The following is a 72,089-nucleotide window of genomic DNA, read 5'->3' as shown; positions in this document are numbered from 1 at the left end:
GGGGGGGGGGGGATGCTGATGCTCATCGCGCCATCGACTCATGCAATACCGAGCCACGCTGACATGCAGAATGACGGGCTGCTATGATATTGGGGAAGATAACCGCAGAGCAAGGTCTCAGGCATCACGCCAAACACTCTGATATCAACGTCAGGCGTGCTCACCTCACACGATGCACACTTACGTGTTTACATCTCGGAGACACATTTGCCATAATTGCTACAAATTCTGTTTCTTTTTCTTTCAAATGTTTAGCTAATTCGACTTCCTTGACAGTAATTCTCCTAACGTTCCGGATGACAACGTCCCAAGCTCAAGGAAAGTGGAATGCAGGCTAAGGAAATGGGATTACTAAGAAGAATGGAAGGATGTACGAGACAAGATCGAAAAACAAGATATAAGGAACTGTTTAGGAATATATAACCTATGGAAGAAGGAAGTTTACCAATAATGGTTCTCAATCCTAAATGCATTGGAAAAGAAATCTAGGAAGACCATACAAAAGTACCCTAACAGGCAATTTGCCTATCACATGAAGTGAAGAAGAAGAAGACAAATTTTTCTCCTCATCAGAATAATATCTCAACAGGACGCTCTCCTGCCTCTAGTAGTTCACCGTCAGGCTCTACGATCTCTACGATCTCGTTTGGTTTCTGCTGTTTGAATCAGTGTCCGTATCTTGCTTACACAGTGATTCAAGGCCGTCCGAAAAGTTCAGAAGTCATGCACAGTTCGTCAGTTCTTTGTAACATGACGAAGTCGCCCAATTATCAATGGTTCAAATTTGAAGGCATTGTTGTACCTTTGTTGCAATATATCTTGCGCTGATTGCACGTGACAAATATAAACTGGGCCTTGTGTGAGATTCTAACACCTGACCATTATTTACGAAGAATGCAAGAAGCCATAAGCACCTTTAAAGGTGTTCATGAACCGCTGCGAAGTGGCTCAACTGGAGGTTTGCTTTTAACAAAAGATAAATGTCCGGATGCAGCAGCTTTCATACGTGTTCCGCCGTAAAAGAATCAGTGCGGAATATACGTTCCAAAAAGCAAAGAATTATGGCAACCCTAGGACCAAATCTCTATTGTATTCTATCATATGGTGACGCGATGGTATACAGTCCATTATAGGTTCATTAGGACCTGTTTAACTGTAGTATTCAGAAGGTTCGTACTGATTCTGAGAGCATTTATTGGTATTCATTGCAAAAAAACTGGAAAAAACTTGATTTTTAAAAGTTTAGTTTTGCCCTCCATATTTTTCCTGTACCATACTAATATTTTCGCTACGTAAGTACTGTTCCAAACACCCTCCGTCACTCATATTTCATCTTCTAATCTTTGTCCGTATCAGCAGATGGTGTCCTCTACTGCTCCTTCAAAACCAAGTTCATTCCTGAACGACACAGGGGATGGCGTCCCTACGTATCACATTATTCACTGCTGAAATTCATCCGTATATGAACACCAGGTATGAGTGCAGTAGCTTTCTTTGCCCTTGTGATACTATAATCATCGTGTAACACATCACCCAAAGACTAGTAGTAAAACACTAGCAGAAAACTATAACGACGCGTAGTCTTTTCTGTTCATTAGTTTTCTGGGTTGAAAAAAAAAGTGCAGTTTTTGAGCCCGAGGAAAACCACCCAAGTCGTTGTGAGATACTGACACTCACGCGTAATAACAACAGGCTACGAAGCGATGAACGAAACGCCAACAGGAAGATATGACCGTCTGTTCCCGCGACGTAAGTCGAACGGAAGCACAAGGGAGTCTCGCGGCGGCATACTTCTGGATGATGGACTGCAGGTGGCTTTTGTCTCTGCCCGTCGCGGATATGCTGCAACCTCCGGCCATCCCTGTAACTCTGTAGGATGATCACCACACAAGATCGACTGCAGGTGTTGATGACGTCAAGGACCTGATGGTCTCCTGCCGTTAAGCTATTTCGGATACGTCGTATCACAACAGTTAAACGCCGATGGATATTGAAAGGGGCACCTTGTGCGATGGGGAGTTTTCTTCGCTCTCCCACCCCCATCCCTCTCAATGGGAGCTGTCTCCCAATGCCACGTCTACCGGATTGGCACCATCAGTGTCAATAGCCTCAGGTCAAGAGTCAACTTGCAGGTGTAGTGATACTTTTTGGGTGGCGGATCTAGACGTCATGTTCGTATAGGAAGTGCGCATCGACAAGTTCCTATCTGTTTATAAATACCACGTTTACCAGGCGCTGTGCATGGACAATAGCGTTGACGCGGCTATCCTTCCTAAGGAAGGCATCGCGATCGATGAAGTGACTTTCTTTCTATCAGCGTCGCAGCCTGCAGTTACGTATTGGGATGTCAGGATCTTGAATGTGTAGTCCGCCTTAGTACAGAAAGGAGGAGAGTCCGTTCAATGTTTTATGTGGAGGATGATGCTGTTATCATATAACGTGGGGACGATGTCAATTGTGTCCTGCCACCACAGGATCAAAGGCTGCATTTCAGCACATACCGGAAGCTTCAACTTAGAAGTATTAATAGTGCCAGACAATGATGCACATATATTAATGGACATTAGGAAAGGAGCCTTGACTGGATCTCCGTCTTCTAGGGACCTTTAAAGGAGTCTACAGGGGCACACATGTATGTGGCACCCGAATACGATAATACAATAAATGTAAAATAAAAATAAACTAGTGTATGATTTCTTATGTATGTCTCTGATAAGCTTTATAATGGGGATGGATGACTGTGCACGACCGCAGAACCAAAGATATTGCTTCTTGTCTGATATTTTAGTGTTGGAATAAGAGAGCACTGGGCGTACAGTTGTAGGTAGCTGTTCGTGAGCAAAAGATGATGGCGTAAGAAGTTTTTGTGGTGTGATATGTGAAGCCTCCAAGTGTTAGATTAATGTAGGTATGTCAGTATTGTTGAACACTGAGCCTTGGTAAAAATTGCTGTTTTGAAGAGCGCGCTGCAGCACATAGTGTGAAGCAGTCGCCTTTCGTTTCTGGCGGTGGCGCCGCTGTGGCAATCGGTGGGAAAGGGGAAAGGTAGCCTGTTCACGTGCATTTAAGGCGCACTGTGAGCTCGCCGGTCACACCTACAAATCCTTAATCCGTCCCATTCTCTGTTATGCCAGTCCTGCCTGGATATCTGCCTCCTCCCCCCCCCCCAAACTTCTATAAGTCCCTCCAGATCCTTGAGCATCATGCACTCCGCCTTGCCTTCCGTATACGCCTCCTGTCTCCCACGTGGATCCTCTATGATCTCATTCCTTTCCCCCATCTGCTCCTATTCCTCGAACATATCCGCATCCTCTACACGTCCCGCCGCCTTGAACCCCCGCACCCTCTGGTTGCTCCTCTCCTCTCCCATCCCTGCCCCCTGCCACGTCTTCACTGTTGTGTCCCACCTACCCTCCATCTCTACACCCTACATCTCCTATCCCAAGGTGGCTTCCATCAACTCCCTCTCCCGGATGATGCCCTTTCTCCCTCCATTTATCCCTCCTATCAACTCTGATCCTCACTCCCCCTGCTTTCCTCTGTCCTTTTCCTGGGCTCCCTCTCCCCCCTTCCATCCTCTTTCTTCCCCACCTCCCCTCTCTTTGCCCCCTTCTCTCCCCCAAGTCATTTCTCTCCTCTGCCTCCTCTCAATCCCTCTCGCATCTGCCCTTCTCCCCCTTTATTGGTCCTCTCCCTCCTTGGTTCCCCCCCCCCTTTATCATTTTTTTCCTTCCTCCCTCCTTGTTCTTCCCCCTCCTCCAGGTCCCCCAACCCATCCGCCTTAGGCTCGGGAGTGTCATCTTTGTGCCGCCACTATCGTGCAGTGTTCTACAGTGAGTGTTCTACAGTGGGTGTTTTACAGTGAGTGTTCCGTGTTGTGTTTTTTGTGAAGTGTTGCGAACGGCCATCATACTGTCGCTGGGTGTGCCTTTTATCTCTTGCGAACAGAAACCAGACTGTCACCGTGTCTTTTTAATTGTGTGTGTACTATGTTACTAGTCTGATTCCTGTGTCTTTTATTAACGTTGCCAACCCCTTTTGCTTTCTGTTTTAACTTTCCGTATTTTTCCGCCATTTTACACTTGATGTCACCGTTTTATCGCCTGTTTTTCTTGTTTCTTTTCTTCTTCCGTTTTTTAAAATAAAAGTCTGTAGGCTTTAGAGCAGCGTACTAAGCTGCTGCCAGCTCACCCCCTTTGGGGGGAATTGAAAATCAATAAAGAAAAAAAAACTCGCCAATCTGTCAGTCTGAGTGAGTTAGTCAGTTGGAGGCAGTCTGGGCAGTCTCTCGTCTCCAGCTAACTAATCCGTCTCTCGTCCGAATTTGTGAGGCAGTTAGTGTCTGTCAGTCGTTCGGAGTGCCAGTACGTCTATTGTTCGGATCAACCTGTAAAGCCGGTTGGATCGATCGGTTGGTCGGTCAAGCACTGAGACACAAGATGATTTTTCCGTCTTGAGCATCGGTGCAAGTGAGGTCGCTACGTGAACCCAGTGGGCCGCGCCGTATATCAAAGGGGAGTGGCTTCACGGTCGACACGAGAGCAACAGGAGTCAATCCGCAACATCAGTCTGGCCAGTGTGAGCTCCGACACCGTGGTGTAACTGGTTCTCCGAGCGCTTCTGGGCCCCTTCAGTTACCATCTTGTGCAGCTTCGGTCGGTCCTTTACTGGTGCAGGGATGTCGTTTTGCCAGTGGGCGTGTTTCCTTGGCATGGTTGGGTCCGAGCCAGTATTTCCGCCGTCGTGAGTCTGGAAGTGAGTGGGAGACGCACCAGCAGTGCGGGTCGCGACGGAGCAGCAGTCGCAGACGGAGCAGCGGGCAGTCGGCCGGTTGGTGCGGATCAGGAAAAAGACGGGAGATCTGCGCACCTTCCTGCGTTCGTTGAAGCGGCTGGCAGCGGACGGTTCGGGAGAGCGTTTTGGGGGTGCAGTGCCAGGTCTTCGCCAGAAATCGCTGTTTATTAGAAGTTTAATGATTGGGGATATGTTGTTTCATTTACTTGTTAAATTGTACTTGTTTTCTTGGTGAGGTCACCAGCCGCTTTGTTTGGGGTCGTCCCACCACTCTTCTTCGTTTGCCCAACCGCGGGAAGGTGGTTATTTATGAATTGGGTGGTCCGTTTTTTTTTTTTCCTTGTGGAGTTGGGGTGGGTTAGAGCAACCTGCGATTCGGGTTGTTCGGTAATCACCTTATCAATCTCCCGTACGTTAATAGCTGGCTCTGTCATGTTTGTCGTATTCGGTGTACTAACGAATTTATTGCTTGAAGCGTAACGGCCTAATTCCTGAAATATGTTTTTATCTTGCCTATCATCTTGGGAGGCGGTATACGTGTACTGTAGAGCATGTTTGGCCAACCTTGTATGATTTTATGTAAGATTGCATTTCATGGGCTTTTATTTAAATGGTCATTTTAGTATATAAAGTTGCCACCCTTCCACCGTAAGACTTTTGTTAGAAGTTAAAATCAAGTTGCACCGTCGGTGGCAAGTTAATCTTTTAATTTTAGTGTTTTGTACCATCTCCATCCCTCCTATGGGGTGCATAGTTGTGTGCTTGTGTGAATTGTTAAAACTTTTACCTTAAGGTAATCTGGTGTGTTGCAGATTTGCAACTGTGTAGTCTTTCAGAGGTTGTTGTGAGCGGTCGTGACAATGGCCGTGTCAAAAGGGAGCGGTAAGGTTCTCAGTCCGAAAGCCCATACACTCAAAAATTTGTTTCTTTCTGCTTCCGAATAAATGGTATCTTGATATTTAGAGGGTGCTTTCTGCTTATAATTTTAAATCTGTTTCTTAAAAAAAGATGTTGGGAATAAAATTCCCATTTGTTAAAGGAAATTTCATTTTGATTTCACCACTTACTCCCTGGCAACTACTTCCACGCTCAAATAATGTGATTAAACGTGTTACTGTTCTTGATGAATCGCTAGTAAATAAAGTAAATTCTTAAAAAAAGTTTGGAAAGTAAATTCACGGTTCGAACATGGAAACCGATGTCGTCTCACAAAGAAGCTTAAGATGTCAAATAATTATTATTTTAGTTTTGCCAGAGTGTTAGTATAGATGAGTTGGCTGATAAGTTGTAACTGTGGAGTTACCTCAAAATGTATGTAAACTAATTTGATTAAAAAGGCTAGTTAGATATTTCACTTTTGTAATGCTTCTAAGATTTGTTAAAGGAGCTACATGTAATTTGATGATTTGCTTTTATGCTGGTTTAGTGAGGTTAGATAATACTTGCTGTATAAATCTCATTGTTCGTGAATCAATTAGTAAGTATGATGTACTTTTCTGACCAAATTTAATAGTAAATTGTTTTGAAAAGACAAACTTAACTTGCCATATAATTTTAATAAAAATGATTAGTGTTAATAAATTAGCAAAATCAGCACCGCCTCCCTGTCAAGGTCACGTGTTTTTCATAAAAGTTAGTTTCTTCATAAATGTTTTCATTTATCACCTAATAGAATTACAAGTACATTTTAAAGTATTAACGCCATCATTGCACACTGCCTACCCTGTAGCTAGTATATTTTATTTTATTTCTTATGAACGATCATAATATATTGCATTACTACTTTGCTGCTTTACAGGTAATGCAATTTAATTTATTTGTTATGTGCACAGGGATCAAAGTTATCGTTATTGGACAGGGTCAAGGATTCAGTGTCTACGGTGCTGAATGTGTTTTGCAGTATTAGTATTTGTTTATTTGTAACGTTCTTTAATGAGGATTGTTATTAATTCCTTAGATTATGTTGAATGAATGCCTACATAACAAATAAATAACTTTCTTTAAATAATTTTTTGAATGATTTTGTAAAATGTGGACTGAATACAAAATTCGAATTATCGTGTAGCTTGTTGTAAGTGCAACTGTTATTATTGTTAGCGAAAACCTTATAAGAACAGTTTGGGCAATGCAACTCCCAATAATAATAAAGAAATACAGTCACTGCTAAATACATTCAGCCCCTCAAGCACTGAATGATCTGGCCCTGTTCAATACTGGTAACTTTGGTCCCTGTGCACATAATCAATAAATTAAATTGTCTTACCTCTAAAGCAGCAACAGAGTAATGCTATATATTCTGGTCTCTCATTAGAAAAAAATAGCTACATGGTCAGCGGAGTTCAATGCTGGCGGTAATGTTTGAAATGTACATGAAATTCTTTTACCTGATAAATGAAAACATTTATGAAAAATCCAGCTTCTTCTAAAAATATGTGGCCTGGATAGGGGGGCAGTACTGAGTGTGGTGAACGACTAACGCAGATTTTTTTTTGGAGCCAAATTTGAAACGTCCCCTTTGAACAATTTATACAAGACTGTGCTTAACCTGACACACAATATTTTGTTAGCGCAACGCAATCTGACTTTCAAAATTCCCTACAAAAGAATGGCCCTGACTAACATTAAACTATACCTTTCACAAATCACTTACCTCACAAAAATCTTCGCTGCTCAAGCTATTGCAATACAGCGAGCGCCACTACTGCCAGCTAAATAAAAGATTCAAACTATGGAAGGCACTAACTACTGATAGGGATAGTTAGCAAATGAAAGATATTAATAGAGAACAAACAATGTATTTACCTTGATATCATCATATATAAATATAGCAGTTCATGACAAATTTCAAAACTTCGCCATCTCTCTCCCCACATCCACCACTGCTGGCGGCTCACCTCCAACTGCGCAACGCTACGCGCTGTTCACATCCAGCTGCCGCTGCCCAACACTACAATGGCGAGTATTACAACAATGCAAAGCAGCCACAGACTGCACACAGCACAGCCAGTGATTTTCATACAGAGGTGGCGTTACCAATAAAAGAACCTAAACAGCCTACTTACAAATTATATTGAAAGTGAAGTTTGCCTTTTCAAAACATTTCACTATTAAATTTGGTGAGAAAAATACATAATACTTACTAATTGATTCACGAACAATGAGAATTTTACAGGAAGTATTGTCTAACCCTATTAAACCAGCATAAATGAAAATCATCAGATTACATGTATCTCAGTTAACAAATCTTACAAGGATTACAAAAGTGAAATATCTAACTAGCCTTTTTATCAAATCAGTTTATGGACATTCTGGGGTAACTCAGTTACAAATTATCAGCCAACTCATCTATACTAACACGCTAGAAAAACAAAAATCATAACCATTTAACATCTTTAGCTTGGTTGTGAGAAGACTTTGGCTTCGTGTTCAACAATATTGACATACCTACATTAAACCAACACTTGGTGGCTTCACAAAGCACAACACAAAAACTTACTCCAACCTCTTTCCCTCACAAACAGGTACTTACAACTGTGCACCCAGCACTCTCTTGCTTCAACACTACAATCTCAGACCGGAAGCAGTATCTTTGGCTCCGTGGTCGTGCACAGTCAGCGATCCGCATTATAAAAACTGACCGGTACATACAATGTTTATAATATCAAATACTAGTTTAATTTTAGTTTACATTAATATTATTATCGTATTCGGGTACCACATACTAGTGTGCCCCCCCCCCCCAAAAAAAACTGCTTTCAACCTATGACGGATCTGGTTGATGCTGAGATATGGCCGATGGCCGTTGCTGATCCTGATGTCTATCTCTGCACCATCTCCCTTCTTAGACATATTTGTGGCCACACAGGAGCTCGTGGAAGATGGAACTTTTTGTAGACTTTAGTTAAGTCAGCGCTGATCTGCTGATTCAGAAGCTACAGTGCGTCTGTGACGTTTATTCCTAGATGATGTGCAGCTATTCCATAATCTGACTGCAAGCCGTCTCCCCTCAATTACTTGGCCGGTGGTGTAGCGTTCAATCCACAGCGCTCTCCTCGATTTGGGCCAGAGTGTCCCAGTACTTGGCAAACACAAATATATGTATCCCTAGCGACTCCGTTCCATACATACGATAGCCTCTCCATTGTCCCCGCTGCCATTTACCTGATAAAATGAAGACCATCTGCCACAAAGGTGTGGAGGTTGACGACAATGATGTTGATCCCCATTCAGCGCACGACCCAAACTGGAGTCACTGCAACCCCACTTCTCTGACGCTTTATCTGCGTACTAACATGTTTGCAGTGACATGGATCAAAAGTTTGACAAAGTTGTATCTTTACTGGGGTGCTGATCAGCACTGTCTTGATTTCTGGACCTTCCTATTGTAACGATTAAATCGTCACCGAAGCCACCCACTCTACTGCCAACACCTACGTGGGTAGAGTCTTCTTGGATCCTCCCCACAGTTGTGATATGCCAGATAGGAGAAGGTAACCGTTTGTGCGAGCCCATTCTCTGGAATGAAGAAGTGACAAATGCGCCCAGCTCCAATGGCGGGTTGGAAGACTCCGCAGACGTCTTGTTGGTAATAGTCGCGGGTGTAGTGTCTAATGTTGCTTTATGTTGTACAGCGCCGCCTTTACGCTGTTCAGATACTTTCTCTACTCTTAAATGGCACAATTTTATGAATAAAGATTGTTTCTTTAAACTGCCCTCCCCTTGTGCGGAAACAAAAAGATTCGGATATAATACGTCTGGGAAAGTAAGTGGGAGGTATCGTGACCAGGGCAGGTTTTGACTAATGCCCACCCTATCTCGACAAGCCGGAAGCCGACATCTCTACTTCCCCCTGTATTAAGGGGAAGAAAAAAGAAACCGTGGTATAAGGGAATAAAAGGCTTCCAACACAACCGGTCGCGCTAAGCACGAGATCCGAGTACAAGTTCCGGCCCGGCACAAATATTCTCCCGTTACCATCAGTTCATTTCGATGCACAAATGCAACTAACGTCACTGAAACCTTTGAATCTTGACTGTTTGTCCCCTGCAAAATACTTAGTTTCGAAGGGACAGAAAATGTCCTCGTGACTAAAACGATGTGATGACGACGATTTCAAACAAACAGGTTTCGGCATCAACAACAGCTACCAGCATTACAGCGCATAAAGGGGCAACCGAGATTGGCGACATGTTGCCTTACATATTATGTTACTCTGAAGTTATTATTCTTCTGCCTAAAGTGGTTACATACTGAAGGGTAGAATATTATGTATTATTTCCTGACTGCTCTTTAACCACGCAACTTATTGTAACTGTTGCACTTTTGTAGTTCTACGGCCAAGTAAGACCATTTCGAGTTGTATAGACTCATTTCTTACTTCAAATTTGGCTATTTTATGTATGAATTTGCGAGAAGCTTTTTTTAAAAAGTCGTCCTTCTATGTACCTCACCGAAGTAAAAACACGCAGCAATCCCTATGTTACAGTATGTGGAGTGTGTGCAATGAGCCATACATTTGAGCTGCAGTTGTCTACGTGCGAAATTCTGAACTGATACATGCAGTATATTAAAGTCTCATAAACGAATAAATATTTAGTATCTTGCTGGGCACGTCATCTAATCAATACGAATGTACATTATCAGAAAGTTCAAACTTTATTTCCATTTTCATTCACTTGAATCTCTGATACCACTTTTACAAAATTACTGTCATTAATGATAGTCTTTTTCGTTTCAGTGCAGTTGACGCCTGCTTGACTGGTTGTTATCCTTCTCTTCCTCCGAACAATGGTTGAAATTAATTTTATTTTATTTTTAATTTTCCAAATTTCTGTTGTGAAGAGCATAATCATAAATCTTTTTCTTAGATTTTCTTCACAAATTAGATTCCCTTTTACGAGATGAGAGATTTTGGGTAGTTGCTATCCCCTGTTTGCTTGGCTTTTATTTGTCACCAAAGTTGCGAACTTCAGTTCCTTCTATTTAACTGATCACCAGTTTGGGGTATCAGAGCCCATTCTCAAATCATCGACAGAGAAAGAAATTATAGCAGCAGTCAAACCATGTTAATATCTTGCGTACTCGTGTATAGCAAGTTCTTCCGTGACCACGAATATGAGAAACACATGTTGTAAATTTTTAATGCCAGTGGTCACTGAAAAACTATAGACACAAGTATGTACAATATTCGCTTTAATTAATCAACGTAAGGAAATACAAAATCTTTTTCCGTTCGAATGACTTGACATAGTGGTATGAAACCCAAAACTGGTCAGCAAGTAAATAAAGAGAAATGAATTTTGCATCTTTGGCTATTTCCTACATGAAAATAAATTTTCTTCGTTTTTTTTTTATATTGGACCATTTATGGTTACAAAATCTTATTTTTCAACGTAATATTCGTTCACTTTTATAGCCTTGCGCCATTTTAATGTGAGAGTTTGTATGCTGTGATGGTGCCACTCTATTGCTTTACGTCTCGGGCAAGTTTTTCTCTATCACTGCTGCAGTGCTTCCCTGTGGTATCCTCTATTGGGCCAAATAATTTGAAGTCAGGTCCGAGATCCGGGCTGTAAGCCGGATGAGGAAGAACCGTGTACTGGCATTTCGATATCTCATCTCGGGTGCGTCCTTAGCGTAGAGAAGGAAACCCACGTGAACGCCCACGTGGAATAGTGCTGTTCTTACCATCCTGTGTTCTTGGCGAGACGCATGTTTCGAGCAGCCGATCGGCATATCGGGATACAACCATCGATGTCATCTAACAAGAAATGTGATTCGCCCGACCATGTATAACCCCAATGATTTCGTCAACTGACGATGACGACGGATCAGCGTGGGAACACTGAAATCTCCACGTTCTATGAAGAAATGTGGACTTCGGACACATTGTCGTGTACTCCTTGTTTCACCATCCTTCATCCACTTTGCAGAGAAGTTGACGGCAGTAGAGCGCGGCCGTAGGATACCTTGTCACCTACTCGTGGGTTCACAATCGTGCGACCATCTTCCATACGTACACATGCCAGTAGATGTGAGCAACTGGTGAGATTCTATGTTTACGAGATGCTTGTACCACGGCGTCAGGCGGTAACAGTCTGGCCACGTCAAAGACATTTAGTTTTGTTTCTCTAAATAGGCGAAGGGAACCAAAGGGGAAGAGGCCGGTGAGAAATCATGTTCCGAGCAGCACAGGGCATTGCGGTATTGCCAAGGCGAAAATTGAATGTTTTTGTGGCCCAGGATTTGAATCTGAATGTGTCGCGTCTGTATAACGGTTGCCGAAATTGTCAACTAATGACATTCCATTATACCTATTTGAAAACTCTTGATACCGGAAGTGTTGTAAGGAAATTTGGGTATCCACATCCAACCATACGTCATGGAGCCGTCGCGATCAATTATATTCATAACAGAGGTTGAAAATACCGCTACAGTTGTAAGGTTCATTTATTTAGAAGGCGACCGGTTTCGGTCTCTTATGCGCCCTTCTTCACGTGTTGTAATTTGGTGCTCTGACCCCGCAGCGCCACCGTGGATGATTACAAGACGCGGTGTGCTACCAGCGAGCGCGGAGCAGCGGTATTTTAACCTCTGATATAATGCTCAATTGCGAATGTTGCTCCGACGGGATTGTTTAAGTATATTAATGTAACTGAGTGTCGCCTGGTCTGTCGGACATGCACAAATGCCATTGGAATCCCTAAGGGGCAGGAGGTGTAAAGAACGACGGGTGCTGCAATGCAGCGGGCGATAAGGTGAGAATTTGCATTGGACGGCAGGCATGTCCGGCTGGCCGAGACGATAAAGGCGGCCGTTCTAGAGAATCGGAGCTTACGGGTTCGAAATCGTGTCTGGCAAAAATTCTCAACTTTCACCATTGCAATACCGCAGTGCCCTGTGCGGCTGGAAGTCATTATTTCTGCCCCTTCCCCTTTCTTTCCCTTCCCCTATACAGAATCGTCGCGGAACACAGTAGGAGCTACAACGCATCCACGCCACAACAGATGTTCAACTCGTTGTAGGTGATGGGGATTGTAGCGGTTGTCACGCAGGATACACATAATCGAACTTTGGCTTACATCAAGTTGGTAGGCCACTTGCCTGGAGCTTCTACTAGGGTTCATCTCCATATCCCGTGGAATCCGGTACACCATATCTTGTGTACGCACAGTCTGCCGCCTCCCTGCACGTTATTGTATCAGAGAGGAGCTATGATCACAAAAATGCCAAAAAAGGGGCTGAAATGATGTGTCATGTGGCTGGTGTCTGTGAGAGTACTTGTTTTGGAGCAGTCGTTGTTAATCTCGACAGTTTCCATATGCTTGTCCGTACACGAACATCATTTCAGCCTAATGTCCACATGAAACAGGACCAATCTGATGCTTACAGTACACTGAATCAATCATACAGCCTTCAGCATGCAAGGAACATACGGCACGTGGTCAGATGAACTTTCGTTCGTCAGGTCCATCTACCGTGGCAATGAAGTATTTCCAGACACATGTTCACAGGACCGTCTTTACTCTATTTATCAGGAATCCACCCCTGCAATCAGTTGGTTTCATTAATATATACCCTGTACAGAAAAGTACTCATTGTGTCTTACAACTTTGTTTGCGAACATTTGCAATATTTTAGCCTACCTGTCATAGGTATCTCAATAATGTAAAGGAACTACGTTTTTCAAAAATGAAACATTTCTCGCAGGCAGTGACGACACATTACTGAGGACATTAGAGGAAAGCCATAGCTCACTGAAAAATATTTATTTGTCTCGACCGCTTTTTAATATGTTCTTGCCCGTAGGTCATCTGATACGGACTACTGAAATAATCACTAGTACAGCTCTCAATACTGATAGCACAGTTACCGTGAAATGACGTGTTACATGTACTATATAGTATAAAGGGTGTAAAAAACTGCCGGCCGTGGTGGCCGAGCGGTTCTAGGCGCTACAGTCTGGAACGGCGCGACCGCTACGGTCGCAGGTTCTAATCCCGCCTCGGGCATGGATGTGTGTGATGTCCTTAGGTTAGTTAGGTTTAAGGAGTTCTAAGTTCCAGGGGACTGATGACCTCAGTAGTTAAGTCCCGTAGTGCGCAGAGCCATTTGAACCATTTTCAAAAATCTACGTTTAGAATGTTAAAAGTCGATAAATGAAACACCTACTGCACTTGAAAGAATTGTCCCTGATACGCTGGTTCCCCATTAGGCGTCCATGAAAGTTTCAACGCTTGTGGTTTTCAAAGACAGTGTTCAAACTGCCATGTGATGAATATTATTTTATAAATGATGCTGACAGCCTATGGATTTATTTTTCTGTGGAGGAATGAAGTATCTGGTGACACCGATAGACACTCCAGAAGAGCTGGTTGCCCATTAGGCTAAAGGTGCGCCATTATTCGTGAAACACAAGTTGTAATCGAGTTACACAATTACTAGCATGCATATGCCAGTTGTGCATTAATGTAAAAGGACAACATTCTGAACAGCATCTCTAAAACAACATTCAACGCACTGCAGCTTGAACATCGTCCTTGAACACCACTATCATCATTACCTTCATGAGTCCCTAGCGGGGAAATGGCACACCAGCGACCTTTTTGTTACATAGTAAAATGTTTCATCTTATCTGCAATAAACATTATAAATTTTGTGTATGTGGTATGTTTACACCCTACACGTGGCATAGGTCGCACATTACAGAATAAGAAAGTAGTTGTTGTGTAGTTCTTACACATTGATTATAGTTACAGTTTCAGTGGTACGTAGCTGGAAGTTATTATATTTCTGAGAATATGAAAAATTGCTTAGAATTTATTGAAGCTTGGAGGCTCTATGAACAATGAAACATCACTTCTTTCATTAGCCTCAAAATTAAGTTCATGAATTACCGTAAAAGATAGGCCACATTCTCATAAATGTAACACACTACTGGCCATAAAAATTGCTACACCACGAAAATAATGTGCTACAGACGCGAAATTTAACCGACAGGAAAAAGATGCTGTGATATGCTAATGATCAGTTTTTCAGGGCATTCACACAAGGTTGGCGCCGGTGGCGACACCTACAACGTGCTGACATGAGGAAAGTTTCCAATCGATTTCTCACACACAAACAGCAGTTGACCGGCGTTGCCTGGTGAAACGTCGTGGTGATGCCTCATGTAAGGAGGAGCAATGCGTACCATCACGTTTCCGACTTTGATAAAGGTCGGATTGTAACCTATCCCGATTGCACTTATCGTATCGCGACGTTTCTGCTCGCGTTGGTCGAGATCCATCGACTTTTAGCAGAATATGGATTCGGTGGGTTTAGGAGGGTAATACGGAATGCCGTGCTGGATCCCAACGGTCTCATATCACTAGCAGTGGAGATGACAGGCATCTTATTCGCATGGCTGTAACGGATAGTGCAGCCACGTCTCGATCCCTGAGTCAGCAGATGGGTACGTTAGCAAGGCCACAACAATCTGCACGAACAGTTCGACGACGTTTGCAGTAGCATGGACTATCAGCTGGGAGACCATGGCGGCGGTTACCATTGACGCTACATCACAGACGGGAGCGCCTCCGATGGTGTACTCAACGACGAACCTGAGTGCAGGAATGGTAAAAGGTCAGTTTTTCGGATGAACCCAGGTTCTGTTTAGAGCATTATGATGGTCGCATCCGTGTTTGGCGACATCGCGCTGAACGCACATTGTAAGCGTTTATTCGTCATCGCCATACTGGCCTATTACCAGGCGTGATGGCATGGGGTGCCATTGGTTACACGTGTTGGTCACCTCTTCTTCGAATTGACGGCACCTCAAACAGTGGTCGTTACATTTCTGATGTGTTACGACCCGTGGCTCTACCCTTCATTCGATCCCTGCTAAACCCTACATTTCAGCAGGATAATGCACGACCGCATGTTGCAGGTCCTGTACGGGCCTTTCTGAATACAGAAAATGTTCGACAGCTGCCCTGGCCGGAACGTTCTCCAGATCTCTCATCAATTGAAAACGTCTGGTCAATGGTTGCCGAGAAACTGGGTCCTCACAATACGCCAGTCACTACTCTTGATTAACTGTGGTATCGTGTTGAAGCTGCATGGACAGGTGTACCTGTACATGCCATCCAAGCTCTGTTTGACTCAATGCCCAGGCGTATCAAGGCCGTTATTACGGCCAGAGGATGTTGTTCTGGGTACTGATTTCTCAGGATCTATGCACCCAAATTGCATGAAAATGTAATCACATGTCAGCCTAGTATAATATATTTGTCCAATGAATACCCGTTTATCATCTGCTTTTCTTCTTGGTGTAGTAATTTTAATGGCCAATAGTGCACTTAGTCTTAACTTTGTGATTTAATTATAATGTGCACCTTCAATACTTTTTTCAATGAAAAATTTTCTTAGTAGCGTTAGCATCTGCTGTATAAGGCAAGAAATTCAGTCCCGTAAATACATAATAGGGCGGTATTTTTCTCTCTAACGAATGACCCGCATCTTGTGGGAGCATGTCACAAGCAAATTGGGGATCTAAGTGTATTAAATCTGTTTTCTGTTTTCCTCTACTAAAGTAGATCGGTCGACCGATTGTTCCTAAGAAGTAGTTGTTCACAAGTGACAAAGAGTGAAGAAAGGAGGACACTAGATTGTGTAAGATGTCACTTCGAAATTCCACTGGCCTGGGTGTGTCAAGTAATGCGTTAGGATGATTTCGTCATATCCTTTAAAATTTTTGCTTTTTATCTTTGATCTTTCTCATTCGTACAACTTTTATTGCTTATTTTCTCTCTATTCTAGTCCTTAAAACGGAGAAGAGTGCGTTTTGTGCCCGTGGTTGCTTTTAAATTGTGTAGAAGGCTACAGTCTATAGTAGCAACGGAGTCTTAGCGTTTGCTGTGTCAGAATGCCAAATATTCTTCCGGCAAGCCTAATCGTATCGTCTATGGCCTGCGGCGCCGTTTCTGTGACGCTCTTACGCGGCAAGGTTCAGTGTCGGCACGTGAGCGCTCCGGGTAGGGGAGGCGCGTTCGGCCAGGGTGGTGTCACAGAGAGTGCAATTCCTGCAGGACTCCGACAGTTCTGTGATAAGAGTGCCAGAGGCGGCTTCGTTGAACCAGCAGGTCCTTCCCATTCGGACGTCGCATAGGCTATTGGATTCCTGCGGTTGTAGAACGTACTGGATAATGAGGTCTTGCAGTGACTTCGCTAATAAACGGAGTGAGAAGCGAAATTTAATCGTGGATGTTGTTTCAGACTTCTTGTCTTTTACTTTGGTTTTCACCAGTGTAGGTTGCTACTGTCCTTATTACATCGTTGAACTGGAATACGAGTCGGTCCTTTATTTCGTGGTTTCAGGCATCATGTCTGTTAGGCTCTATTTGAAGATGTCATACTGAGGAGGTTTCCACATCGGACAGTTACATTGGGCAGTTACTTATGTAACTGTTAATTAAGTTTGCTGTTGAACCGTGAATTTAAAATGGCTCGGAGCCCTATGCGACTTAACTTCTGAGGTCATCAGTCGCCTAGAACTTAGAACTAATTAAACCTAACTAACCTAAGGACATCACACACATCCATGCCCGAGGCAGGATTCGAACCTGCGACCGTAGCTGTCCCGTGGTTCCGGACTGAGCGCCTAGAACCGCTAGACCACCGCGGCCGGCCCGTGAATTTACTTTCAAAACTTTTTCTTAAGATTTTACTTTATTTACTAGCGATTCATCAAGAACATCAACACATTTAATCACACTATGTGAGCGTCGAAGTAGCTGCCAGGGATTAACTGATGAAATCAAAATGAATTTGCTTTTAACAAATGGGAATTTTATTCCTAAAAGCTTTTTTTTAAGAAACATATTTAAAATTATAAGCAGAAAGCACCCTCTAATTATCAAGTTACAATTTATTCAGAGACAGAAACAAACAAATTTTTGAGTGTATGAGCTTTCGGGCTTAGAACCTTGCCTCTCCCTTTTGACACGGCCGTAGTCGCGACCCCACACAACAACCTCTGCAAGACTACACAGGTGCAAATCTGCAACACATCAGATTACCTTAAGGTAAAAGTTTTAACAATTCACACAAGCACACAAACTATCCACCCCGTAGGAGGGATGGAAATGGTACAAAACACTAAAATTAAAAGATTAACTTGCCACCGACGGTGCAACTTGATTTTAACTTCTAACAAAAGTCTTACAATGGAAGGGTGGAAACTTTATATACTAAAATGACCATTTAAATAAAAGCCCATGAAATGCAATCTTACATAAAATTATACAAGGTTGGCCAAACATGCTCTACAGTACACGTATACCTCCTCCCAAGATGATAGGCAAGATAAAAACATATTTCAGGAATTAGGCCGTTACACTTCAAGCAATAAATTCGTTAACACACCGAATCCGACAAACATGACAGAGGCAGCTATTAACGTAAGGCAGATTGATAGGGAGATCACCGAACAACCCGAACCTCAGTTTGCTCTAACCCGTCCCTACTCCACAAGGGAAAAACGGGCCACCCAACTCATAAATAACCACCTTCCCGCAGGTGGGCAAACGGAGAAGAATGGTGGGACGACCCAAAAATAAAGAGGCTGGTGACCTCACCAAGTAACAAGTAGAATTTAACATGTAAATGAAACAACATATCACCAATCACTTCTAATAAACTGCGATTTCTGGCGAAGACCTGGCACACCACCCCCAAAACGCTCTCCCGAACCGTCCGCTGCCAACCGCTTCAACGGGTGCAGGAAGGCGCGCCGATGTCCCATCTCACGGCGTCGCAGCTCGCACCGGCCAGAGCGATTTATTTATTTATTTAGCTTATGGCAAGTACAAACCACGTATGAAAAATCTAAAAGTACATAACACACAAAACAGTTACAGTATCACAAACAAACATCTAGGTTAGAAATATAATCGATTGCACTGTTAGTCACATCCATGATGTCCCTTGTTGGCCCAGGGTAGGCCCTCAGAGGGCATTCTACCACGATATGGTGAATTGTCTGTCTGTCAGCGCCGCAGTCGCACTGTGGTGATGGCACTATGCTCCATTTGTACAAGGAGTCCGCACAACGGCCGTGGCTCGTCCTGATCCTGTTAAGGGTAGACCAGATTTTGCGGGGCAAATCAAAGCCCCGAGGTCTGTTAGATGTTCCCAATAAGGTGTTAACCTGAGGCAGTGTCTTTTCCTCCCATTCTTCTCTCCAGCGGTCCTCAAGAATAAAAGCGTTCTTTATCAGATCTTTGGCACTTGCGAGAGGGGGGTGTCTGGATTTCAATCTATTTTGCTCAATTCCATTACTCAGGGTGTGGATAGGAAGATCTGGGCTATTTTGGATTTTTCGACACTCCCTGACAAGTGCGTGTTCTCTGCGCAAATGTGGCGGCGGGAAATGGCTCAATACAGGCAGCCATTGAACAGGAGTTGACCTGATCGTTCCAGAGATAATCCTCATCGTTTGGTTCAAGACTGCATCCACCTTCTTGATGTGAGCACTATTTAACCATATTGGGGAACAGTACTCTGCTGCAGAATAGAGAAGTCCTAGTGCAGAGCTACGCAGAACGGAGGCGGTGGACCCCCAACTAGTGCCACAAAGCTTTTGGATAATGTTGTTTCTAGTTCTGACTTTTTCAGCATTGTTTACAAGGTGTTGTTTGTAGCTCAATGTTCTATCGAGTGTCACGCCCAAATACTTCGGTGTTCTATTATATGGAAGAATGCCGCCATCAAAGCGGATCTTGAGCTCTTTGTTTGCTAATTTGTTATTCAGGTGGAAACAAGTGGCCTCTGTTTCGGATGGGCTGGGTTGGAGCCTCCAGTCACGGAAGTATTTTCCTAGAGTGGTCAAATCGCTGGATAGTGTGATCTCAGTTTCCTCCATCACTCGGTGTTTTGTGGCCAAGGCCCAGTCGTCCGCATATCCGAACATTTTGGATCTTGTCCTAGGCATATCGGCTATATACATGCTGAAAAGCAGTGGAGCAGCCAGAGCGATGTCGTGGGTTGACTCCTGTTGCTCTCGTGTCGGCCGCAAAGCCACTACCCCTCGCTATTCGGGGCGGCCCACTGGACTCACGTGGCGACCTCACATGCGCCGACGCTCAAGGCGCGACCGACCAACCGATCGATCCAACCGCCAATGACCGTTGCCTGAGCAACTCGAGCAGACGGGCGCCTAACGCGCAGATTCAGGTCCCGACCGAGCGACCACTCGTTGAGTTCTTTCACTGCGCCACAAATTCGGACGAGAGACCAGCTGGTGAGCTCTTAGCGTCCCTTAAATGCACGTGAACAGATAAGAGGGAGACACCAAAGCTGCGACTGCCACAGCGGCGCCACCGCCAGAAACGGATGGCGACTCCTTTACAACGCGCTGCGGCGCGCGCTTCAAAACAGCAATTTTTATCACGGCTCAGCTGTGTTTCCCTATTCCTCCCTGCTTCATAGCAACATAGTCTTGTTGTGAACGGAAGGATTGCTAATGAAGTTCTGTGCACAAAAATTAATGTTCTGAATAAATCTTTGCCCGCCTCACACAGCGGTATAACTGTGGTTAGGTGTGAAATTCTCGCCAACCACGAGCGTCATAGATAACGCTGTGTATCGCTTATTGCTACACGACGTCGCTAGTATTGATCGTCTACCTGAGCATTGATCACGTTATTTCTCCATGCTCTGGAACAGTTTTTATAGTCGCTACTGTGATAGTCACTTTAGTTCGGTATGTCCTGGTCAGTTGTTGATGTGAATTGTTTGTAGTACTTCATTTGGTGAACGATGAGTTATTTAACCTATTGGGTTCATGTTTGAAGACTCGAGTCAGTATCCTTGTAAGCACGTGCAATTTAACACATCTGTAAGCGGAACATTGTGCTGGCTGAGGTTATCCTGCGGGTATGTCCAAATGTTGGTTTACACTGAGGTGAAAAAAGTTATGACATACGATATGCACATATACAGATGGCGGTAGCATCGCGTACACATGGTATAAAAGGGCAGTGCTTCGTGTAGTATAAGTTACAAGCATGTTAGCCATTCTTAAATACACAGAGTGGGCTCTGTAGTTCTAGGCTAAGGTTACTTATCAGTGTAAGATTCAAATTGTGAAAAGGTCTCGCTCCTTATTACTGACTGAGACGTTGAATATTGCAGTCTCTTCGCTTTAGGCTAGTGATCTTACTAATTATTAATACCTGCCCGACCGGTTAGCCGTGCGGTCTAACGCACGGCTTTCCGGATTGGGAAGGAGCGCCTGGTCCCCGGCACGAATCCACCCGGCGGACTTCTGTGAAGGTCCAATGTGCTGACCAGTCAGTGGATGGTTTTTAGGAGGTTTTCCATCTGCCTCGGTGAATGCGGGCTGGTTCCCCCTGTTCCGCCTGAGCTACACTATGTCGGCGATTGCTGCCCAAACAAGTTCTCCATGTACGTGTATGCCACCATTACTCTACCAAGTAAATGTAGATGTTACAGTCGTCTGGTGTGAGGCGTTCCCTGGGATGGTCCACCGGGAGCCGATCCGCACAATAACCCTGAAAGAGTGGTTCGCTGTGGGGCGGCGGAAGGGTGAAGTGTACTGAGGTAGTCGTCGTGGGGTTGTGGACCACTACGGCTGCGGCAGGGACGAAGCCTGTCCGTCGTTTCTAGGCCCCAGTTAACATACAATACAACAAAATACAATTATTAATACCAACTGCCACTCCCAGAAACGTATAACTGACTTCATATGATGCAGCTACACCTTCGCTGCTAGGAAGATGATGTACGAGAAGTTCCAACGTATATTCCACTGTTCTTACGAAATGTGAATAAAATAAGTTCAACTCAAACGTGTCAGTGGAATAAACGCAGCCCTTCACTCCTTAACCATGTACTCGTTCCAATGTATACCAGCTAAGTACCGAGCATTACACGGGTATGTATTTATTCCTGTCTTCTGTTATTTTCTCCTCTATCTCTCTCTCTGGCATTCTCCTCCTCTTCTCCCATCTCGCTGTCCTTCTCCTCTTCCCCCATCTCTCTGTTCCTCTTCTCCTCTCCTCTTTCTTCGACCTCCGCTTCCCTCCTCTTTCTGAACCTGTCCTCCTACCTCTCTCTCCTATCCTCTCCCCCCTCTCTCTCCCACTCTTGACCCTCTCCTCCTCCTCCCCCCTCTCAATTCCTCTCCTCCCCCTCACTCTCTACCTCCTCACCCTCCACTCTATGTCGACTTCTTCCACCCGCATACCCCCCCATATTTGTCAATCACCACCTTCCCCCTATCATTCCATTTTCTCTGTCCCAAGTTTTCTCTCCAAGTTCTCAACCTCACCCTATAGTGTTTCTGCCTGGGTAGAAGTTAATGTGTGTACCAAGTTTGTAAATTTTGTGGTAAGTCCCTAACGGACCAAACTGCTCAGGTCATCGGTCTCTAGGCTTACACGCTACTTAATCTAACTTTAACTTGCTCTAAGAACAACACACACACCCATGCTCGCAGGAGAACTCGAACCTCCGGCGGGGGGATAGCCAGTGGCAGGGATCCCAGACCGCGCGGCTACACCGCGCGGCCACCAAGTTTGGTTGCGAACGATCCAGCGTTCTAGGAGAAGTTTTCAACCTCATCTTTGCCAGAATAGGAACTTGTCACAGATGTAACAAATATTTTTTCTGTATCTCTAGCAAATTTCGCTTGGCTGTTTAGTTTCTACACGGCACACTCTTTATGATGTCATGTTTCTTGAACAAAGTGTCGTACAATGACATAATTTCCAGGTACATTGAATTATATATATATATGATGTCTGTGAAATGTGTTGGGAACGGAGTTAGTAGCAAACACGTAATAACTTAAAACGTCATGCGTGGTCCGTCAGTTTCCCACGAATCTTAGTGTTTATGATGTCACGTGTCCTAAGTATCATTCGTACAGTGATATAATTTTGCAGGTACATTTAGTGATAGGTATGAATACTGTCTGAAACATGTGAGCGGATACAGTTAGTAATAAAGAAGTAACAAATTAGTGCATGGACAGCGAAAATGTAGTGAGCGATAAACTTTTCTCCTTTCATCATATTGTGAGGTTTGTCAGCGAGACAGTTTCTTAGGGGTTTGAAGTTGTGTGTAAGGTTTCTTGTAAGGCACTAACTGCTCTCATTCTCAAATACTGTATGAATAAAGTCTGGGTATTCGGGTATCATGACTAATCTGCCTCGTCACCCACAGTGTTTTAATAGCTATGTGGATGTAATCCCCACAGGGATTCTTTCCTGGCAGTAACTGTGTAAGTAGGCTGTTTAGGTTTTTGTATTGGTAACGCCACGTAGCGCTATGTATGGAAATCACTGGCTGTACTGTGTGCAGTCTGTGGCTGGTGGCATTTTGTAATATTCGCTTATTGTAATGTTGGGCTGTTGGCTGTTAACAGCGCGTAGCGTTGCGCAGTTGGAGGTGAGCGGCCAGCAGTGGTGGATGTGGGGAAGTGAGATGGCGGATTTTTGAGAGCGGATGATCTGGACGTGTGTCCAACAGAAACAGTGCATTTGCAAGAATCGATGTCATGAACTATATACACTCCTGGAAATTGAAATAAGAACACCGTGAATTCATTGTCCCAGGAAGGGGAAACTTTATTGACACATTCCTGGGGTCAGGTACATCACATGATCACACTGACAGAACCACAGGCACATAGACACAGGCAACAGAGCATGCACAATGTCGGCACTAGTACAGTGTATATACACCTTTCGCAGCAATGCAGGCTGCTATTCTCCCATGGAGACGATCGTAGAGATGCTGAATGTAGTCCTGTGGAACGACTTGCCATGCCATTTCCACCTGGCGCCTCAGTTGGACCAGCGTTCGTGCTGGACGTGCAGACCGCGTGAGACGACGCTTCATCCAGTCCCAAACATGCTCAATGGGGGACAGTTCCGGAGATCTTGCTGGCCAGGGTAGTTGACTTACACCTTCTAGAGCACGTTGGGTGGCACGGGATACATGCGGACGTGCATTGTCCTGTTGGAACAGCAAGTTCCCTTGCCGGTCTAGGAATGGTAGAACGATGGGTTCGATGACGGTTTGGATGTACCGTGCACTATTCAGTGTCCCCTCGACGATCACCAGTGGTGTACGGCCAGTGTAGGAGATCGCTCCCCACACCATGATGCCGGGTGTTGGCCCTGTGTGCCTCGGTCGTATGCAGTCCTGATTGTGGCGCTCACCTGCACGGCGCCAAACACGCATACGACCATCATTGGCACCAAGGCAGAAGCGACTCTCATCCCTGAAGACGACACGTCTCCATTCGTCCCTCCATTCACGCCTGTCGCGACACCACTGGAGGTGGGCTGCACGATGTTGGGGCATGAGCGGAAGACGGCCTAACGGTGAGCGGGACCGTAGCCCAGCTTCATGGAGACGGTTGCGAATGGTCCTCGCCAATACCCCAGGAGCAACAGTGTCCCTAATTTGCTGGGAAGTGGCGGTGCGGTCCCCTACGGCACTGCGTAGGATCCTACGGTCTTGGCGTGCATCCATGCGTCGCTGCGGTCCGGTCCCAGGTCGACAGGCACGTGCACCTTCCGCCGACCACTGGCGACAACATCGATGTACTGTGGACACCTCACACCCCACGTGTTGAGCAATTCGGCGGTACGTCCACCCGGCCTCCCGCGTGCCCACTATACGCCCTCGCTCAAAGTCCGTCAACTGCACATACGGTTCACGTCCACGCTGTCGCGGCATGCTACCAGTGTTAAAGACTGCGATGGAGCTCCGTATGCCACGGCAAACTGGCTGACACTGACGGCGGCGGTGCACAAATGCTGCGCAGCTAGCGCCATTCGACGGCCAACACCGCGGTTCCTGGTGTGTCCGCTGTGCCGTGCGTGTGATCATTGCTTGTATAGCCCTCTCGCAGTGTCCGGAGCAAGTATGGTGGGTCTGACACACCGGTGTCAATGTGTTCTTTTTTCCATTTCCAGGAGTGTATATTATGACTCTTGAACACTATTAAGGTAAATAAATTGTTTGTTCTCTATCAAAATCTTTCATTTGCTAACTATGCCTATCAGTAGTTAGTGCCTTCAGCAGTTGAATCTTTTATTTAGCTGGCTGTATTGCAGTAGTTTGAGTAACGAAGATTTTTGTGAGGTAAGTGATTTGTGAAAGGTATAGGTTATTGTTAGTCAGGGCCATTCTTTTGTACGGATTATTAAAAGTCAGATTGCGTTGCGCAAAAGATATTGTGTGTCAGTTTAAGCACAGCCATGTATAATGTTTCTAAGGGGACAACTGATTTTTGTTGAAATCGGGCCAGTGATTTAGAAAATGTGAAACATACGTACATACATTTTTATATATACACAGAATATTTACGAACTCCTGAAATGCTTCTTAACTTCAATGTTAGTCACGTTTTCTCGACTAATTCCTCGCCCCGTAGTCATTTAAGAAAATAAATTGACATGTGAGATGTAATACCCCTCAAAAATCAAATCCCTGAATGTCTAAATTGGTGACTTCAATGAAATTTTGCCACCCAAGTAAAATAGGGGGAAGAAAATTAGTGAGAAGGTAAATTAAAGTTAAGCAGAATACTGATACAATTGCAACTGAATTCGGAAGGACAGAAATTGATAACCCCCTCCGGCCATCATAATTTAGATATCCAACATTTTCTCTATACCGCTTAAGACAATTCAGGGATGGCACCTTTAAAAATGTCACGACCGATTTCCTACCTCAATCTCAGCTTTTACTTCGTCCCTAATCACGTCGACGACGGAACGCCGACCGCCCGTCTTCCTCTTTTTCTCCGTCTTTGAGTTGCCACAACGTCAAATCATACTAGTCTGAGTCGTGGAGTTTCACATACCATCCACCTGCGTATATTGTTTTGTCTTGTATGTGTGTATTTCCAGACTGCAGTTATATGCATGCCCGATTTGTTGGGTGTACAGGGGAACAGAAAACAGTTAAACCATCTCATGGACTGGCAGATGACTGATCAGTTCTCGTTAGCTGGCGTTATAGAACACGAAGAGCCGGATACAGTCAGCTGCTGGACTATCTGACGACTTCGCTATTTCCGTGGGAGTTCATCAGAAATCTGCTCTCATACCGCTCCTATTTATCACTGTCATGGATACAGTCACAAGAAACCTGTAGAAAACGTCTCCCTGGACGTTGCTGTAGGCTGATGATGTACTACTAGTCAGTGAAGATAAGAATGATCTACAACTTCAAGTCCAAGTCTGGAATGACCGCCTTGCAGATGTAGGACTACCGCTTATTGTGTTAAAACGTATTACCTTTCCACAGATTTAAGTGACTCTGTAACCATCACAATCAACGGTGTTGGCCTCCCAGCAGCAAGGACTTTTAAGTACCTGGGCTCGAAAATTGCTGGCGATGTAAATCTCAGTGCAGAAATCTCCAAACGCCTTAGCAGCGCGTGGCTAAATGGCGTTCCGTTCTTGGAGTACTATGCGACAAGAAAATTCCAAACAGGCTCATATCAAAAGTAAACCGATCGGTAATCAGTTCAGTTGCACTGTATGGGGCTGAATGCTGGCCTTCAACAAAGAAATTAGAGCAAAGACTTGCTGTTATGGAGACTAAAATGTTTAGGTGGACATAAGGATTAACATTGCATGACCATGTTACGAATAATGAAGTTCGCAGACTATGTGGTGTTGCACCAATAGTAGACAAAATGAGATAAAGAAGCCTACGCTGGTACGGGCATGGCAGAGCATACGAGACAACTGTGGCTAAGACTAGTTTCAATCTAAATGTAAATGAGAAACGACCAGCAGGGCGACTAAAGCAGCGATTGCTTGACACCCTGCATGAAGACCTGAAGATCTCAGGCCTTCACCCAGATCAAGCACTAGATCGCAAGAAGTAGCGACAATGAGCCAAAACAGCGGAACCCTCCAGCACACGAGACAAACGCTAAGGAAGAAGAAAAAGGAAAGGATATGACAGTCAACACGTTTACTAATTTTTGAAGGACTTTATTCAGCACACACAGTGTCTTCATTACATGATCTGAAATACTTGTTTTCTTTTGTCGTATACTGAGTTTTTAGTTACAGTCTTGGGATTTTCTCTGTAGGAACTCAATTTATTGATTGCAACATGTACAAATGGATGTCATAACGCACTACATAAATCAGTTAAATCACTTTTGGGTCTGTGGTAGAACATTGCAATGCATAGCAGCACAATTCATGGTGCTTGTCCTGAGCACAGTCATGATTTTACTGTCTGTAGAGCTTGTCCCAGAAATCCATCCTTTCCTTGTAGAGGTCCCTCTCGACGCTCAGTCCATCCTTTGTGATGTTCAAGTAGCACCGATTCTCTTTCTTGAATGGAGTCCATGTCACAGACAAAATGGGATCTTCAGGAACTGGTGTGGGATTCCTGTAAAATGATAATCATAAAGTTGCAACACACAGATAAACAGTATTCATTTAAATAGAGCAAGATCGCGTGACATTAATGATTTCGCAAACTGAAAGGGTAGATATTTGGCCAAGAAAGGTGGTGACGTTCATTATTTTATCATAAAACTGTTTACCGATGTTCTAGGTTCAATCCTACAAGTCTCAGTTGTGTCACTTGCAAAGAGAGCCGAGAAGCTTGATGGTTATCCGTCTCTCTGATGGATATGTTAACCTCTGAGGTGGCCTATCTGTAGCTACTCTTTGAATTTAGGCTTCGAGATTATTCGAGAAATACGCTTGAGTAGCCAAATCAAATGGGAGGGCAAAGGAACTCGAGTTGGTTGGTGGCTGGTAGTGCCTTTGCATTGCATATGTCCCTCCACAGTCGAATTAGAAGTGGGTTCCTGACACTCCGCTTTCCAATCAGCGGCAACCTATCGGAGACCATGTATGGCTCTGCGGAGGTGACGTGATGTCCATTCACCAAATACTAGTGTCACAATTTAGTGTAGAAATATTGTCTGCGGTATTGAAAATCCGTTCTACATGCTGTTGACCTACGAAATTCGAATTCTTGTGTTACCTCCGAAATACTATGGCCCATGTGTCTTACGTCGATTATCATCCCATGTGAGGTAGCTCGCGACGTGCGTTTATGATCACTACACATTTGTCTGCAGTAGATAGCTCAGATACCGTGTCTGCACTCGCACCATACGCTGCATCCAACTCCCACAGTTGGTCGTCATACACAGCACAGTCTCGATCTGGACCACCTATCAGGTGACTTCTGTCCACGCAGTTTAAAACGAATAGAAATGAAGCGTCCTAGCGACGTGCATTTGGGATCACCAGTATCCGTCACAACCTCCAGACTAAGGGCACTGTTTCAGAATGAGGAAACCTTGTTCAGTTCCCGAAAATGATTCAAATGGCTCTGAGCACTATGGGACTTAACTTCTGAGGTCATCAGTCCCCTAGAACTTAGAACTACTTGAACCTAACTAACCTAAGGACACATCCATGCCCGATGCAGGATTCGAACCTGCGACAGTAGCGGTCGCGCGGTCCCAGACTGAAGGGCCTAGAACCGCTCGGCCACACCGGCCGACTCAGTTTCCGAAGTATTGTATTTTGAGTGAAGTGTAGTACAAGTTAGTGATGATCTTAATAATTTGTGATTCAAGGGCGCAACAATGCAGTGTCAAATTTTACATGACATTGGGAAAAGTTTTACGGTAGCAATTTTTCGGAAATTATACCAAAGTTTAAATGAATTATTTCCTGATTCTAAAAGGACCGTGGGTCAGTTAAAGTTGCTTCTCTACTGAAGATTTTCAAGTAATTATGCTCATATTAAATATCCGCCTCGCGCAAGCCATACATAAAATGTCAGAAGAATTGCAGAATATTACTTCGTATCTTGAGAATTTGCTCGTTACGGGGAAAATATAAGATACTTTTGTTTACAGTAAAGTTTATTTATTGTTTGGTGAAGCAAAAGTTAAGTCGTCTGGCCTGAATGAGTGTGGGACCGAGAAGGGTAGGTACAGCCGCCTGACGGAAAACGTTTTTCCTATTCTGCACGCCTGCAGATACATTTCGTTCGCGAACCGTGAGAACTGTGTATGTAAGTGCGTCTTTTAAGCGTTTATGACTGTAGTGGTGTGTATGTGTGGTGCACTGTCGTGTTCCTGATGATGGGAGAAGCTAGACGGCGAAACCATGCCATAGCACAAAGCCTTTTCCTCTCAAAGAGCAGCAAAGTGGCCGCCAATCTTAATGGTTCCACCCGTCGTACGGATCAACAACAGTGTCGCATGCCCTCATTTCACGACACGCTGTGGGGAGGTTTGGAATGTAATACAGGACACTGGTGATCAGGAAATCTACGCCACCACCCCTCTCGTTCCCTGTGCCGTGAAGGCAAAGGGAAAAATATCAACAGCACGCGGCGCACAAGGACGGTCGCCCATTCAAGTGGTGGCCCCACGGTGCGCAACCGCGGCTATCCGACAACAACCGGTGTATCCACCTCGGTACGGCCTTGGTGTTATGTTTGATGTTTGCAGAGTAGAGGCAACATTTCCTGCTTTCCCTCTCTTTCTGTGCGCGTGTGTGTGTGTGTGTGTGTGTGTGCGTGTGTGTGTGTGTGTGTGTGTGTGTGTGTGTGTGTGTATGTTCAGTATTTGTAAGTACACTTGTCTTTAAAGTATATCTGTTAGCAATACAACAATCATAAAATATAAAATTATTGTCAATGTGTCCACTCAAACATTGTGGAGTTCAATATTACAGGTAGGCAGAAAGGCTTTAAGGCACATATCAGGCATTCAGTACGACAGTTCATCTGGGACATGGCACACTCACGTTTTGGATCGGTAACACTTTGGGTTTCGAACGCTTCTCATCAATATCGAGATTAATATGAAGGCTGAGTAGAACCGAACAAGGCTCATACAATCTATTATATAGTTCTCCAGAGTGGCAAAGGATTCGTCTTTGAAGAAAAGAAATCACGATCAGACCGCGTGTACCGCCAGGAGTTTGAAATCATCGCAATGAAATGCAATGAGTTACGAGCTGCCTTACAGCCGATTGTGATTGCTTTTAGGACCAGGTAAAATGTACAGAGCGCCCTTGCCGAAACTCACCTCACAGGACAGTTGTACAACACCGGAGAAACACCAAAGACTGGTAAATACTTGAGCAACTGCATCGTGTTCCTGTCCCTTGTTTCAATCATTCGTTGCCTAATTCTCCCTTAGACTCTCAGAACAATCTCTGTTTCCTTTGACTTATTCAAGTTCTATCTCCTCATTTTCGTACTTTTCGTATTTTTTTTTTTTTCAATTTTGATCTTCAGTTCATCATAACCTCCGTTTTCCTGGCCTTATGCTGTATCTTCAAAGGCTCTGCATATTATAATAGGTTTGATGATGTTAGTAGAGAGAATGGTCGGACTCACTTCCACAACTGCGGTTGTCCCTCGCGCCCTTGGCGTTAGTTCTGGTAGCGGCCGCTCTCTGACGTATAAATGTACTCAGGCGTCTCACTGCGGTTGGCGCAGTAGTGTTTTGAGCGATCTGTTTAGCCGTCCACGATATGCCGTGGGCTGGGCACTTACATGCTCCCGTTTACTCGGTGTGGTTCTGGTTGACTCAAAGAACCTTCTTATGCCTCACCGGCACGGGAAGTCGCATGTTACTTGATAAATTTGTAGGATATTTTACATGACTGGTACGATATTCTCGTACTCAATCATGCCCCTGAAGATAGGACTTACATCCGGAAAACAGCGTCATGTGTACGATTTTATCGAAATAAAGAACTTGTCAAATACAAAGTAGAGCAAATATGTGCATCATATTTTTCATGATGAATAAATCCGCTCCACTTGCATTTGATAACGGTCGCGTATCCCCCCAAAGGATGTGATATTGTATTATTTAGCGTGTAAATCGAGCTGTGATTGAATACAGTAGCGTTAGTCAAACCAGGCCGGCCGGTGTGGCCGTGCGCGTAAAGGCGCTTCAGTCTGGAACCGCGTGACCGCTACGGTCGCAGGTTCGAATCCTGCCTCGGGCATGGATGGGTGTGATGTCCTTAGGTTAGTTAGGTTTAAGTAGTTCTAATTTCTAGGGGACTGATGACCACAGCAGTTAAGTCCCATAGTGCTCAGAGCCAATTTTTTTTTTTTTTTTTTTTTTTTTTTGTTAGTCAAACCAGGAACTTAAGTGTGCAGGCCTTTGGACAGTCTACAAGACGGAAGTGTCCGTATCGTCCACATCATGAAGATGTAGAAGAATGGATAACACTTGGTCACCGATAACGTTAAAATAACTATTCTGGATCATGTTCACGAAATCAACCCTCAATAGCATCCCAGAACCACCTGAAACCTAAACGCAACCCTCCGCACACTGCAAAATAAACACTTCGTCGGCCTTTCTGTGCTTTCATCGCCTTAAATCATCTGAAATGCGGCCAAATCTCAACAGTGCGGACCACTCATGACGCCTCCAGCTGGCTACTGTGCAGCATCGCTGAGAGCACTGGTCATGTGCGAGGCACCCTACTCCAAGTTTCCATTTCATGCAGTATAGTTTGCAATGATTGTTCAAAAACTGGCTGATATGCGTCTGAAATAACTGACAGCAGCAATTCCTGTCGGGTTTCAAACCTACAGCCAGTAGTAAGGCGTAACACATGTCTCCGGTCTAAACAGGTTAGCATGTTTACACAACCACTGCTCTTACGGCGTGTTACATGCCTACGCGTATTTCGATTGTGATTTGATAAGCCTGGTAAAAAAGTTAGTTTCGTAAACAACTCATCTTACTTCTTGACAGAGTTACGTTTCAGGGATATACACTTTTTCCAGCGATGCTCCAGCTCTTTCATTCCATAACAAAAATATGTTCTGTCAGACTCTGAAAGCCGCGAGGGATTAGCCGTGCGGTCTAGGGCGCTACAGTCATGGACCATGCGGCTGGTCCCGGCGGACGTTAGAGTCTTCCCTCGGGCATGGGTGTGTGTGTTTGTCCTTAGGATACTTTAGGTTAAGTAGTGTGTAAGCTTAGGGACTGATGACCTTAGCAGTTAAGTCCCATAAGATATCACACTCATTTGAACAGACTCCGAAAATACTAGTTGATTGCAAAGAATACTCGTAGACTGCAACTATCTCCTCCTGAATATATGAAAATATGTTCCCAACAAGCCAAAGTTTCAAGATATTGAACGGGAAGAAGTCACTTGGCGCCCTAGTGATGAGGAACCAATTCGAAGCCCATTTCAGGAGCTTCCGCCATTGTTATCACTGCTGTGTAGGATGGTGCATTATCCTGGCAAAAGAGCAAATTTTTGTGTGCCAAATGTGGTCTGCTTTCAGCCAATGCATGTTTCAAGAGATCCAACAATGAATAATAGAATCCAGACGTGTGTCTGCCTATTTACATGTATTCTATAGATTTATTCCCTGGAAATCCAAAGACACCTAAACACCTTACGAGCTGACAAAAGATTATCCTTGCTTTCTTCGGTTAACTTGTTTTGACTGCCATTTCGACTCTGGTACGTAACGATGGATCTATGTTTCATGAGCAGTTACGAACTGACGCAAGAAGTCTAGCGGATTGCGGTTGAACGCCGCCAGACATTGTGTTCAAGTGCTGTACGAGATACGCTTTTGATCGATTGTGAGGAATCACGGCACTCCATCATGCACACATCTTCTTCATAGCCAATCCTCCTTGTAGGATATTATGCACTCACTCAGTTACGATGCGTACAGTATCAGTAATCACACGGATTTTTATTCGGCGATCTTGCGTTACCATACCGTTGATTTTGTCAACGGTTTCGATTGTGGCGACTACAATTGGAGAGCAAGACCGTGTTCAGTGCTGTCAGACCACTTTTAAATTGATTAATTCAAAAGCAAATGGTCTTCAGTGACGGTGCAGACTCTGAACTTTATCCAGTTCAGTTTATATTTGCAAGGCAGATCACCCCCTCAAATGAAAATGTTTTCTCCTATTTAAATCGTATTCGATACACTGACCAATTCAAACGGCCGTCTACAATCAACAATACACTGAACACTGTTGAAATTCTTTATACGACCATTGGAATAATGAAGCTTATACCACGAAGGCGGAGCAAAAGTGTTCAATCATTTCACGGAAATTTAGCGGCCTTATGAAACAAACCTCGTACGGTAGACAGTCCAAGGTGGTAAACCAACAAATTGGGCAACTTTATTCACGGTATGGTCATGGAACGTCCAGGCGCGATAGCTTCTTTCTGCCATTCAGTCACTTCTCCGCGTCATCCAGTCTCACTGCTCTGATCCCCTACAACTGACTGGCACGTACACAGCAATTGACTGCCATGTCTTACACATGTATTGGATGTTCACATGACCGAACAGAAACAATTCTGCGCCATCAACAGCGCTCCAAGTGTAGTTTTACGGGAGTTACAAGTATTTTGTCCGACGAGTTTATATAACTTCGTTTTTGCATATTTCTTCTCTTCTGTCGACGGGTGTTTGTTTATTTTCCTATAAATTTAAGCGATAACCACTGCAGGGTCTGTTACATGGTATATTATATATTTTCTTTAAAAGTTAAAAGTGATTCAACATGAATTCATACAATTATACATGTAAATTTTATAAGGGGTAATCAGAAAGTTTCCCTTTATGGCGTTGCTGAAGGGTACACGCACCGTAGCACGACTTCATTTCGGATATGTAAGCACGTGCGAGAGATTAGTTTGGCATTGGTGACTTTGCAACGTGCGAGAGGTACATGCGTGTACGTGAACTATGACAACTGAGCCGTGGTAAAAATTGCTGTTTTGAAGAGCGCGCCGCAGCGCGTAGTGTGAAGCAATCGCCCTCCATTTATGGCGGTGGCGCCGCTGTGGCAATCGCAGCTATGGTGTCTCTCTCTCTGGTAAGAAAGGAGGAAGGTTGCCCGTCCACGTGCATTTAAGGGGCGCTATGAGCTTGCCAGTCGGTCAGTCTTGGGTGGTCTGGGTCAGTCTCTCGTCCCCAGCTTGCTAGTCTGTCCCTCGTCCGAGTTTGTGAGGCAGTTAATGTCTGTCTGTCGTCCGGAGTGCTAGTATGTCTTTCGTTCGGATCAATCTTTAAAGCCGGATAAATGACACTCCACCAGTAAGAGAACTCAGCGAGTGGTCGCCCGGTCGGGGCTTATTTCCTGCATCTGAGTCTGCGCGTTAGGCCGCCAGGCTGCTGAAGTTGCTCAGGGAATGGTCATTGGCGGTCAGATCGATCATTTGGTCGGTCGCGCACTGAGACACAAGATGACTTGTCCGCCTTGAGCGTCGGCGCATGTGAGGTCGCCACGTGAGTCCAGTGCGCCGCGCCGCATAGCGAGGGGTAATGGCTTCGCGGTCGACACGATAGCAACACGAGTCAACCCACGACGGTCTGGCCGGTGCGAGCTGCGACACCGTGAGACGGAAGATCGGCGCGCCTTTCTGCGTCCGTTGAAGCGGCTGGCAGCGGACGGTTCGCGATAGAGATTTCGGGGTGCTGCGCCCGGTCTTCTCCAGAAATTGCACTTTATTAGAAGTTAAGTGATTGGGGATATGTTGTTTCATTTACTTGTTAAATTCTACTTATTTTCTTGGCCAGTCTCTCGTCCCCAGCTTGCTCGTCTGTCTCTCGTCCGCATTTATTAGGCAGTTAGTGTCTGTATGTCGTTCGGAGCTGCCTCTGCTATGTTTGTCTGATTTGGTGTGTTAACCAGTAATGAACCGTAATTCTCAAGAAAATTCTTTGAAAATAAATTACGGTTCCACAACATTATTAATAAATACGTCCCAACAGGGTCGACGTGCTGTTATTCTTTTCTTGGATGAAGAGGGACAAACACCGGTAGGAATGCACTGGAGAATGAAGAATGCAGGCAGCATGTCTGTCGAAAACCTCCGTTATGGAATGGTGCTCTATGCCTGCGCAGGAGCCAATTCGACACAAGATGTTAGTCGATCTGGGAAGCCAGCCTCCTCTGTTACACTCGACCCTCCTGATATGTCCCCTCGCGTCCCTTAAAGAAGACCTTGAATGCCTGTCGGACGAGGATGTGCAGCAGCCGCTTTCGGACTTCTTCGTGCAGGAGGACTCGTTGTTTTACCAAACAGATATCCTTAACCTGGTGCGTCGGTTGAACAATTGCTTCAGGTCCTGTCGATTTTGCCTAAGGCGCCATACCGATTATGGACTGTACGGCATTCGAACGGAGACTTTCTGATCGCCTCTTATATTTCGATTGATTATGGGACTTTGTTTTTCCGTTATTTCTTCTAGATAAATAGCGGAAGATTTTCATGTCAAGAATTATGTATTTACCAGCAATGTCTTCTTGGGTTAAGATGTTCTTGGCCACGTTAAGATTAGTGACGGCTTCGAAGTGATAGAAATACACCGGCTGGGCTCCGGCGACTGCATATTGCACTCGAGCCGCCACAAGGGAGGGATGCACGAAGAAGAGGTCGCCGCGCAGCTGTAACAAGAGAACGGTCTTCAGACTTAGATTCATCAACGGCATTCGCAAGCACTAAAGTAGTTGCCAGAATTTTGCAGCATAATAGGTTCATTCTGTAGACCTGACTAAAAACGATACTTTATTTATTACCAACTTGTTGTTGTTGTGGTCTTCAGTCCTGAGACTGCTTTGATGGAGGTCTCCATGCTACTCTATCCTGTGCAAGCTTCTTCATCTCCCAGTACCTACTGCAACCTACATCCGTCTGAATCTGCTAGTGTATTCATCTCTTGGCCTCCCTCTACGATTTTTACCCTCCACGCTGCCCTCCAATACTAAACTGGTGATCCCGTGAAGCCTTAGAACATGTCCTAACAACCGATCCCTTCTTCTAGTCAAGTTGTGCCATAAACTTCTCTTCTCCCCAAATCCTATTCAATACCTCTTCATTATTTATATGATCTACCCATCTAATCTTCAACATTCTTCCCTAGCACCACATTTCGAAAGCTTCTATTCTCTTCTTGTCCAAACTAGTTATCGTCCATGTTTCACTTCCATACATGGCTACACTTCATACAAATACTTTCAGAAACGGCTTCCTGACACTTAAATCTATACTCGAAGTTAACAAATTTCTCTTCTTCAGAAACGCTTTCCTTGCCATTGCCAGTCTACATTTTATATCCTCTCCACTTCGACCTTCATCAGCTATTTTGCTCCCTAAATAACAAAACTCTTTTACTACTTATGTGTCTCATTTCCTAATCTGATTTCCTCAGCATCACCCGACTTAATTCTACTACATTCCATTATCCTCGTTTTGCTTTTGTTGATGTTCATCTTATGTCCTGTCCATTCCCTTCAACTGCTCTTCCAAGTCCTTTGCTGTCTCTGACAGAATTACAATGTCATCGGCGAACCTCAAAGTTTATATTTCTTCCCCATAGATTTAAATTCCTACTCCGAATGTTTGTTTCGTTACCTTCACTGCTTGCTCAATATACAAATTGAATAATATCGGGGAGAGTCTACAACACTGACTCACTCCCTTCCCAACCACTGCTTCTCTTTTATGTCCCCCGACTCTTATAAGTGCCATCTTGTTTCTGTACAAAATGTAAATAGCCTTTCGCTCCCTGTATTTTACCCCTGCCACCTTCAGAATTCGAAAGAGAGTATTCCAGTCAACATTGTCAAAAGCTTTCTCTAAGTCTACAAATGCTGGACAACGTAAGTTTGCCTTTCCTTAATCTAGCATCTAGGATAAGTCGTGGGGTCAGTATTGCCTCACGTGTTCCTATATTTCTACGGAATCCAAACTGATCTTCCCCGAGGTCGGCTTCTACCAGTTTTTCCATTCGTCTGTAAAGAATTCGCGTTGGTATTTTGCATCCGTGACTTATTAAACTGATTGTTCGGTAATTTTCACATCTGTCAGCACCTGCTTTCTTTGGGATTGGAATTATTATACTTTTTCTTGAAGTCTGAGGGTATTTCGCCTGTCTCATACATCTTGCTCACCAGATGGTATAGTTTTGTCAGGACTGGCTCTCCCAAATGGTTCAAATGGCTCTGAGCACTATGGGACTTAACATCTCAGGTCATCAGTTCCCTGGAACTTAAAACTATTTAAACCTGACTAACCTAAGGACATCACACACATCCATGCCCGAGGCAGGATTCGAACCTGCGACCGTAGCGGTCGCGCGGTTCCACACTGAAGCGCCTAGAACCGCTTAGCCACCATCGGCCGGCGGCTCTCCCAAGGCCGTCAGTAGTTCTAATGGAATGTTGTCTACTCCCGGGGCCTTGTTACGACTTAGGTCTTTCAGTGCTCTGTCAAACTCTTCACGCAGTACCGTATCTCTCATTTCATCTTCATCTACATCCTCTTCCATTTCCATAATATTGTCCTCAAGTACATCACCCTTGTATAGACCCTCTATATACTCCTTCCACCTTACTGCTTTCCCTTCTTTGCTTAGACTGGGTTTCGATCTGAGCTCTTGATACTCATACAAGTGGCTCTCTTTTCTCCAAAGGTCTCTTTAATGTTCGTGTAGGCAGTATCTATCTTACCCCTAGTGAGATAAGTCTCTACATCCTTACATTTGTCTTCTAGCCATCCCTGCTTAGCCATTTTGCACTTCCTGTCGATCTCATTTTTGAGACGTTTGTATTCCTTTTTGCCTGCTTCATTTACCACATTCTTATATTTTCTCCTTTCGTCAATTAAGTTCAATATTTCTTCTGTTACCCAAGGAGTTCTACTAGCCCTTGTCTTCTTATCTCTTTGATCCTCTGCTGCCTTCACTCCTTCATCCCTCAGAGCTACCCATTCTTCTTCTACTGTACTTCTTTCCCCCATTACTGTCAATTGTTCCCTTATGCTACCCCTGAAGCTGTACAACCTCTGGTTTAGTCAGTTTATCCAGGTCCCGTCTCCTTAAATTCCCTCCTTTTTGCAGTTTCTTCAGTTTAAATCTAAAGTTCATAGCCTTTAGATTGTGGTCAGAGTCCACATCTGCCCCTGGAAATGTCTTACAATTTAAAACCTGGTTGCTAAATGTCTGTTTTACCATTATATAATCTATCTGAAACCTGTCAGTATCTCCAGGCTTCTTCCATGTATACAACCTTCTTTTATGATTCTTGAACCAATTGTTAGCTCTGATTAAGTCGTACTCTGTGTAGAATTCTACCAGGCGGCTTGCCCTTTCGTTTCTTAGCCGCAATCCATATTCACCTACGACGTTTCCTTCTCTCCCTTTTTCTACTACCGAATTCCAGTCACTCATGACTATTAAATTTTCGTCTCCCTCCACTGTCTGTATAATTTCTTTTATTTCGTCATACATCTCTTCAATTTCTTCGTCATCTGCAGAGCTAGTTGGCATATTATCAACATATTCGAAAGGAAGTGTGGCGTTCTTTAATTTAGGTACACCAAAGAAGACAGTGTTGCGGAAGAGGGTCGTGACATGTTACTACGGTGTGCAGACAGTGAATGTGTCGAATTCCTACGTATTGTGTCCCAAGCAATGAAACGGCATTTCTAGTTTGCTAACACGTTGAGGCACTAGTTTGTGTGCTACGTAACACACAAAACATCGTCTCGTTAGAAATGTTTTATAGGAAATTCTTTTTAGAGACTTTCAACGGAGGTCTCCGTGATCGGAGGACTACGCACCAATAGTCGTACAGAAAACAAACCAGGAAGTTGTGTTTGTTGAACATAGAGAATTTGATTGATGTTAACAATTAATAAGCTGTAATCTGTTTATTACTTACGTTACGGAGGAAAAGAGAAGGCATCCTCTGTGCCAGTTGTACTACTTAGCCTATAAAAGGAAATGTTATGCCAGTAAAGAAGAATGTGCCGCATTTAAAGTGAATAGCAAAGAAGAAACGATGTGTAGAAAAGTGGCACACTGAAGTACTGAGGAAAACTGAAGTGGGTTTGAAGTTACCTGATGGCGTAGATAATCTCCTAATGAACACCACATTCGGCAAGTAAGTTGAAGAAAAATGAACATTCGTAAAAGGAAAATGCCAGAGGCTGAACACACAGCTATGGAACTAGAAGGTAACTGCGCAGAAACCTTGGGTAACTGAAAAAATACTTCAATTAATCGACTACAGCAGAAGTATAAAAATATTTGTGAGTATGAAGTAAAACCGCGTTACAAGTCACTTAGGAACGAAATTAGTTGGCTACAGCAGAAGTGTACGAAAATCGAAAGGTAAATGGTTGTCGGAAGCACAGATTCAGCGTACAGAAGAGTCAAAGCAGTCTTCTGTGAAATTAAAGGCCAGGCCGTCAACATTAAGAGGTATTAGAAATCCAGGTATTAAACGCAGAGGCGACACAGGGCAGGTGAAAATAGTACATCGAAGGGATCTACGAGGGGGGAGAAAGTATCTGATAACAAAAGAAGTGACGACCGCCAAGGAAGTCGTAGGTGACCTACGAATAGCGTTTAATAGAGCTTTAGAAGACTTGTGAACAAATTAGGCGGAAGGAATAGAAAATTTACCTTCGCAGTTTCTAAAGTTATTGCGGGAAGTGCCAATCAAATGACTACTGCGATTGATTTGTAGAATCCATGGGTCTGGAGACATACCACGAGACTTTCGGAAAAATACTGTCCACGCCATCCAGAAGATAGCACGGGCAGAGTGCGAGAACTATCGTACAATCGGTTTAACAAATTATGCATCCCAGATGCTGGCTCTACATGCAGGGTGAAGTGATTCGCTCACTCAGGATTCGCAGCGCGTCTCCTCCATGCCAGCGATATAAAAAAGGTGTCTCTCACAAAATTTCGTCAGGTGAGTATATCTGTCAGAAAAAGGACGTTAAAAAGTGGCAATCTGCCAACACTGTAACTTCACATATGGGAACTACCTCTGTCAGCATATTTTATTTGTGCTATACGATTGGTGCAGTGGATAGAGTTTTGGGTTAGCATACAGGAGGTCGAGCGTTTCATCCTTTGTTGGGACCCATTTTTTTTATTTGCCAATTTCATCTGTCATTCCATACTGTAATATACACCGTTACTTAGGTCACATGTATCCTAAATTTACATGTTGTAAAGCTGAACATAACAAGCACGTGGTTAGACAAATAAGAAATAGACAGTAGAAATAAATGACCAGTCATAGCACAGAATAACTACAAAAACAATATCAGTTTCGCGATGCTAAAGATGATAGCACAGTACAATAACACAACATCTACTTGTCATTTATACTACATGTAACATGAGCGCACAGATGTCGCACATTAGCAACCAGTGACAATAAATACAGGGTTATTACAAATGATTGAAGCGATTTCACAGCTCTACAATAACTTTATTATTTGAGATATTTTCACAATGCTTTGCACACACATACAAAATCTCAAAAAGTTTTTTTAGGCATTCACAAATGTTCGATATGTGCCCCTTTAGTGATTCGGCAGACATCAAGCTGATAATCAAGTTCCTCCCACACTCGGTGCAGCATGTCCCCATCAATGAGTTCGAAAGCATCGTTGATGCGAGCTCGCAGTTCTGGCACGTTTCTTGGTAGAGGAGGTTTAAACACTGAATCTTTCACATGACCCCACAGAAAGAAATCGCATGGGGTTAAGTCGGGAGAGCGTGGAGGCCATGACATGAATTGCTGATCACGATCTCCACCACGACCGATCCATCGGTTTTCCAATCTCCCGTTTAAGAAATGCCGAACATCATGATGGAAGTGCGGTGGAGCACCATCCTGTTGAAAAATGAAGTCGGCGCTGTCGGTCTCCAGTTGGGGCACGAGCCAATTTTCCAGCACGTCCAGATACACGTGTCGTGTAACGTTTTTTTCGCAGAAGAAAAAGGGGCCGTAAACTTGAAACCGTTAGATTGCACAAAACACGTTAACGTTTGGTGAGTTGCGAATTTTCTGCACTAATGCGTGAGGATTCTCTACCACCCAGATTCGCATATTGTGTCTGTTCACTTCACCTTTAAGAAAAAGTGTTGCTTCATCACTGAAAACAAGTTTCGCACTGAACGCATCCTCTTCCATGAGCTGTTGCAACCACGCCGAAAATTCAAAGCGTTTGACTTTGTCATCGGGTGTCAGGGCTTGTAGCAATTGTAAACGGTAAGGCTTCTGCTTTAGCCTTTTCCGTAAGATTTTCCAAACCGTCGGCTGTGGTACGTTTAGCTCCCTGCTTGCTTTATTCGTCGACTTCCGCGGGCTACGCATGAAACTTGCCCGCTCGCGTTCAACCGTTTCTTCGCTCACTGCAGGCCGACCCGTTGATTTCCCCTTACAGAGGCATCCAGAAGCTTTAAACTGCGCATACCATCGCCGAATGGAGTTAGCAGTTGGTGGATCTCTGTTGAACTTCGTCCTGAAGTGTCGTTGCACTGTTATGACTGACTGATGTGAGTGCATTTCAAGCACGACATACGCTTTCTCGGCTCCTGTCGCCATTTTGTCTCACTGCGCTCTCGAGCGCTCTGGCCGCAGAAACCTGAAGTGCAGCTTCAGCCGAACAAAACTTTATGAGTTTTTCTACGAATCTGTAATGTGTCGTGACCATATATCAATGAATGGAGCTACAGTGAATTTATGAAATCGCTTCAATCATTTGTAATAGCCCTGTATGTTCATATTAATGACCGCATGACCTTCACAACAGAATATGTCGTCCTCAGAACAACAGACGCTCAAAGCGATCTCCCTGCACGTCCAAACATTGCGCAACTCGCCCAATCATGCAGCACTGAACCCTCCGCAGCAAAGCTGCGTCCACAGTAGCAAGAGCAACATAAATACGCGCTACCAATTTTTCCATACTCGTCGGCGGAATAGAGTACACGTGCCCTTCAATTGTCGCCACACTATGAAATCCAGGGTATTTAGGTCAGGGGAACACGGTGGCTATACAACTGGAGTTCCACGTCCGAGCCATTTCCCTGGAAATGTTCTGTCCAAATACTGTCGCACATTAATTCCAGAGTGTGGAGCCGCACCATAATGTTGGAACCATATCTTCTGCCGATCATGTTGTAGAACATCTACCAGTGCATCAAACAGATAGTCTGAGAGGAATCCATGATACCTTTGTGCAGTCAACCGGTAAGGCAACATGCAGGGGGCCAAAAACCTATCACCCAATATTCCGGCCAAGGTGTTGATACCAAAGTGAACTTGATATCCATGATCACAGGTTACGTGCGGGTTACCCTCACACCAATGGTGGGTACTGTGCATATTGAACACACCCTCACAAGTGAATGCTGCGTCACCCGACCATATTACGGTGTTCACTAAGTCATCGTTGGCTTCCTGTTGTTGTTGGAATTATTCACAGAATTGCATCTGCTGATGGCGATCTGCCGGATGCAGGTGTTGCGTGAAAGCATAATGATAGGGGTGCAGCTCACGCTCGTGCAGCTCCTTAACGACTGTGCACTGCGTGACACCCAGCTGCCTTTCTGCGCTACGTATACTTCGCTGAGGTTCTTGGTTTATGACTTCTAGAACAGTTTCATCAGTATCTAGACTGTGGCGAGTCCGTGGACGACCTGTGTCGCGCGATGGAGGCAGGAGAGAACCTGATTGCCAAAGGCGTGGTTGCAGATGACGAAACCAACTTTTATTTGGATGGCGTCGAAGAGGATATCTAGCAGCATATTCACGAGCGACAACACCATCCCGGTTATCAGATGCACCAAGGACCAGAAGCATATCCACATATTCATCGTTTATATATGCCATACGTCTGCCACACTGGTTTAGAGGTTTACAATGAGAACATTCGATACGTGTACGGATGTACATTGTAGTCTATTATGGGCGTGTTTCTCCGCTCGCAACTAGTCCCTATCTGGTGGACAGCGCATACAACAAACACGCCGTCAGTCCTGCGCGCCGGCCAGTGTGGCCGAGCGGTTCTAGGCGCTTCAGTCCGGAACCGCGTGACCGCTACGTTCGCAGGTTCGAATCCTGCCTCGGGCATGGATGTGTGTGATGTCCTTAGGTTAGTTAGGTTTAAGTAGTTCTAAGTTCTAGGGGAGTGATGACCTCAGAAGTTAAGTCCCATAGTGTTCAGAGCCATTTGAACCAGTCCTGCGCGCTGTTCCACCTAAGGCACATTACCCCTCTGATAGATATTGTAATGCATTATTCATCCCGTCACCGCTAATTGCGAAATGCTTTGTTTCGAATTATACTGTTTTCACTTGTAGAGTCTTCTCCTTGATTCTCATTCTGTTTTTAATCTCTGTTTACGTTGCATGACTGATAAGTTGATAATGCCATAGTTACTGCTTTATGCGTACATGTGTGAAGATGGCACACTGAAGCGCCGAAACTGGTAGCTACCATAGAAATAAAATCATAATAACGGCTCTAGGGGTTTCATTTTATCACATGTGACAACATTTTCACCAACTACCTGTAACCGATGGTCGTGATCTTCTGTCAATCATTTTGTTTTACGAAGGCAGAAATCCGCTCCTTCGTCACGTAGCCAGTGGAGAAACGCTGGTAAACGTCCTCACTGTTTGAAAATTGGCCAATTTTGCGAGTTACCTACTCGATTAGACTACCTGGTCGTTACCGTCTTTGGTCGACGTGGATGGTCTGCCTTCCCAGTTAGCGTCATCCACGTCTTTGCGGACTTGGCCAAATTGTTAGCACCTGCTCATTATGACTGTACGTGAAACGGCCAAATTGTTAGCACCTGCTCATTATGACTGTACGTGAAATTACATTTGGTCGAGATTCCGCCAGAATTCTACGGTGAATCTGTGTTCAATTTAGACGTTCTGCCAACATACTTCAAATTTCCAACTGCCTCGCCTTTTCACTCCCGCGATATGGTTCTCCTGTTATCCGTACTACAACAGCACTGTGTCTACAGCAAACCCAGAGCATGTACTCACTCCTAAAAATGTATCAATCTTGATACTAAAGGTGTTAGCGTGGGACGACATGCTTAGCTTTCTGTCAGAATTTCCGTCGTAAAGACAAATGTACTACATTTAAAAACATAACCATATTTATTTGGTGAATCAGCTGTACATTTGAAATATAGGGAAGTCTTTAGTTGCGGAGACGATGAGCGGAAAGAAGCACAAATAATAAAACGAACATGATCGACGGCGAACCTCCAATAGTTATGAAGTGTGGAAATGGGAGTGCCATTTTTTCATAAAACGACTCCTTCTATGCTGTAGAACAGCACTGGTGCTCTTCTGCATGTTCATTGACTTCATCCAAGACCCAAACCTAGAGAAAGTCTTTCAAACATGCGTTAGTAGATGGTCTGTGGTCTTTGAGCCAAGATATCGTCATACGTTATTGAAGTTAAATTATGAATTTGTAAGGTGAAATATTAATATTTCATTGTAGCTCTTTTTAAGGATCTGTGAAATTTAAATGATGAACATTTATTAGATACGCTATTGTTTTAAATGTTCCACAAGTTAAAAAAATGAGAAATGGTTTACGTTCATTTCAGTTATACTACCTAAAAACATAATGTTGTATTTCTGTCGTTTTGTTATAGATACTATAACATAGCGTCTCAGTAGTAATGGCACTTCCAACAAAAACTTACATTCTGCTTTTTTCTCAAAAACTGCTGGCATTTTTCAGTGTGTGGCTGTGTACAAAATATAAGCTGATTCCTACACAGAAGAAAACAGCAATCATCCAAGTTAACAAAGGTATTTATTTACCCAAGTAGCACCGTTAACAGTTTCGGACCAACAGTTTGGCTTCAGGGGGCATTTAAAGTTTATATTAAAACTGTTTTCGTATATATTAGTTGTTGGGAAAAAGCAGACAACTAACACAAACAACAACAAAGGTAAACTTATCTGTTCGAAACCGGTAACGGAGCTGTTTGTGTAAATACGAGTAAATATCAAGTTGTTGTTTTCTTCCTTATAAGAATCATCTTGCAAAAAATTTCTTTTTGGCACTTAGATCGTCAGTTTTCTGGTACGATGCTTAGAACGTTCTTAATTAAGTGTATATTTTCTAATTTGTCTTATTACTTTTTCGGTGATGCGGTGAGCAGCACAATTCTGTGGCCTCATAATACGTTCTCAATGTTTTGGCTACAAATCAGCCATGAACAAACAGAGAGAAGCTGTTTTCTCACTCTCCTGCTAGATGTCATATTTGGCATATAAAACGTTTTCGCTTATACTCTTACGGTCCCGGAGTACATTACAGTTGTATGTTATTTCATTCAAAAACATTTTGTTAGAAGGAAATGTTGCCAATTATCTCAAAATTTCACTGCAAAATATCGAGTGTGGTAGGTTGTAGTAAAATAATACATAAATTTATACATACAGCAGTCTAAGAAGAGAACAAAAGAAATCAACTATATTAATTAGCCTGAGACTTACGTCACCATACATTTCGACTGTTGAATCTTCCAGAGGTTGATTTTTAAAGTAGAACCTCTTGATGTCTAGAGCAACGGTGATGTGTTCCTCCCTCTTATCGGGAATGTCGGCTGGCAACAGCCTCTGGAAATTTGTATTGAGCTCCCGCATAGTTCCCTTGTTCTTCGTCAGTTCTGGTGAAAGCAATTAAAAATTCTCATGAGTGGACTTTACAAATGACAGAAATGAAGTCATCTTTCACAGAGGGAGACAGGAAATGTACGTGGGAAAGGTTCCGAGAGATGGGAAGATCAAAGCTTGATTACATCGTTCACAGATAGAGTTCCGAAATCATGTATTTAATAGTAAAATATATTCAAGAGCAAATATAGACGAGGATAACAACTTAGTAACAAACGGTCAAGGAAGTTGGACTACAAACTTAATGGGTGATAATTATAGAACTCTGTGAAAAGAAAACGTAAATTAGTTACAACCTACGGAGTGCACACACTTTATTCAACATGTGAACGTCACTACAGATATTCGGATTTAGGTTATGACATGTTCGATATGCCTGCCATCAATGGCGATGATGTGGCGTAGACAAACAGCGAAGTTCTTCGTGACCTGCTGAAGCATCGGAACATCGATGCTGTCCATACTTCCTGAATGGCTATTTTTAGCTCAGCAATGACTTCGTGGCTATTTATGTACACCTTGTCATTAATAGACGCCCAGAAAAAGGAGTCGCACGTGTTCAGATCCGCAGAATATGGCGGCCAGTCGAAACCTATCCATGCCCGTGGCCTCTGAGTACCCCAGAGCCAGAATGCGGTACCTAAAGTGCTCCTCCAGGACAGAAAACACTCTCCTGCTTCGATGGGGTCGAAGTCTGTCTTCAATGAACCACATCTTGTCGAAATCAGAGTCACTTTCGATAATGGGTATGAAATCATGTTCCAAAACGTTCACGTACCGTTCTATAGTCACCGTACCATCAAGGAATATCGCACCGATTATTCCATGAATAGACGTTGCTCGCCTCACAGCCACCAGCTGAGGGTGAACAGACTTCTCAATCGTGAAATGAGTGTTCTCAATCTCCCAAATTTGCCAATTTTTCTTATTGAGATATCCATCCAAATGACAACAACAAGGCGCGTGCAAGTGCTTATATTAATTTCCATTATGTCCCGTGGCCATCCGTGCAATTTAAATGTCCTAACGCAAAACCGTTCAGAATTTATGACAACTTTATTTTATATAGTTCCATGATTGCCACCTTATAGGTACAAGCAAAGTAATTGCGAAGAACTACTTCAACCAGTCAACAAAAAAAGAAAGTAAAATATATTTAGGGAAAGAGAGGAATATAGCAAAAGCAACTTAAGATTTAAATAAATGGGATGTGCAAGGAAGCCAAGGTGAAATAGCTGCGGAAAAATGTGATGAAATCGAAACAGAAGTGATCATCGGAAGAACTGACCTACTCGTTGAATGCGGAAAAGTCAAAATAATCCTCAGTGAAAATAAAGTAACGTCGGGAACATTATGAGTGCAAAGGGAATTCCACAGTTAAACACAGAAGTGAGAGCGGATATCTTTAGAAAGTATATTGACGCCTCTGCAAGAGTGAGTACTTGTTTAGTTACCCAACTGAAGAAGTAGGAGGAGGAGGAGGAGATTAGTGTTTAACGTCCCGTCGACAACGAGGTCATTAGAGACGGAGCGCAAGCTCGGGTTAGGGAAGGATGGGGAAGGATATCGGCCGTGCCCTTTCAAAGGAATCATCCCGGCATTTGCCTGAAGCGATTTAGGGAAATCACGGAAAACCTAAATCAGGATGGTCGGAGACGGGATTGAACCGTCGTCCTCCCGAATGCGAGTCCAGCGTGCTAACCACTGCGCCACCTCGCTCGGAGAAGAAGGAATGTGAGTCGAGATGGAAGACGTGAGTAGGGCGACTCATAATTCGAGTATAACAGAGCTTGAACTGACTTGCGATCGTGTAATGTAGAAAGAATAGATATATTTCCTTCTGAATTTGTAATATCAAGAGGGATAAGTGGCAACCAAACGACTTTTCAAATTGATGTAGATAATTTATGGTCCTCCATCATACCATGAACTTCCGGAAAAATTTCGTCCATACAATTCTGAATATAGGAAGAACACAACAGTGCCAGGGATATCTAATATCAGCTTACTCTCTTATGCAACCAAGTTCGTGACACGAATATTATACAGAATGAAAGAGAAACTCTGAGAGCTGTTAAATGACAATGAGTCAGAGAGGCTTATCTGACGATGCTCTTTATAATGGAACCAAGGCTTAAGAAAACTCAGGACTCGTTCATAGAATTTGTCGATCTAGAGAAACGATGTAAAACCATGCAAGATATTCGAAATTCTGAGAACAATAGGTGTAATCTATAATGAAAGACGAGAAATATAGAATATGTACAAGAACCAAGGGGGATCAATTAGATTGGAAGATCAAGAATGAAATGCACGGCTTAAAGAGGCTGTAAGACAGAAGTGCGGTCATTCGTTCCTAACATTCAATCTCTTTACAGAATAAGCAATGACAGAAATAAAAGAAAGGTTCAAGAGTGAGATTAAAACTCAGGGTGAAGGAATATCAGCGATAAGGTCCGCTGTTAACATTGCTATCCTCAGGAAGGCGAAGAACAATTAAATGATCTTTTGAGTGGACTGACCAGTTTAGTGACTACAGATTATAGATTGTGAGTAAACGAAACCCAATAGAAGTTTTTATTATCAAGTATACATCTTAATTGGAGGAAGAACTTTCTGAGAATGTAGAAGATGTTTGCAGCACAGCATTGTATTGTACTGAACACCAGAGAAGAGAATCTATGGGTTTAAGAAGGGGTGCAGTGGAAGTATGTTGAAAGGTAGATGAGCTGTTAAGGAGTGAGAAGTTTCTTCGCTGAAAAGGCGACGGTAGGTGAAGGGAAAGGATGATAGAACATGTATTAAGAAACCAGGGAATACTTACTAGTCAGTAGTGGAATCTGTACAGAGCATAACCTTCAGAGAAGGATGGACTCGATTAGAACTAATAAACAGTAGGGTGTAAGTGATACTGTGAGATGAAGACATTTTCTCAGGAGAGGAATTAGTGGTGGTCCGTGCCAATCCGGTCAGAATAAGGATTGTTCAAAAAATTAAAAAAACAGACCCAGTAATGACATAGTTATTTCAGATCAGGTGTCATTACTGCCAAAATCAGATGTAATTTTCCTATATGCAGGTGTCGTCTTTGGGAATAAAGTTACTGGTTTTGAATTTATACATACTCATTTTGCTTTGCTTGGTCTCGACGCATTTTCGTATGACCGGTACCCTGATAGAAGTGCGTGAATCTATTTCCGATTTATTGGTGCAGTTCGTTTTTATAGCAGATGCACTTGTATTGGATGTCCGTGGCATTTTATTCCGTCTCAAAACGTACATCACAACGTATGAAAACAGCACAAGGGATTATAGCATCGAAAGAGTTGTTGGAGAGCCTATAGAAGTAAATTAAGTTTTCTTGTATCACGAAATAGCAGTAATGCGCTATTCCGATGTATGTCATTCATTACTGCTTTCATTGCCAATGGACTAGCTCCAGGCGGTTTAAGCAAAAAGATTTACTACAAAGGACATAAGCAAGTTATATGGAAAACCGATTTCACTAAAAACATTTGTGATCCTGAGTTACACTGATATTCCGAATCTACATGAGAAGAAGAATAATTCAGTGCCAGAAGAAACTTCCTTCCACTTGCTGACAAGGCAAGGTATTTTCCCTGCTGCAACTGGAGAGGAGGTAAAGGTAGTTCAGTCAGTGACTCGTAAATGTTCGTCTCTCACTGTTAGCAGCTTCTCAAGCTTTTCGGGAAAACAAACAGTATTTTGTTTGTAGATCATATTTCAGTTCGGAAGTTGTATTTGTTGGTTTATCTCCATAAAATAAGCATAGAACATGTATACATTCTTAACTGTAACTAAGCAGAAGTTACTAAAGAGTATCCATTAGGGGGTTTGTGTGCTGAAACACAAATACATGAACGTGTTATAACGTTTCATCGAAAATGTCAGCATTGAAATTGATAGACATCGACATGGTACCTAATGCGACGAATATGAATGTTGAGAGCTCCCTAATGAATGAAAATGCAAAGTGCGTGAGACAGCTCGGTTACTGGTACACTACTGAACAAACAACTAACCTATCAGATCGTAATAAATTGATTAAACAAAATTCTTTTACGTAAGTGAAAATGACACGACATGATAAAACTGCCGACTTTATGGCAACTATCGAAGTCAGTTGTCGTCAGAGTGACCCTTCAGGTTGCCTGATTCAGAACGTAGCAAGTTTTATAAAAGAATAACAGGGTGACACTCAGAACAGAAACTCATTGAAATGGACACCGGCTACTAAAACTTACTCTCTTATAGTCTGTAAAATTTTAGTGTAGGTGGGAGGCTGTTAACAAACATTAATATATATTTCTTACTTATTTGCTTGAAATGATAATAGAGACAAAAAAAATCTCCAGCTCCAGTAACATTACTTGTGATTGACCTGATTGCAGAATGTGTTAGTTTGTAGTATAAAATTCAAAAGACACGTTCTTTTTCCGAAGAGATAAGAGGAGTGTATCATCATGGAATATAGGAATATTTATCTCTAAAATACTCTAAGTGGTGTTCTTAAATCCAGAAAATACTTCAGAATTAGTGAATTTGCAATACAGCGAACATTAATTTTGAAAAATACTTTTTATATTTACATACGCAGGAAGAGAGTAAATCCCGAAGGTAGAGTACCAGTGACTGGTATAGCATCAGTTTATCTAAGTAAACTGTATGCAGATATTCATTGTGAATACACTGGATTTTACAGTGGATAGTAGTAGTAGTGAAGATGATGCATGCAGTAAGAAATCTGGCATCAGAGTTTACTTGTTGTTTCACAAATAGTTACGTGAAATGTAATTTTTAAAATTGAGTAGAAACAAACTTTTAACCTACTGTGTACGCATAAATGATTTATCAAATATGATCAACAGCAGTGCGAGATTCTTCGAAGACGTTGCTATGTCTGCAGTAAGGCAAGTATATGCAGGAAAATTTAGACAAAATTTACACTTCGTGTACCGAATGGCAGTTCTCTTCAGATGTGAATTAATGTAAAGTAAACCCGATAACAAAGAGACAGATATCGATAGCAATTGATTACGAGATTAGTGGTGAACGGCTTGAGCACCTCACATAATCTAAGTATTTAAAAGCAGTTACAAGAAGTGTTAACATTTGAAGTGGTGTATTTCTTACTAGTCTGAGAAAAAAGTTTTTAATGAAAAGGGATGAATTTTTCCAGGAAAAGATCAGCTGTTAGAAATAATCGCGTGAAGTCAGTATTAGGGACGTGACTTTAAGAGTCAGATTTAGTTGAACTATCCTATGAAAATGCAACTGATTTTTAAATGGTATCACACGAAGAATTCTAGAGCTTGCAGTTCCATTGTTTCGTGTTTCTTATGAAGTAAGCAGGACAACAGACTATATTCTGCATATGAGGAAAGATTGTACAGGTGAGTTGCAGTTCTGCGTACAGTTCTGCGGAAGACGTGACCTGCGGCTCCGAGAATAACGCACGTTCCAGATGGAATCCGTCATCTTCATGCGATACCGGCAGGAGTATGAATGAATGGTGTGCTCTGGATACACAAGCCGGTAACCTCTGGTTATCAAAGCCGTTAGTTTCGACAGCAGCTGCTACATTTATGATGCATTAAAGCCAGTGGTTGTCCACTAACGCCAAGTGATCCGTGATGTCACATTTCAACACGAAAACGCAGGATGGCATGTTAACCCTAATGTCCTAATCTTGCTCGATATAAAGGTGTCTGACTCTTGCCTTACCAACACTTTCTTGAGATTTCTCCACGTGAAAACATCTGGCTGTGTATTGCTGAGAGATCGATTTACCACAATGGACAATCACTACGATTGATCGACTATGGCATCGGGTTGAAAAAGCATGGAACGACGTAAGGGTGTCATCCAAACTACCTATGTGTACTAAGTTTTGCGTCCCTTATATCATGAGACCACGCACAGATTTAATCAAGTTCTTTCTGCCATACTGTATATGCAAAATAAATAAGATATCTTTATTTATTATTCCTCGTTTTGTTAAATACAATGACCAGCCATGTACAATATATTGACGGCATACATCACCTATCCAGCGATCCTTGTTAATGATTGAAAGGATCTGCACATCTTTCCATTCACTTGCCAACCTTCGTTGATGCAATGAATTTAGACAAATTGCGTAAATTTGTGTGAGGAAAATTGTAATTCTTCCCTCAGATAAAGCTCTGCAATCGTCTGTTGACAGAGTTTTCAGTCATCTTCTTTTTGCACTTATCAACTACAAGTATCTTCCCACCTTTCGTGTAATATCAATAGTTAGTCGAGAGGCGACAGATTTGTTGTACTAGATCGATGTCTAAGGCACCTTGTTGGATCCGTATGGTACGGAAGATACTTTTAGAAAACTGCTATAAGTGCAATGTAACAGGCATTTTATTCTTGCACAACGTTCTGAATAGGTGGGATTACTGGTTCCTTCCCTTTCCCAAATAACAGAGGGACGTAGGCTGCTTTAGGGTACTACGACTAGAAAGAAAAATAATTCACAATCATTTAGAGGAAGTACATTTTACGGGCTTTTGTAAGTCATGTAACGAATATTAGACATGACAGAAAACGACCACTGTCAACAGTATCAGTAAGAAGAGTCGATTACCAACGACTGATTTATATACAAACGTAAGATTCAGTTTGTCCTTCTGGAACATGTCATTTTTCAGATCATAAATTAGAGTCTATGTATTCAGGAGTTATGTCGGAGGCGTCGTGTATACCTACCTCGGATGAACAATATTCCTTCGCGAGAACAGACACCCAAGATAGTGAGCACTTTGTTGAACTTGCCACTCTTCAAGATTTCCATAGGACTCCGTGTGATGATTGCGTCCTTCACGCTGTCCGGTTCTATGGTTGGCGCCAAAGGTACCAGCGTCTCCATTCTCTGGTTTTCCTAGTCGACAGAGACAGTCCACAGTAGAGTGGAATTAAAAACTTGTAACGTTTCATTCGTAATAGTACCTCGCGAATGTTGCACACGTTTACCCCACCTCTTTGGTCAGACAGTTTAGTACACTCTCGACGAGCGTCTGCACTGGTTGGTTTCTCATGAAGGCCAGTAGTTCCTCTGAACTGTCTCCCGTGAAGCCGAGGGACTGTGCCAGGCGAAGCGTTCTGTCCTTAACAGGAGCCGACACCAGCTCCAAAGACGCCACGCCACTTTGACAGATAACCTTGTGGAACAAACCTGCAAAAAGAGAACATATCAAACAAAAGATCACGTTACTGAACAACTTTTCATTAACGCATAACTCATAAAGTGTGGTCTCTCAGACCGCGTCGAAATTATCGAACGCTTTCCTACACCAGTTCTAGGGGAATGCTTCCATGCTCCCACAACCATCCTTATATCGCCAACCCCATAATGTTTTGCTATCAGTTGCGTTACCTGCTTCTTTGTTTGTTGTTGACATGCGTTTCTGACACGTGTTGTGATCTCCTGGACCGCGCCTCGTGAATTACGTACCTGTTTTCTTCAGTTTAGTACAAAACATGTTAGTAGGAATGTGTCACTTATAACGATCGTAAGCTTGATTAAGTGTTAATCGGTAGATATATGAAGATGTCACTGATATAGATCAAGAAACAGAACAAAAAGGCGATTTCACAATAGGCAGTTGTCACATTTCTGCTACCAAACAGCACGATGATACAGAGGCAGATCTTCAGGACAATTGTGATGCGGATGTCGGTATCTCTCCAATAAAGTGATTAAGGCGTTGGTCAAAACCAAAAGTGCTCTGAGTGATGATAAAGAAAAATTTAGATCCCAGAATTGAATGTCAATTTTACAGACTTTCTTTTTGTGCTTATCAAGTGCAGTTTTTATCTGCTAATTTAAACCCTGGATTTTAGTTTTATGTGGATATTTACTTCATACAGAGCTACTGAAATGTTTCAGATTGTGAAATTCGGTTCTCTAACAGTTCTAATATGTGCGCTATTAAAAAAATAAAAAATTGAAAAAAACGCAAAAAAAGCATTACTTGGTGTGGTAAAAAGCAAAATACTGCAGACATTATTTAGTGCAATAGTGTCAAAAAGGAATAATTAAACGACGCTTAAATTGTTGCAAATATAGGTATTACATAACTTAAATTAAAAATTTGAAATCATTTATGCCGTCATTCTTACATTAAGCATAAGGGTCTCATAGACGCCCACCTCATAGAACACGATACGGAAAAGTCACCTATTGAGTTAAGGGTTAACGTATGTCCGACTAAAATTCCCGTGAAAGTAATATTAGGAACAGTTGATTGAAAGAGACTCATGATGCTGTAAATTTACTATCGCTTGAAAATAACAGCATGAAATATACTAGCGGACACAGATATGCTGGTAGGGCATTTGCCAGTGAAAGACAACTGTTTCTGATTCGAGTCCCAGTCAGGCACATGGTTTTAATCTGACAAGTCGTGTCGGTCACTGCCTGTTACAGAATGAACATTTACTCTCCAAGATGTGTTCTGTTAGTCACTTTGAGCACGAAAGACAACAATCCATCAGATTTAATGTACGGGTACCTGCCATGGAGAGTCTTGATAGAGAGTACTACTGTAGTCATTGGAGATTTCTTAGACGTGGACAAGTTTACGAGTTGAGAACCTGATGATCTCAGAGTCTAGACCTGGAGCTATAACAGTGACAAAATTGACCTGGACATACGAGTTGCGGCACATGTTCAAACGTGCCCTTTTTAGAGTATGCCCACATTAAAAATGGCTCGACGCGTACATCTGCCGTCGTCTTTGTTTCATTGTTTTTGTTACGGTCTTCACTGCTGAGACTGGTCTGATGCAGCTCTCCATGCTACTCTATCCTGTGCAAGCTCCTTCATCTCCCAGTACCTACTGCAACCTACTTCCTTCTGAATCTGCTTAGTGCATTCATCTCGTGGTCTCCCTCTACGATATTTACCCTCCACGCTGCCCTCCAATGCTAAATTTGTGATCCCTTGATGCCTCAGAATGTGTCCAACCAACTGATCCCTTCTTCTAAACAAGTTGTACCACAAACTTCTCATCACCCCCAACCTATTCAATACCTCCTCATCAGTTATATGATCTACCCATCTAATCTTCAACGTTCTTCTGTAGCACCACAATCCGAAAGCTTCTATTCTCTTCTTGTCCAAACTATTTATCGTCCATGTTTCACTTCCATACATGGCTACACTCCATACATATACTTTCAGGAACGACTTCCTGAGACTTAAATCTATACTCGATTTTAACAAATTTCTCTTCTTCAGAAACGCTTTCCTTGCCTTTGCCAGTCTACATTTTATGTGCTCTTTACTTCGACCATCATCAGTTATTTTGCTCCCCAAATAGCCAAACTCCTTTACTACTTTAAGTGTCTCATTTTCTAATCTAATTCCCTCAGCAAAACCCTACTTAATTCGACTACGTTCCATTATCCTCGATTTGCTTTTGTTGATGTTCATCTTATATCCTCCCTTCAAGACACTGTCCATTCCGTTCAACTGCTCTTCCAAGTCCTTTGCTGTCTCTGACCGAATTACAATGTCATCGGCGAACCTCAAAGTTTTTATTTCTTCTCCATGGATTTTAATACCTACTCCAAATTTTTCTTTTGTTTCCTTTACTGCTTGCTCAATTTACAGATTGAATAACACCAGGGAGAGGCTACAAACCTGTCTCACTCCCTTCCCAACCACTGCTTTCCTTTCATGCCCCTCGAATCTTATAATTGCCATCCGGTTTCTGTACAAATTGTAAATAGCCTTTCGCTCCTTGTATTTTACCCCTGCCACCTTTAGAATTTGAAAGAGAGTATTCCAGTCAACATTGTCAAAACTTTCTCTAAGTCTACAAATGCTAGGAACGTAGGTTTGCCTTTCCTTAATCTTTCTTCTAAGATAGGTCAGCATTGCCTCATGTGTTCCAACATTTCTACGGAATCCGAACTGATCTTCCCCGAGGTCGGCTTCTACCAGTTTTTCCATTCGCCTGTAAGGAATTCGCGTTAGTATTTTGCAGCTGTGACTTATTTAACTGATAGTTCTGTAATTGTCACATCTGTCAACACCTGTTTTCTTTGGGATTGGAATTATTATATTCTTCTTTGTTTCATACAAGACACGAAATTATTGGGAGAATATTGTTTTGAATTCACTTTATTACGGCTCTTAGCTGTAGGAAATAAGTCACAGTCAGAGTGAATATAGCGTGTTTACCGAGTACGGATGTCCCAGCCTAGCTGTACCACCATTACTAATGACTGTACACCGCAGTGGTACAGGAAGCGTAGATAACCGTCAGACAGCTCATAAAACCTCTTGAACGATCCATATGTCACCGGAGATGAAAATAAATACTTACGCCTAGATTATGAATCTGCTGTAAGTGAGATGTTTTCAAATTATAGCTGCTGGGAAATAACATGAAACTCTAAAGGTAAAAGTTTTATTTAAAAGTTCCTCGATATTTAATGAATGCAAGGGAAAATGGCAAACAATTGCATTAGGGCACTGAGACAGCTTCCTCTCGTAGGAACTGAGAGTCATAACAGGTGTTTGCTTTCTTCACTGTCGATAGGATGTGCGGCTACCCAAGGTCTTGGAATTGTGCTTTTGGTGTCCTGTCATACTCGTAACACATGCGAAACGCACCAATTGGCGTCAGAATCTTTTCTTATGCGCAACAGTTAAAAACTTACTTACTTCGTATCAAATCTATATTACCATACGTAACCGACATATTGAAAAAGTAGTGCTATAGAAAGAGGTCTTGTTTCGATTAACATTGGGTTCCCCACGGATAAATATTTTTCACATTGTGGGGTAGGATTTCTGTCTTATACTGTGATTTACGACACAGTACTAACTCTGTAAGATTTCACAACATTGGCGTTCCATCATCTTTCAGTGCTGCATGAGTAAGTGCGACATAAACTCTTGGAAGTACTGTCAGCTCTTGTGTTCTGTTCGTCGACAGTGTACCAGAGCGTATGAGACTTACTGATTAAAAAACAAGTAGGATAAATTATTTTAATTTCCGTCAATGATCACAAAAGCCAAGGTCTTGAGAGTGTTGATTTCGGGTAGCAATGACCATCTTTACGTCTCGGTGCTGATGCGCTGTTTAAGTTTGCAGAGCGTTTTTGATACTGTCGCAGACCAGACATGGCACTACTTTTACAAGCTACCACATGGTCGTGGATTATAACAGTGATCCAGGGAGTGTAGAATAAAATGCTACTATTTCTGTCAATGATCACAAAACATCTGATCCCGAGAATATCGGTTTCGGCCATAGCAATGTCTAAACTTACGATTTGAAACTGAAGCAGAAAATCATCACCGATGTTTTAAGAGGGTCATTTCTCACCGAAACCAATAGTCTCACGACCAAACGTTTTGTGATCATTGACGGAAACACACGAAATTTGTTCTACACTTCTTGGATCACTGTTTCAATCCCCAAACATCCCACAGCCAGCAAAAAATCAAGTAGCAGGCTAACAACTTTCAGTGTGTTTAAATGCCAGCAGTTGCTATTTTTATTCGAAGGTATAAAAGATTTTAAGCGGAGCATAGTTCGAAGGAGCTTTATGAACTAACAGCAGTGTGATGATCCTATGCATTACTTTCAAATGTGTACGACTACTTTCGTTCCCTGTCCTCGTGTTCCGCTTTTTTTGTCTTCGTCGTCAACGAACGCTATATCCTTACCTTCTGCATTTCGAGACCGACCATAGTAATATATAGGGTAGTCATAAAGAATCTGAAAAGCTTGTAAAGAGGTTTTAGGGGATGTTGTGCTAAGAAATAAATTCGATACGTTGGGGCGTTTCAGTGTAACTTAGCAATGAAATTAGGTAATGAGGTCGTCGCGCGTGCAAATTTAAGCAACTGCACCGGCTTAAAATGCGGCAATGTACAGACATCCGTGGGTCCGTGAGTTACAACGTGTCAAACATTCATTACCAGTTACACTGTGCCTTTTTCTGAATCGGTAAGGGCACACAATGTAATTAATTTTATTGTTAAGAATTATTTCTCAGTATGGTATATTCTGCAACAGCCATACAAGCTTTTCACGATATATATATATATATATATATATATATATATATATATATATATATATATATATATATATATATATATATATATATATGCTTCTTCTGACTGGTTTGACGCTGCCTGCCACGAATTCCTCTCCTATGCCAACCTCTGCATCTCAGAGTAGCACTTGCAACCAATGTCATTCAATATCTGCTGTATGAATTCCAATCTCTGTGCTCCTCGACAGTTTTTGCTCTCTTCATCTTCCTCTGCTATCATGAAAATCATTCCCTGATGTCTTAATAGATGGCCTATCATCCTGTCCCTTCTTGTCAGTGGTTTCCATATGCTGATTTCCTCTCCGATTCTGCGCAGAACCTCATAATTCCTAACCGTATCAGTCCACTAGATCTTCAACATTAGTCTGTAGCATCAAATCTCAAATGCTTCGAATCTCTATCGGTTTTGCCACAGTCCATCTTACACTACCGTACAATACTGAGCTCTAAACGTACATTCTCAGAAGTTTCTCCTTCAAATTAAGTTCTATGGTTGATACTAGTAGACTTATCTTGGCCAAGCATGTCCTTTTTCCCAGTGGTAGTCTCCTTTTGATGTCCTCCTTGCTCCATTCGTCACAGGTTATTTTGCAGCCTAGTTAGCAGAATTCCTTAACTACATCTACTTCGTGACCATCTATCCAGATATTAAGTTCCTCGCTGTTCCAATTTCTGCTAGTTCCCATTACTTCGTCTTTCTTCGAGTTATTCTCAATCCACATTCTGTAGTCGTTAAGCTGTTCATTCCACTCAGAAGATCCGGTATTTGTTCTTCACTTTCACTCAGGATAGCAACGTCATCAGCGATTCGTATTATAGATATCCTTTCACCTTGAATTTTAATCCCACTCCTGAACCTTTCTTTTATTTCCATGATTGCTTCTTCGATGTACTGATTGAACAGTAGAGGTAAAAGGGTACATCACTGTCTTACGTCCTCTTTTAACAGAGCACTTCATTCTTGGTCGTCCACACTTATTATTCCCCCTTGGCTCTTGTATATATTGTATGTTATCCGCCTCTCTGTATAGATTACCCCTATTGTTCTCAGAATTTCGAACATCTTGCAACATTTTACATTAACGAACGCTTTTCAAAGGTCGACAAATCCTTTGAACGTGTCTTGATTTTTCTTTAGTCTTGCTTCCATTATCAACCGCAAATACAAATATTTCAAGAAAACAAGAAAAGCAACACAAACAATTAATAATAAAAAGAAAGAAACGTGATCCTGCGTCAGAATTGCCTGTCTGGTACTTTCACCTTTCCTAAATCCAAACTGATCGTCATCTAACACATCCATTCATCTGTATATTATCCTTGTCAGTAACTTGAATGCATGAGCTGTTAAGCTGTTTTGCCATAATTCTCGCACTTATAAGCTCTTGGAGACTTTGGAATAGTGTAGATGACATTTTTTCGAAAGTGAGATGGTATGTCGCCAGACTCATATATTCTACACACCAGCGTGAACAGTCTTCTTGTTGCCACTTCCACCAATGATTTTAGAAATTCTGTCGGAATATTATCTATGCCTTCTGCCTTATTTGATCTTAAGCTCGTCAAAACTCTCAAATTTTGAATCTAATATTGCAGCCCTCATATCTTCTAAATTGACTCCTGTTTCTTCTTCTATCACATCAGGCAAATAATCCCCGTCATAGAGGCCTTCAGTGTTTCTTTCCACCTATCCGCTCTCCACTATGCATTTGGCAATGGAATTCCCGTTGCACTCTCTTAATGTTCATTCACTTGCTTTTAATTTCACCAAAGGTTGTTTCGGCTTTCCTATTGTCCTAACGACAATACTTTCTTTTTCGATTTCTTCAAATTTTTCATGCAGCCATTTCGTCATAGCTTCTCTGAACTTGCTATTTATTTTATTTCTCAGCGACTTGTGATTCTGTATTCCTAAATTTCGTCGAACGTTTCTGAAATTCGTTCTTTCATAGGTAAAAAATGGTTCAAATGGCTCTGAGCACTATGGGACATAACTTCTAAGGTCATCCGTCCCCTTGAACTTAGAACTACTTAAACCTAACTAACCTAAGGACATCAAACACACACACGCCCGAGGCAGGATTCGAACCTGCGACCGTAGCGGTCGCGCGATTCCAGACTGAAGCGCCTAGAACCGCACAGCCACCACGGCCGGCTTCATTGGTCGACTGAAGTATGTCTTCTGTTATCCACGGTGTCTTCGCAGTTACCATCATTGTACCTTTGCTTTTCTGCCCATACTCTAAGGCTGCCCTTTCCAGACATGTCCATTCCTTTTCAACTGTACTGCCTACTGAGCTATTTCTTATTGCTGTATATATTAGCCCTTCTTCAGTATTTCTGTATCCCACTTCTTTGTGTATTGAGTCTTTCTGACTAATCTCTTAAACTTCTGTTTACTCTTCGTCACTACGGAATTGCGATCTGAATCTATGTCTCTTACTGGGTACGTCTTACAATCCAGTATCTGGTTTCGGAATCTCTGTCTGAGCGTGATATAATGTAATTGAAATCTTCTGGTATCATCCGGCCTTTTCCAAGTATACCTCCTCCTCTTGTGGTTGTTGAGCAGAGTATTCGCTATTAAAATAAGAAATTAATTGCAGAACTCATTCCCTTTCCTCTGCCATTACTTGTCTCAGGCCCATATTCTTCCATAAACTTTTCTTCTGCTCCTTCCCCAACAACCACATTTCAGTCGCCCATGACTATTAGTTTTTCATCTCCGTTTACGTACTGTATTAACCTTTCAATATATTCATATACTTTCCCTATCTCTTCATCTTCAGCTTGCTATGTCGGCATCAATACCCGAATTATCGTTGGTTTGCTGTCTATTCTGGCAAGAACAGCTATATCGTTGAAGTGTTCACAGTAACACACTCTCCGCCCTAACTTCCTATTCATAACGAATTCTACACAAGTTATATCATTTTCTTCTGTTGTTGTTACCCTATGCTCATCTGACCAGCAATCCTTGTCTTTCTTCCATGTTACTTCACTGACCCCTACTATATCTCGACTGAGCCTTTACATGACCCTTTTCAGATTTTCTAGCTTCCCTACCACGTTCAAGATTCTGACAGTCCACACCTCAGCTCGTAGAACGTTATCCTTTCGTTGTTTACCCAGTATTTTTATTATGGTCTCTCCTCATTGGCAGTCCCCTCCTGGAGATCCGAATGCGGGACTATTCAAGAATCTTTTGCCTGTGGAGAGGTCCTCATCAGACTTTTTCAGTTACAGTCCACACGTTCTGTGGATACAGTTTATGTATCTTTGATGCAGTGGTTCCCTTGCCTTCTAAAGCCTCATAACGTTGATCATTTTTGATTCTTCTACCTTTTGGGGCAGTTTCCCATCCCGAGGACAAGAGAGTGCCCTGAACCTCTGTTCGCTCCTCCGGCCCCGTTGACAAGACCGTTGGTAGAATGAGGGTGACCGCTTATGCGGAAGTCTTCAGCCGCCAATGCTGGTTAATAATCAAAATTTAAGCATTGACGAGTTTCGAACCGGGGACGGAGAATGATTTGATTTATCAGAATGTCTTGGTACTACCATGACACTTCAGTAGACCACAGTCAAATCATCGTGTAATATAAGCTGCAAAAGGGAGAAAAAATTAATGATGATAACAGAATAATAAATGAAAGGAGAAAGGATAAAACTGAGAACATAGCCGAAAAACCACCACCAAGCTCTCATGATATGTATCAAAATATGTTATTACAGATTTTTTTTATATTTTAGTAATTTTTTAATATTTTTACTTTATATTTCTTTATATATTTTTTAGTTTTTATATGGAATTCTAAATAGGAAACTAAGAAGAATATCAATTATCTTGCAAGGATTGTATATTAGTACTACATATGTATACTTTTACAGTAGAACTGGAGCGATGCTGAGTCAAAACGCAAAACAAAACAAATAGGGAAACTAGGAGAGAAAAAGCCGAAGCAAATTGGATGGAAACACACATAACAAAGAGAAACAGCTATCATCAGAAAAATTAAATTAACCACCACCTTGTCGACGGAAAACAAGATTCAACATGGTTCGCTATCGAGGCAACCATAGTTATGTCCAATACGCCGTTATCATGTACTTCATGAAGTTCATGTGACATTCCTCTTGCGAACCTACAACATATTGAACGAAGTGTCCCGGCAACCACATAACAATGTGGTTTTCGACCGTCGAAAGAAGGAAGAATCTGGGCGCAATACGATGTCGCAGAATATCGAGTAAGGAAGGCCAGTGGTGTCATAATACAAGACCAGTTTGCCATATAACCACCACAAGTAAAGCGATGTCGTATCGTATCTGTAGACGTACAACGACTTCATAATACCGTGTCTCTAAGCCCAGCGTTCGTTGGACTCAAGTTATTTACTACTTATACTATGAGGACGCTACGCACATCGGCAAAATCGAAAGACTGATGTTTAACCAAACTATCATCCAGTTCATTTGCGGCGATTATCTTTCAGCGAGGTTCGGGCATGGCACTGCTTCCCGACGAGTTTGTAGGTATTTCATGGTGAGGACAGACCTCCATAAAATGTTAGCCCCTAAACAACTCACAGCAAGATAGAAGTCTAATAAACGGAAATGGAATGAGGCTAATGACACTACGAATTTTCCAGTTGCACCCGCTACCGCATGTTATCATGCACCAAAGAAGGTGTGGACACATTTGCGCGCCCACTAAAGTCATTCACGCGCTTACTCAGAGAGGTTGCTTCTAGAGACAAAGAGTGCCTTTTAAGCCCAAAAACTGCTTAAAACTACACTCTTCCACGCACCCCTTATTCGTAGTGTCTTATAGAGCGGGCTGCATGTTGACTGACGGAGTCATACACCACTGTCTCTCCGGTCAGGGCATAGCCACATCCAGCGGTTTATGAACAGTCTCTGTTGGTGAGCCACATCCTGCGGTTTATGAACAATCTCTGTTGGTGCATCATGGAAAGAGGACATCGGCTAGCTAAGTGACTGCCAGTGTCAATGAAATTTACCAAAAGCCGTGTATCGTAAGATTCTATTTTATTTTATTTTGAAGGTTAACTGTTTCAACCTTCATAATGCATTAGTTGTGGGATGGAAAACAGTTTGCGAGGTACTTGGAGTTCTTGAGTTCTGAGTGTCGATCAGACTATATTCCTAAACGTAGGTGGGTCGCCGTGGGCCTTCTTAGATATAGGTCAAAACTGGAACTTTCATATGTTGTAGTCGGACGTTAGTGATACGTTGTAAGTATGAAAGACTATTTTCTTTCGGTACGGAGACTTTCCATGTAGCTTTGTACTGTTTTTAATTTTTAACTTTTGCGGGTGAGTGTTGTGGCTTAGAAACGAATGACGAAGTATGAGAGTTTAGCGTCCCATCGACAACGACGTCATTAGAGACGGAACACAAGCTCATATTAGGGAAAGTTGTGGAAGGAAACCTGCTGCGCGCTTTCAAAGGAATCCTCCCACCTTTTCCTTAAACGAATTAGAGAAATGATGATGGAAAACCTAAATCTGGATAGTCGGATAGTGATCTGAAGCATTGTCCTCCCAAATAGGCGTCCTTATGCTAAGCTCTGCGCCACAGCGTTCGGTGTTGAAGCTATGAAGGTGCACACCTGATCAGTCGGCAGTACCTGTATTAAGTGCAGCTACTTTTGGCTGAAGAGACTCAACTCGTCAGAACCAATAAACTTTCTTTCCGTGGAAATTTGACGTGCTCTAATTTTCGTGTTCTGATTTCCGTGTTTTGTCTTGCTGGAGAGTTCTCTGAAAGTTAGGTAACACTTCGATTTCGCACCTTGACATTCAGTGATGCTCGTTTTCATATCCGCTGGTCAGCCCAACTTTCTCTTAAGGCCGGCCGAGGTGGCTGAGCGGTTCTAGGCGCTTTAGTCTGGAACCGCGCGACTGCTACGGTTGCAGGTTCAAGTCCTGCCTTGGGCATGGATGTGTGTGATGTCCTTAGGTTAGTTAGGTTCAAGTAGTAGTTAGGTTTAAGTAGTAGTAGAGTTAGCAGCTTTCACTCAGTTAATACTAGGCAGAAATCAAATCTGCATGTGGTATGCACTTCCTTGACTCTCGTGCAGAAAGGAGTGCAGTATTCTGCTGCATCCATTTTCAATAAGCTACCACAAGAACTCAAAAATCTTAGCAGTAGCCCAAACACTTTTAAGACTAATATGAAAGGTTTCCTCATGGCTCACTCCTTCTATTCTGTCGAGGAGCTCCTGGAAGAGTTAAAAAATTAATCAAATTCCAGTGTAACATTGGTGATTTTCTTTATTTAAACTTACGACTTGTCGCCTGATAATGTTTCTTATATTTCATTTTATCTGTTTCTACAATCGTGTTATAATTTCATGTATTGACTCGTTCCATGACCATGGAGACTTCTCCTTAATGTGGTCCCACGGAACAATAATAAATAAATAAAAGAAATAGTTCTAAGTTCTAGGGGACTGATGACCTAAGATGTTAAGTCCCATAGTGCTCAGAGCCATTTGAACAATTTTTTTTTCTCTCTTAAGGGAGTCAGACTACTGCTGCGGTTATATCACTAGTTGTAGAAATGGTGAGTTTTTTAACCTTCTCTCAGGGCTCAAGAGAGATTGCAATCTTTATTAGACAGTTTTAGATGTTTAGCTTGCACAAGGATTGCGCCATATCTATCGATATTGATTTTTTAAGTAATCAGTGGTGTAATATGTTGTACGGTTTATATCACAGGCAGTAAATCTTTGGGAGCTTGCTAAGTTTGACCCCTATATTCCAGAAAAAAGGACGTGTAGGGTTTAACAGTACGTCGATGATAAACTTCTACATAATTTCAGTGCCGCAATGTGTTCATTGTAAAAAAGCATTTTATTAGTTCTATTACATGTTTATTATCTTATAAATAAAAAAGACATATTTTTGTTAAATTTTAAATTCAGTGCAATAATGCGATCTTAGTAAATGACTGTTGTAAAACGGCCCTTTGAAATAGTGTTAATTAAAAAAATTAATAAAGGACGTTCATTCCACTTGGGACTTGTGGAAGGTATATTAGCTTATTTGTTTTAGTTGTCAATATTTGTAATGTATTATTGTTTTTCTGACATGTTCTACATCCTGGAGGACGTCCTGACTTCGGATCAATTGGAATGAAAGTAAATCTAATCTAATCTAATCTAGTCATTGGAGACGAAACACGAGATCGGAATAAGAAAGGAAGGGGAAGGACATCGGAGTACCATGTTATAGGAACCATTGGATGTATTTCCCTAAGCCATTAAGGGAAATCGCAGTAAAGACTAACCTCGTTGGCCGTATGGGGATTTTAACCACCATCGAAGGGAGAAGCAGTCCTGTGTCTCACCAATGCGCCACTACGCAAGTCTCTAAGCGCCTGATACGTCGCACCACGTCATATCACGACGAAGTACGTATTAAGAAACTTTCCAAGGTTCCAAAATCAAGAAATGACCATTTAAGTTAGGAAAGCAGAAAGCTATGGCGACGAACCCTTAGCTGCAGGAGAGATTTGTAACAAATGGCAGGACACGGCGCCAGCGCTCTCGCCAAATATTGTGACGTTCTGTGGGTCTCCACCAAAGTTGGCGATGTTACTCTTGACCCATTTTAAGGCCATCACTTGATCTTTGAGACCAGCATTCCCTGGGATCACCTCATCTCCAGTTGATAAGAAACCTGCAATACAAATAAGTGGTAACATCGTGTTATGACTACAGTGTCCATGAATAAAACAAGTCGAACTAAACCACCTAGCGCCTACATAGTTGACCAAAAATACCTCACCTAGTGCACCCACACGGTAACTGAGTGTCACCAGCACAACATCGTGTTCAAGCAGGTGTTCAGGTCCGTAAAAATCCGTGTATCCAGAGCCCAACATAAACGCACCTCCATGAATCCACACCATGACTGGAATCAGTTTGGCACTGGCTGCTGTCGGAAGCTGAAAGAAAAAAAAAAAAGAAGTACGTCAGAGCTGAAGCAAGTGTAACACATCTAACACAGAGAACACAAGTCTGCACTATAAAAAGGAGAGAAGATATAAATAATTATTGAAAAAGGCTTCGTGGTTGCTTAAGAAGAGTCGATACTTTTCTTTGACTATGTTTGTTAATTGTCACGACACGTTTCACATTTCACTCACCATCTAATGACCTGTTATAAGAAACGATATAAGATGTTACGCTACACATTTCACGGAAACGCAAATTTCTTATAAAAGATAGTTCTAAATGAACAATGTTCGTGAACAGTACGCTTCTTGATACAGAAATAAGTGCCATTTCCGATGAAAATTTATAGGACTTCGATATAACACATATTATTAATATGCACAATAACAGGTAGCATCATTAGTTGCACAGTTTCGACCTTAACTGTTGAAATACGAGTACCATAAAAGATACGGTCAGCGCTACCGTGTGTGCTGGGAGAAGGTTCGATAACGCTAGGTGACGTAACCGTGTCGATGCAGTTTCTAGAGCGTCACACAGATTCGTGACCAATATAAGAATCACATTTACATTCTTAAGAAACAATTGCCGAAATGAAATGAAACATTTACAAATGAGCTTGCCCAATTGGGTAAAATTCCAGTCTTACTTACAAAACTTCAAGTGACGCGGTGTCATAAAATCAGTGTAGGAAAATCTTTATGTTTTTGTTTCTACATATATGTAATATTGTCAAGATATGACAAAATGAAATCTGTTACAGTGTAAATAGGCTCTGTTATTTAGCGTGGAAATAGAGTTTCATTTTCATCACAAAATAAAAGTTTTTTTTCGTTACTCGTCCGACCAAGGGAAATCTTCTAAATTTTTATATTCGTCTAATGGTGTACATACACGCACTTGGGCGGATGAGCAGAGACCGTAGTACTGATGGTACTTATTATTGTATATATTAATAATACGTGTTACATCCAAGTCTCACACATTTGTATCTAAAATGGTGCGTATTTCTATAGCAAATAGCGTTCTGTTCCTCAATATTGTTCATTTAGAAATTACATCTGGGTTTCTGTAAAATATGAAAGATGACGTTACCTTCGTTTTTCTGTAATATCTCATCAGATATCGGATGATGGGCTTAATACGAAACGAGTCAAGTCAAGTAAAAAAGAAGTGTAAGGAAAACCAACGACTGTTTTATACGCAATTACACAGCCTTTTTAAATTCTTTCTATAGCTACATCTATATGATTACTTCGTAATTTACAATTTTGTGTCTCGTGGAGGTTTCAGCGTACCAGCTTTAAGCTCCTTTTCTAGCGTTCCACTTTAGAAGAGCGCGCGGAAAATACGAACACTCACAAGTATTGCGTAATAATCGAAGGATGAAATTAAAAATTTAAGTAGCTTTTCCACACTTTGTTAACGTATGTTTCAGTATATTAATGTTAAAACTGTGAGATCTATAGATCATCAGCTGAATGTGTTTCACTAAATATATTGTTTTAAGTAAAAAACAAGTGACGCTAAATAGTAATGCTATAAATTCAAAAATTGTTGAGGATGTCCAAATGTACGTCACAATCAACTGTCACGAATCTCAACTTAATCGTAGCAGTATTTTGGTCAAAGTCGGCGTTTTATGGAAAAAAATTTAAAGCGCTAAATATTAGACTCAGAAAGGTGAAAATTCGTACGAAGCTTTCAGTTTAGTACAAAAACAAAAACTCTGTGACCTTCATAAAGCTACTTTTAATTTTTCAAGTAATTTTCAAGTAATTTACTATAAACTAAATCTGTAACAATGACATCCTTATTTGTAATACATTTAGTATCATTTATATTAATGATAGAAAGTTCTGATTGCAGACTTGATTACATCCATAAAATAGTGAAGCTATTACAGGTTTCAAGACCTTAATTTAAATAACAATCAATACAAGGTCTCTTAAATATGTAATTCTCAGTTCATGTTCTACTGTCGTTTCCGTTCTAAGCATTCTAGCCGGGGAAGTTTAAATGCAGTCGAGCTAAAACTTTTTTCTGTAATTAAACTAAACTTAACTCCGCTCATATAAAAATTACGAAGATTGTAAATTAATTCATGACCGAGTAATTAAAAAAGGTGTCCGAGAAACCGGCTGTTTAGATGCTGCTACCTGACCATAGAGCGGATGACGGCAGATGTTCCGTTCGGCCGTCCGCTGCGCCCGTATATAAATACGACCACAGAGGCAGTATTCACTCACTTCGCACCCAGCTATCAACTGCACATAAGTGCTGCCTGAGATGACGTCACAGACAGTCTTCTGCGAAACGCATGTTTTCGGTACAAATGGGAATTGAACTCCCGAGGACTGCACACCGCCCTGGATCGCTTAAATTTCACAGTAGTAACTGTTCGTGTGCCCCTGTAATGTTAAGAAAACCGCGTGGAAAGTGGTGAGATTATTTTCTACTTTTGTAGCAAGCAATTAACTTTGATCATAAGATGTCAGGGCGAGAGACCATTGGAACTAAGTGTGGAAGTCGCCTCTGAATTGTTCATAGAGCTGTTTGTGATAAAGACGTTATTATTATTATTATTATTATTGTCAGGAATATTACTACATTTGCGCATGTGAGCTTTTACTGAATATATGAATCAGTTAAAACTTATATTTATAATCATAGTTCCTGATGCCACTGAGTAAATCTTTCAGTGAGTACTAGAAGAATATACTCACGGAAATTATGGTCAGTGTGTTCTCCATCGCTTTCTGGCTGACCACAAAATAGTTTTTAGGCTCTTGTAAAAGGCGGCAAAGCAATAGAATATATTTTATTATCAACATGCCACCCCAAAAATGGTAGTCGAAACAAACAGAATAACAACTTTGCAACATTTTAAGACTTTACATCCTCTCTGCGTCAAAAGTCCAACCACCAGATTGTCCACTGTGGCTATTGCCAGAAAAGTCTCTAGATCGATCACCAAAGGGAAATGTCTTCGATTGAGCCGGATATTATTGCGCCCTCGGTTGGTCTTCCCAACCACATCCCGCTCTCTCCAGGACATGTGGCCTCTACGTTTGTGGCCAAGGGACAAATCCTAGAATCGGTTAGGGGAACATTAAATCCCACTACATGGGCCATGAATCTGTTAGCCAGTCACCTAAGGCTCATACTCTTTTCAGAAGATTCTCTGGAAGTTTCCATTTCCCCTCCTACACCCTTAGCATTCCGCCAAACTAACACATCCCTCCTTTACGGCCGGAGATGTGCCACAGCAATTTCCATGAGAAGTTTCACTGGAGGTCAGCTGGTGACCATTTTGTGTGAACTAGTGCTTTTTTTCTAACTAAATGGCTGGCTTTTCGCTTTGTTCCGCCTCAGACACTCTTTCTGCAGGTATGCTATCCTGAAATTTTTTCTGTCCCGCTAGGGAGTAACATCCCTTATGCTCTGACTACACTGCAGCAGCATGGGGTCGGCCTCCAGCATTCTAAACCGCTGCTGCCTCTTCGCTCTGTCCTCTCTCAGGGCGGTAAATTTCCGCCCCTACAGAACACAAAAAGCCGATAGCGGCTCATGAGGAACATGTTGCCCACGTTGCCATTTCTGTCAGCACTCGGCTGAAATTAGCTCCCAGACATGCAATACTACAGAAATTGTTAGTACATGATGCTAGCCTGTATCAGTCGGATTGTACATTGTAAAGAGTGATCTAATACAAATTTGAATCTAAAAGAATACTAAACGTATGGTGGAAAATATTAGGAACCTCATATTGTGGTAAGTACTGAGGGAACTCTCAGCCTTCCATAGTACATCCAGAGCGTTATCCAGCTCATTCTGTTGCCCATCCTGTAATATTGGATGATATTCATTCAATTCAAGAAGGTCAAAGTCAGTGTACAAATTTCTAGGCTTACGAAAGGTGCTCATCACCGGATTCATAAGCATGGTTACCAGGACTCGTCCATACCCAGTGTAGAAAGTGATAATATCAAATTTCTGGTGTTGGCCTGCAGCATATTGCTAGGACAAGTGGAGGGGATCAAAATTACTGTTAAATTTTCTTAAGAAAGTTTTAATGAATTGCAGCCTGTCATATAATCTCCCTGCAACTATTTTTATTTGGTCGGTTCACATTAGATAAGTGTGGATAGCTATCACTAGGACCTTTAGACTTACCCGTTTCACTTATGTGGGCTGCAACTTGCTGCCACTAGAGGGTTCCGGAATGTAGCGTGTAAGATGGCACTGTGTAATGTACCTATGTCGCTGTGTGGGAAACTGAAATTGCACACAATGAGCACCCTCACCTTCAACATAACTATACCAGAACACACATGAGCACTGTGACATCTGTAACAATCCATTTCCTCGGATTCACTGCAATCGATCATCCCCCTTACAGTCTCTACCACACTCAATGTTCATCGGTTTCCAAAGGTTAAAGAACGTCTTTGCACAATTTTGCTACATACTTCTTTCTGTGACACATTAGATGACTAATGGATTGGTTGAACAATTGCTCCTTGATATTGTACTTAGGTGACAATAAAAAGCAAAAACAGGTTGAAATTGTTTTAAGCCTGCCTCCAATTTACAGGCAGCTATGTCAAACCTACACCTGTCATTTCAGTGGAATTCGGATGATATCACATTTTAGTCTTACTATTGTAACTAACCTGTGTCTACGGGTTACTACGTTAAGAGTGGATATGGAAATGCCTATTGATTGTGAAATTAACGTGAGAAGATTAGGGTCGCCACCGACTCTGACCGTACAACTAATCAAAGGTTTGGCCGAGCCGGAAAATAAATTAATTTGATCACAGAACAAAAACTCATAAAAATACGTACGTCATGATATCGCTCATAGGGGATGCGATGTAATTAATAGTATTTCCCGTGCACTGTCCACGAGAATCAACCATTTAAAATAAAATAGTACATGCATGAACACTGTGCAGAAGATCAGCTCCCAGCAACACATTTGAAAATAAGACTTAATCTAAAGCATTTGTTCTAAAATAAAAGGGGAAACTAATCACTGGACCTTTGTGTAAGGAAATGCGTTGGATGTGTTAACTGGAAAGCTACGAGGTGAGTGGCTTAGGTGCAAAAACGTAATCTCGGAATGCAAGAGAAAATTGTGTATAAAATCATTTATTCCTAAGATATGGATGTGAGGCATGTACACAATTCCTCATAACATTAATTTCTAAAATATTAAAGAAAAGCATCGAAACATACACCGTTATAATCTACACCCAAAATCATTGGTATGAATCATTCATACAACTGCTGTTGCCTGACAACTGATCGCAATAACTCGTGAAACGGTACACGTTTCGCAGTACACCCGCGTGCCCACGTCGTTTGTGGACACGCGATTTCTAGGTATCATGGTCAAGTTTCAACAGTATCTTATCACACAATCATGAACAGTTAACGTTTTTTAAAACAGACATGAGACCAGACAGTTAGTGATGTCGGTAGCCCAACAAACTTTAATGTTCAACCACGTGGTTGGCTCCCCACAGACGAAAGATACATAAAGCAAGGCAAATTTACGAGAAGGCAAAGCTATTAATATTTAGAAAAATAAAAGCTTATACAGGCACAACTGAAGGCAAACGGACATTCATACAGAAGCGAGTGCTCACTTCTTATCGACATTTTGTGTGGCACTATTCCGGTGGATCAAAGTCTGCTATAGAAATTTACTAAAAGAAAAATCTTCCAAAGTTTTGCATTCCTTGCTGGGACAAGGCAAAGCAAACCTCCAGCGAGACCAAAAGCTAACAGCTCTCCCCTCGCCACGCGGTCAGTCTAACTCACCCTTCTTCGACTGGAACACAGCTGTGGACGCTTCCCGTACCGCCGGCAGACTGCCTCCCTATTTCATTTCCAGCCTCCTCCACGCTCCGAGTGGCCCGGAAAACCCAAAGATGCCATTTCCGCCACCAACCTAACGCAGGTGGATTTCTCACAAGTAGCGCAAACCTCATTGCCTACTTGACCACTACGAGAGTTGGCTATTCTGTACAACTGCTTCTGAATCTATATCACTATCGCAGACTTTCTGCAGCAGACTACACCACCGTCTAGCAACGTGACACACAGCCACATTCATTCAACCACACCACAATGAGAGTTATGAGATAATATAAGCAAGGAAAAGAAGGAGAAATGCTAGTGATACTGGGCTACCGGATTAATGAAAGGTGGCTACAGGACTCTTTCACTATTACTATTGCCTATTTTTTTAGTCAACATAATTTCATTTTTAAATGTAATTACACATAGTTGTATTACGGAGGAAGATGTACTAAATCTGTGCAGCAATTTTAGATGCAGTGCCCAGTGGAGTGCAGCGGTTAGCGTATCTTCATAGTGAGCAGGAGACCTAGGTTCAAATCCTGGCCTTGATACAAATTCACTGCTTTGGCGTGTATTCATTTTCTTCATTTTTTGTTACCATGTAGGTAAGAAATAAATTTTTCCTTGTAACTGATGTTTTACCCTCATCCCTTTTCTCCCTGCCCCTCTCCTATCCCTATTTTTAGCTGCACATGGAGTGTTCTCTTGGCATAGTTTTTGA

General features: G+C 42.4%; 1 protein-coding gene across 1 annotated transcript; it reads right to left on the bottom strand.

The window, feature by feature from the left end:
• Positions 1–27,068: 27,068 nt before the first annotated feature.
• LOC126456307 (juvenile hormone esterase-like) lies at positions 27,069–65,448 on the bottom strand. Its single transcript, XM_050092058.1, has 7 exons — positions 65,325–65,448; positions 65,031–65,216; positions 52,407–52,603; positions 52,138–52,309; positions 45,199–45,371; positions 35,214–35,293; positions 27,069–27,231 (listed from the first exon to the last, which is right to left on the bottom strand). Exons 1-7 carry the CDS (start codon positions 65,446–65,448, stop codon positions 27,069–27,071), a joined length of 1,095 nt encoding a protein of 364 aa, XP_049948015.1.
• Positions 65,449–72,089: the final 6,641 nt, after the last annotated feature.

Source organism: Schistocerca serialis, chromosome 2 (genome assembly GCF_023864345.2).
Source record: "Schistocerca serialis cubense isolate TAMUIC-IGC-003099 chromosome 2, iqSchSeri2.2, whole genome shotgun sequence".
In the NCBI taxonomy this organism is placed as follows: Eukaryota; Metazoa; Arthropoda; class Insecta; order Orthoptera; family Acrididae; genus Schistocerca; species Schistocerca serialis.
The sequence above is the reverse complement of the archived record's forward strand: the minus strand, read 5'-3'. Positions and strand labels throughout refer to the sequence as shown.

Coding starts and splice junctions, on each gene's coding strand:
- LOC126456307 (XM_050092058.1), bottom strand. CDS start 65,448: ATGGTGTGGATTCATGGAGGTGCGTTTATGTTGGGCTCTGGATACACG. Junction 65,217..65,324: donor TTACCGTGTGGGTGCACTAG/GTGAGGTATTTT, acceptor TTTGTATTGCAG/GTTTCTTATCAACTGGAGAT. Junction 27,232..35,213: donor GTCGCCGGAGCCCAGCCGGT/GTATTTCTATCA, acceptor ATCATTTTACAG/GAATCCCACACCAGTTCCTG.